At 43.8% G+C, this 72089-nt stretch overlaps 1 protein-coding gene across 1 annotated transcript; it reads left to right on the top strand.

Moving 5' to 3' along the window:
• The first annotated feature begins 16198 nt into the window (after positions 1–16198).
• On the top strand, positions 16199–44332 carry KLF1 (KLF transcription factor 1). The gene is made up of 3 exons (XM_086962187.1): positions 16199–16667; positions 36950–37937; positions 43179–44332. Exons 1-3 carry the CDS (start codon positions 16581–16583, stop codon positions 43352–43354), a joined length of 1251 nt encoding a protein of 416 aa, XP_086818313.1. The 5' UTR covers positions 16199–16580; the 3' UTR covers positions 43355–44332.
• The last annotated feature ends 27757 nt before the right edge of the window (positions 44333–72089 follow it).

Genomic DNA, 72089 nt, shown 5'->3' with positions numbered 1-72089 from the left:
ATAAAATAATTCAAATAAAGCCCAAGAGACTCCAGATATATTGTATTTTGAAATACTGGAAGTCCGAATAAATCTGTGTAAAGGCTATTGAATCTGATAATCTGTAGCAACAATAGGTGCTCTATTTACAGTAGGTGGTTTCTTTTGTTTATATACTTGTAATTGATTGTATGACCATTTCTGATGATTTATAGAATGTATTTTCTCTTTTTCTAAATATGCTGTATAAATGTAATTTTATTATGTTTTTTTTAAATAATCTTCTTTTATATCATGAGATGTTTTTATATTAAAGGTTTTCAGTAAAATCCGATTGGTTTCATACTGAAATTTTAAATATACGCTTAAATAAAAAGACTGTAAACGTTATAATATAGTTTGTGACCATTGATTTGAGCAATAGATTTAGTACATGCTGAGAGTGAGTGAGATAGGAATACTGTAAGTTGGGTGTTAGTATTCCGCCATACAAACCTTTCCAGGGATAGTCCTTTGACTTTGCAACTTACCTTTGGGCCATTTACCTCTTTCCATAGCAACAATTTTATAGTGCAAGGTGTTGGTTTAAAAGGACAAATTCTAGTGTACTCTGCCTTGGGATGATAAGAAGGGAATACGAAGTAGGCACCCGAATAGATAAATTGAGCTATGTTTAAACAGTATGATAACTTACCATGAAATGCTTTGTTTCCAAAAACCAGTGCAGGAAGAAGTTTAGCTTTTATAATTTCTAAAACAGTAGTGATAGAGGGGCCAAAAAGTTTGCTCGATAAAACAAGGTAGTGCAAAGAGAGCAACGCTGATTTTTGCTTTTATGGATAATAGATGGAGATAACGGCCACCTCTCTCAAGAAGTCATATTTCAATATATTTATGTCCTGTAGCTTTAGGAATGGGAGATCCCTCGGATATCCAAGTGGCAGTCTTTTCTGACCATTTCTCACATATAACAATGTTTGTTTTTTAAATCTTTACTAAGAAAATGTTACTCATGCAGTAAGACTTTAAGGCCGTCAGCAGACGACCAAAACCAACCCTATCTAGGCATATTGCAAGATTGGAACAGGCATTCTTAATACCTTTGGGAGATGACACCTGCCATTATTGAAATCTATTAGAGCTATCCCAAGTACTGTGGCATACAGATTAAAAAGTGTGGATGGCAATACACAGCCCTGTTTAGGCCCCAATGTTGTATTTATTGGATCTGTGATGTGATGAACCTTCCTTAATCTAACACAAACCCAGGTCATATGGTACAATCACAATATTGATCCTAGTTATAGTGAGGGAACTCCCCATCTGTGCAGGTTGCTCCATACAAGATTTTTTAATACTATCAAATACAGTTGGTAAGTCCTATGAAGCAGGCATGCCGGGAGGAGCTGCCTAGTGTGGTGTGAGTTTCCACCAGCATCGAAGGAGCTCGGGTGGGATAAGTTGTTCCTCATTGGCCTATTCCTTAAGATGTTCTAATAATGAGGCATAAAGTTTAGCATCTGTCTCAATAAACATGCTCATTCTTTAACTGTTGGGATCTTTGTAGCAACCTTTTTTCATAGAGAGGGTGCAGGACAGTAGACCCTAGCCAGGAGTCCAGTATCCCCTTGGTATGACAGCACCCATTAAACAAAGAGGTTAAACATGCTGCCCAAAACTGATGCCATAGTCCCAGGGCCCACCTGACATTCACTTCTTATGAACGCGTACACCCTTTTCACGATCACGCATACTGCTGGTTCTTAATCCCATATTCCTCTGAAGACATAACCTAAAGTGAGGTGACATGCTTTTGCCAGAGCGTAAGGGGAACATTATGATCTTTTATAGCGGTAAAGTACCATCAATTCTATTCAATCCATCTTTTATTACTAGCTTTCCTTTCAACCCTTGCGTACAGATTTTTTATATGTGCGTCTAAGTTCTTTGATGTTTACCCCCAAATTTCCAGTGAGGTGAACCCTCCTTTAACCTCTTTGCAGAAGCATTTTTTGCATCCTAAATTCCTGGCTATATGTTTTCAGCGTATGATTGTGGGGAGAAATAATGGGGAAGGGTTAGTCTTCCCACCAAATGTTTCAAACATATACCTCACTACATCAGACCAGAATGTGGCTGGCATGTTTTTGCACTACAAGGGTCTAAGTTAGATCTTAGCTAAATAGCGACAAGCGTTTCCTACCACAGACTTAATCTGACATTTTATTTGAGATCCCATTTGATCATTGCCTGTTGGGCGAGACCATTATGTATTCATATGGACTTGGCCTTTTGGAGCTCAGTACCAGAGATGCTTAAATGGACCATTTGAGAAACGTGATCACTTTTCATTTTCAAAATTATTTTGTATTTGGTGACAATCTGAAACAACTGGATGGAAGAAAATGTAAAATCAAGAATGAACATTCTGTGCTGACTGATGTGTGTCAGTCACACAGAATAATCGGAGGCGAAGGGCATTAGATAGATGATCATAGGCCTAACCCATGAAAGAAATGCAGGCCATTCGGATCCAAGGTTGACTGCCCAGTAAAGACAACTCTGCCTGATCCACCAAAACATTATCCACCATTTCCCGCATTGATAAATTTGAGTTAAAATCACTGGTGACTACTAAGGGTATCCTGGGAAAGCAATCTTGTAGATTTAACACATAAAATATTTGACATGATTGTCTTTATATACGTCATCTGTGCTGATGTAAACATTTATATAAAAAAAGGATCCTATCAAGAACTCTTTTTCTAGCCAAAACAACAATGTCTGGCCAGATTGCTGAATAAACATCTTGCAGGAGCTTCGCTATTAGTAAGGCTGTTTACAGTTACATATGTTCCCATTCGCATAGATCTATTTACTCTCTTTTAATTGCTGCAGATTTGTTTCCTTTCTAATCGTTCCCCTTTTGTCAAAGCTCAGTGTCTGGGGTTAGGCGTGGAAGGTGACATTGTCAAAGCCCATCTTAGTCACTCACAAAAAAAACCTACAGGTTTGTCACGAAATGCTAGCCTCTGTATTATGTAAGTAAGAGACCCAGACATTGATTTGGAAAAAACTCCTTGGCAAGGAGCTTACCTTCCAACACAAATGTATAGAAAGGCTGGGATGAAATTAAAATATGAACCTTAGCAGTAGTTTGTTTTATTTGTGCAGTCTTTTGGAACTTGCAACAAAAATGTAAACTAAGCAAACAAAATGTTACATTGGGACATAGCATTAAATTAAAGTTTCTTGTTGGAATTTTTCTTTCCAGAGTTACATACAGTGTAATAGTTCTCAATTTACCTACGTCAGAAAGATGGAAAGCTGCCTTGCTTGGATTCGAACCTCTGGCCTCAGTGCTTACTTTGAAAAAACATAACCGCTACTTCATTTATTATTTTATCCACTTTTCCTTTTCACCTGCGTGCTGCCTTCTCTGGGAGAATCTATAGCTTTCCAGAGAGTGTAGTGCAGGGTGAAATTGGGCTCTGTGCATCACCCCTGCTGGATTTGTTCCTGAAGCTTGGTGGCTGTGTGCTATTAACCAATCTGTGTTCTGACAGGCAGTTTGGTACCCATGGTTCTCCCACACAATAGGGTGTCCGGGCTTTCATTGGTTGTAGAATGGAGGTTAGATCTGTAGGCACGTAGAGTAGAATTAAGAGTTGACTTGAGCTCTGGAAAGCCTTCTTAAGAGTGCACATAACATGTTTAACAACGCCATTTGCCTGTGCCATAGGCCATTTGCCTTTCAAATGAGTAAGAAAGTCTTTGAATTCCCGATCATTGAATTGTGGGCTACTATCAGATTTTAGAAGAACGGAACACCCCAGGTTGCAAATATGCCCTTTAGTCTTTCAATTACTCGATCATGAGTGACTGATGAAAGGTCTTCAACCAAAGGAAACCGGGAGTATTCATCTATCATTACTATGAGGTAATGGCCATTTTCAAGGGGTCCAAATAAGTCAACTACAACTTTCTCTCAAATGTGTTTTGGAACATCCAACATGTTCCAAGGATGCTGTGTTGTTTTGGGAGATAAACAGTTACATAAATGATAAGCCTGAAGCTCTCTTCTCTACTTGCTCATCAAGATGAGGGAACCAAACACTGTTCCGGAGGGCTCGCTTTGTGGTGACAATTCCATGATGTCCCTCATGTACCACTTCAATGACTTGCTGCCATAGACTTTCATCAATGACAGTTCTTGACCATTGCAAGATAATCCGTTCTTGTGTAACTGACAGTTTATCACGTACATTCTTGGATGATATTCACGGTCATTATCAAGAGGTTGAGCATGTGTTCTCCAGGATTGATGCATTATAATGTCTTTGCGAATGAGCATATTCCGATCTGCATTAGTAGCAACACTTATTTACTCCCCGAGCAGAATTGCAGGAATTCTGGATCGCACAATGAAGTTAATGTAGGCCTCAGCCATTTTCGAAGGGGTACCCTGACACTGTATAGGCACTTGAGAAAAGTAGTTTGCTGGGTTGGATCTTTTTCCGGCCAATGCACAATAGTGTAGTCATACTCTTGTAGTCAAAGCCCCCACCTCTGAATGCGAGGGGGCAACTTGGCGTTTGGCTTGCCAAATATAGTAAGCAGTGCAAGGTGATCAATAACCAACGGAAAATGCTTCCCATACAAAAACACATGAAAATGTTTGCAACGCCTCACAACAGCTAGGCTTTCCTTTTCAGGTTGCAAGTAAGCTTGGTCAGTCTTTGACAAACTCTGACTGGCATAAGCTACAGTACGTCTCTATGCGTTTGCATATTCACTACGTTGGACAAAAATCACTCCCAAGCCCAGTGGGTGGGAATCCACAACAATCGCCGTATGCAATTTTGCATCAAAGTAGGCCATTTTAGTGGCATGCTTAATTGTCTTGAAAGTTTGATCACACTACTGTGACCACTGAAATTAAACATTCTGTTTTGTTAACTCTCTCAATGGTGAACTCACAGTAGCAAAGTCATGGATGTACCTGGAACAGTAGCTGGCCATACCGAGAAAAGAATGCAGCATGTTTACATCTTGTGGAGGGGAGGTAGATGCCAAAGCCTGAACCTGGGCTAGATCTGGAGTCATTTCCCCGCCCAAGAAAATTTGCCCAAAGAATTTTTTTTTTTTTGTGAAGTTGCACTTTTCAGCATTCAACTTAAGACCTTCATCCACAAGTAGACTACACACTTGAGTAAGAAGTCTATCATGTTCCTTTTGTGTGGCCCCAAATACTAATATATCATAACTGTGATTGAAAGCATGCGTGACAGGCTGTGTAATGTGACAAATTACATCTTAGAAAAGTTCAGCAGCGGAAGACACTCTGAAACTCAATCTTTTGTATCTGAACAAACCAACATGAGTTGAAAAGGTAGTAATGTATCTGCAATTTTCTTCCAATTCGAGCTGATGATATCCTTTGTTCAAGATCAAGGTGTGAAAAGACTTTGGCAGCGTTCAAATGGGGAATCATATCGGCAATGTGCAGATCTGAATGTCGTTCTCTTTCGATTGCCTTGTCCGCTTGACGCATGTCAGTACAAATTCGCACAGACCCTCCACTGTCTTTTTTAGGTACCAAAACTATCGGCGACACACATGGCGAGAGACCAGTAGAACGCTCAGTGAGATCATGTTTTAGCAAAGTCTCAATTTCTTGTTCAACAGCCTCTAGTAAATGAAATGCAATTTGACGATGTACTTGAGCAAAAGGACAAATGTCCTCATTAATGTGGAGCTGCACTTTCATTGTCTAATCCATGAAACAATGATGGAAACTGGTTCACTATGTTGTGTTGAGCATGGATATTGTAATTCATAGAAATTAGTCCCATGCCAGCAGCAGTGTTGAAACCAAGTAGAAAGGCACGCGACAAAGTGGCCTGAAGGACATGAATTGGGGCTTGTACCTTCGTCTGTTTATGTTTCTTAGTCGCCATAAATGAATCTTGACTTTGCAATGATGTTGAGGCTGCCCACTTGCATACTTTGGTTTTTGATGAGGTGAGACGGGGCACCGGAGGCAGTTCATGGCACTTTTCTGGCATGATATTTATCAACGCATCACTGTCCATGATAAACGGTATATTGCAACCATTAACCTTCAATTTTATTTTGGGTCAATGTCCAAATGGATTCTATCATTTCACTTGTCAATCCTTTTCCGACTTCCATTCTTCCTTGCAAGAAACCAAACCTACATGCGCACATCTTTCAGGGGTCAGTATTGACTTCACACACCCATCTTCTTCACTTTTGCTCGACAGTGACCTGAAGAATCTCTTTATGAATAATTAGATGACAATCAGCTTCTTTCAGTTTCTACTTGCCTCAAATAATGTTGCCGTTTACTTCAGTGGGAGCGACTGGAACACTTCTGGAACTTGCTGCCAGCCATTTTGTTTCCCCGACGTGAGGCACTCACCTTTTCTCTCACTTTACAAACTGCACCAAAATGATTATTTTTCCTGCAGCCTTTAGATACCTGCCCAATGGCAGGACATTTACCTTCATGTGGAAAAGAAAATCCAAATTGAAAACACAGCTTCTTTTTCTTCTGAGACATCACTTTGCGGCCTTCTACTTTGTGTTTTTTTCTACCTTTTTATACTCAAAGTCCATTCACTCTGGGCTCCTCTGGCCTCCATTCCAGCGGCTTGTTTGTCATCACGTTCTTCAGCTCTGGCTGCCATGAGCACAGGCTCCAAACTGAGCATTTCTCTCAGCATTGGGCACCTGAAGGAATCGGACAGGAAACCATCTATAACTCTGAGACGAATGGCTTTTTTGTCATTGAATTTGTTGAATTTACAGTGCTTGATGAGCATTTCAAGTCCTCAAACAAATTTGTGTATCTTTTCACAAGCTCTCTGTCTCTTCTGATTGAAGATGTAGCTTTCATAGTCAACGTTCGGCATTGGAATTGGATTGAACTTAATGTTCAATGACACCTTGAAATCATGGTAAGATATTCTGTTCTTTATTGCTTCTTTTACTCCTTCTCCCACTATGCTCTTAAGATATTTGATGATCTTTTTGCATCAGTGAAATCAAAGGTTTCGATTCAGGCAGCCGACGGGCACCAAGACTATGCTTTTTGGTTATACTGAATGAAGATGGTGATTTAAAAAAAAAACTGTGGCATCATACTTTGTTCTGTTTTCTGCTTCTGCTGCCAAAATTATATGTTGTTCGCCGCACTTGCCCTGCAGCGTCTTCTGGTCTGATGTCACCGATGTAAGCGTCAGCTCACTGACTAGTGCTTAGACCATCGTGCCCTACCGGAGATGATGAGGCGCAATCCTTTTCTTTGGCGGTGAGCATCGGGTATGTCTCTTGCGCTTGTTCTTCACCTCTCTCATTCTTCTGCATTGTGCCTGGTTTTCACTGCCTTTAGCATTCCTTCGTGTTTATTTGCATCCCCTCCAAGAATCCTGTTGCCGTTTGTTGCACTTTCTGTACCTTATTGGTACAGTCTTTTGATATTTCCACACTGTATGAATGAGGGCTCTGTGTTAGGTTGTGGCGTCACTCTTCTTATCTCAGTCCTATTAACAATTTTCTGAAAGACGATAAATAAAACATTATGGGCCCGATGTAGGTAAACGCGATTTTCCGATTTCAAAATACCGAGGCGGGCCGAATCGGTATTCTGAAATCGGAAAACGAGATGTAGGGGAAAAAAAGCGAATGAATACCGAATCGGTCGGCATCGGTAATGAGAATCGGTACGTTCCGATTCGGCACGGTCCGAATCGGAAAGTACCGAATCGGCTAACAACGAATCGGAAATTACCGATTCGGCTACCACCGAATCGGATAGTCCCGAATCGGCGAATACCGATTCGGTAAAAGCCGATTCGGTAAAATCCGATTCGGCAATCATAGATTCGAAGCCATGAAAACACACCCATGGCGAAAAAGCCCATAGGAATGCATTGAAGGAACCGATTCGGCTTTTACCGAATCGGATAATACCGAATCGGATTTTACCGATTCGGCTATTACCGATTCGGTAAAAGCCGATTCGGCAAAAGCCGATTCAGACAATGAGGTGGCTCCCCCTCCCCCACCCAAACAGGGAGTGGCAACCCTGGCAGGTGCAGCTAATTAAGAAGTTTCTGGAGAGCCAGCCTGAGCTCAACACTCACAGTTAGCAGCAGTGGGAGTAGGAGGTTGCCAACTGAACTGGAGAACATGGCAGAGCAGTCAGGAAGCCAGAAGTCCTCCCAGAAGAGGAAGCCGAAGTTCACCACCACCGAACTTCAGGTGCTGGTCGAGGAGGTGGTGAGGGTGCACCGCCAGCTGTTTGGCAAGCTGTCCCTCAACGTGCCAGACAGCACAAAGAGGAGGATCTGGGCCGACATCGCCCAGAAGGTGAATGCTGCGGGTGTCACCCCCAGGTCCATAGAAGAACTGAAAAAGAGATTCTATGACATCCGCAGCCTCACGAAGAGGAAGATGGCTGACATACAGAGGCAGGCTGGACTCACTGGAGGAGGCAACAACCCGGCACCACCCCTCACCGAGCTGGAGGACCTGGTCTCCAGCACCATTGAGAGGGAGAGTGTCAGTGGAATCGGGACCCTGGACAGCTCTGCGAGAGCTACAGCTACAGGTAAGAAGCATGCGCATCATGACACACCCTACCAGACACCTCCCCATTAGACACAATGCATAGGCAAACCCCAGCACAGTACTGTCACCAACATACAAGAGACAAGCATCATGGTACATGTAGTCAGCAGAAGTTAGCTAAATATGGCAGTGCAGAATCACAAGACAGGAAACAGTGTGACACAGTGTAAGGAGATGCAAGGACATGTGGAATGCTATAATTGTACTGACTGTAATACATCGGCACTCAGTTTACAAATGCTTCTTTGTACCTAGGGGCCCCATCAGGCGGAACAACAGTGACAGCAGAGGGAGCAGCACCGTCCGACACTGCAGTCGCAGGGCCGAGCACCAGCCAGGCTGGCCAGGAGGAGGAGGAGGAAGGAGACACCACAGGGCTAGGTATGGAGGGAGTCCTGGTCATTGACTACGATGCACTGCACTCCCCAGTAATGGCCAGCACCCCCCCCTTGCAGTTCTCCCCAGAGAACTCCCCTACAAGGGACACCATTCCGCCTACACCAGCTCCTGCCACAACCGTGGCCTTGCCACCTGTTCAACCTGTCCTGGGAGCAGGGGCTCAGGGACCGGCCAGCTTCACACCCCCACCAGTGGCACCCCAGCCCACTCAGCAGGCCGGAAGCAGCAGTGCCCGGCGCCGTACCATCACCACCACTGCTGCACCAGCACGGGAGGGCAGTGTATTCCTGGGCCTGGAGGGACAGATAATGAAAATTCAGAGGCAACAAGCAAGATCCATTATGGCCTGCCAACGCCAGCTCCTGCAGCACAACATGCAGATGGGAGAGTTGGTCAAGGGATTCCAGGCCGTCGTGGAATCGAACAAGGAGGTGGCAGCAGGGTTAGGCAGGCTAACCACTGCCATCACCCACTCATCAAGCAGACAGGAGGAGCATGAGCTGGTGCGCAGGCGGGATGCCCGGGTTTTGAACCGCGCCATGGGCCGCCTTGCAGCGGCGACGGCACAACTGTGCCATCGCAGCGCCAACCAGGAATCTGTCCTTAGTCAGCATACGGCTGAGCTTACTAGGGGGATGGCCCGGATCACCACTGCCATGGAGGCCATGATAATTTCAAACACCGCCTCCAATCTGGCCCTGGACCTGGGTGATGCTGGGGACAGCAGCAGCCGCAGCAGCCCGGCCAGCGCTGCGTCTGAGCCACGGAGGAGCACCAGGCGCTCCGCTGATGCTGCTGGGCATTCAGAGGGGGCTGAGGGACACCCCAGTGGGTCTGGCAAGCGGGCAAAGAAATAGCCTGGCAAGGGCGGGTGAGGCAACCAGTACCTTGGACTTTATTTTATTTACCATACTCCATTTTTTGTTGCACATCAGTGCTGTAACTGTGGTGCAACACTATTAAAATTTGTTTTTTCCAAGCAACATTTAGCTGTCTTTGCATCTGTACTCAGTCAGAAATAGTTCTCAGTGATCTCCTCACGTCTGTATCTGCCATCACTTGGCGTACACACCCCAGCTGGATGTGTCAGTGGCACAGCTTCGTCGTCGTCATTGTCCTCGTAGTCAGACAACTCTACCTCAGTGCCCTTCTTCACCGCAAGGTTGTGTAACATTGCACATACAGCTATGATCTTGCAGCAGGTGATGGGGGTATACTGCCTTGCACCTCCACTCTTGTGCAGGCATCTGAATCTACTTTTCCAGATGCCAAAGGTCCGTTCGACAACATTCCTTGTGCGTATGTGGGCCCGGTTATACCTCCTTTGGCTGGGTGTGGAGGGGTTGAGGTAGGGGGTGAGTATGAATGAGCGGAGGGCATATGCACTGTCGCCTGGAAGAGAAAGGGGTCACATTAGACACATGCATACATGTATTCCACCTACCTACTATGTGTTATGGGGGTCTGATGATGTGTCTCACCTAGGAGGTATCCTTCTCCAAATTCGCCAGCCATCAGCCGTGCATATATGCCGCTCTGTTGGAAAATATAGGAGTCATGGGTACTCCCTGGAAATTTTGCTACCAGGTCTGTGATGGTGCACTTTGCATTGCAGATCACCTGCACGTTGATGGTGTGTGTAGACTTGCGATTGCGGTATATGTATTCGGTGTCCGCTGGTGGGCAAATCGGAATGTGCGTGCCATCTATGCAACCGATGATTTGGGGAAATTGTGCCATCTGGTAGAAGTCAGCTTTGGTTTGTAGCAGTTCTGCGTGGGTTGCAGGGAAAGAGATGTATTGGTCCATCCTGTGTATCATGGCGTCAAGGAATGTGTGGAAGAACCTTGACAGGCTGCTCTGGCTCACCCCTCCTGCTGCTGCTACACCACTTTGATAGCTGCCAGACGCTAGCAGGTGTAGGCTGCATAGCACCTGGATGTGCGCAGGGATGGCGTGTGCCCTTGGGGTGTGGTGGTCCAAGAATGGCTTGAGATCCCTGATGAGCTCAAGTATGGTGTCAGAGTCCAGCCTGTATCTCTGTAGTATCTCTGCCTCTGTGAGCATGAACAGGGTTATCCTCTGTCTGTAGACCTGTTCATTTCTTAGCCATTCCCTCTGTCCTTCCTGCTGTAGCTGTAGCCGCCTCGCAATGACATAGAAAGCTGCCATCCTGCAAGTTGCAATGCATTTTGGGACTGTTTATATGGGTTGGAGTTGGTTACCACCTGATTGCAATCCATGGTAAATACCGAGTGAATTCTACCGATTTTGAGCCGATTTCGGTGTTTCTGTGCCTCCCTACATCTCCCCAACTGTCGGAATCGGGGAATTTCCCGATCGGCGATTCCTACGAATCGGCATGTTTTCCGATTCGGCTCATGTCCGAATCGGTCTTTCTACCGAATCGGTACATGGACCGAATCGGTGATTTTCCGAATCGGTGTCACTAACGATTCGGTACATGGACCGAATCGGTGATTTTTCGAATCGGTGTCACTAACGATTCGGTACATGGACCGAATCGGTGATTTTCCGAATCGGTGTCACTAACGATTCGGTACATGGACCGAATCGGTGATTTTCCGATTCGGTGTCACTAACGATTCGGTCAATGGACCGAATCGGTGATTTTCCGATTCGGTGTCACTAACGAATCGGTACATGGACCGAATCGGTCTTTGCATCCGAATCGGTGTTTTTCCGAATCGTTACATATCCGATTTTCGGTATGTACGTATCGGATTCTTTCCCATTCGGTACTCATTCCGATTCGGTTTTCACTCCGATTCTTTATGTTTTTCGTTCCCTACATCTCGATGGCTGTTTACCGATCGGTAAGGGCAAAAAATCGGTATTTTCGGCCGTTACCGATCGGTAACGCCCTACCTACATCGGGCCCTCTGTGTGTTCTTCCCTTTCTTCGAAGGTCTCGTATTGGCTAGATTTGCGCTTTGATTCCACATACAAAAGTGAATTTGGATCAGTGGTGCTTTTATAGGGATGATGTCAAGCAAAGAAGGCTTGGGTCCGACTACCTGAACTGGACCACTATAGTAGTTTTCAACATACAGGATGTCCACATAGATCCTTTGTAACAAATTAATGAATGAACTGGACCTTAGACTTGAATTCCAAAGCCCTTGTGATTTATTTCACTTTTCTTTTACATTTTTTGAAAAAAACAAGATAATACCATTATTTTCGGTATACAGCGGTTAGCACGCATTTTTTACAACGCGGTGCTGTTACCACGCTACTTTTACCACGCAAGTCGTTACAACGACTTGCGCTGGAGGGCGCTCCAGGATAGTAAATCATTTAATTTACTATCCAACTCCTTCCCTTGAGTCCACGGGGACTGGAGTTGGAATAGTAAATTAAAAACTTTACTATCCAGCGCCCCTCCAGGCAAGTCGTTGTAACGACTTGCGTGGTAAAAGTAGCGTGGTAACGGTACGCGTTGTAAAAGTACGCGTGGTACCGTCATATATCCATTATTTTCATGTCATCTTGTCGGGAAACACTTTTTTTAAAATTGACAATTTTATGTAATCTTCCCTTACAAAACCATCATATACAAACAAATTATAGTGCAACACAGTGAAGTACGATAAAGCAACACAATAAACGTGTGTGATATTTCAAATTGTGATAAAGTGTGATAAGGTACATGTGACCAGTCCTTGATTAAAATACACTGGGCGGACACTAAAAGTTCCTTGACAGAAGCTTCTGACTACTGTCCTACCTGTGTCATACGCTTTGGGATTTATCATTTTGAAGGGTGTTGTCCCTGTGGGGAAAAGAGGATGTAGAGCATTCCCTCATGGCACACCCTATATGCCTTTTCCCAAGAGCTTGAGTCAACGCATTTCGACCCCCATCTTGCTGGGGCGTTCTCCTCAGGACTTTGAGGTCTTGAGAGCTGCTTCGTTGTGGAAGTACCAGCAGGTTGATGTTCAATGGCAAACAATTCTTTGGGCATTGTAACTTTTGCCTTAAAGGGGTGCTGGAATATTGTTTGGAAAAGTAGGTCTCTGTGGGTAGTACACTTCTTTTTCCATCCGTCTTCTTTCTGAAACACTTGCCTTGTGTGGAAGAGATCTGGCACAAATGGTGTTCGCAGATCTCGGTCTCTGGGCAGCATCCTGGGACCACTGTATTTAAGCTAGCCTGGCTGATGAAGGGAGTTACCCAGAAACCAGTCCCAGGATACTTGTTTCCAGTTCAAGGAAGCCCTGTCTTGGCAGTTTGGCAGGACTGTTCCCATAAGGCACAGGGTCAAGACTGATTTGTCTATAGCTGGGTCTGACCTGAGGTGGAGAATTGAGCTAAAGAATGATGATGGATTCAACCCAGATCTGTGACTGGGGGGAGTGTCTGAAAAGTTTAAGCTCTCCGTCCATCATCTGCTTGTGTTTTCTGTAAACGTAATCCATCCACAGTACGATTATGCTTTTTAATTTCTGCTTCCATGTTAATTGGTCAAAACATACATTTGTTGCAGCACTTGTACATTTATAACTTTAAATATACTTTGGTGGTACAAAGGTATGTTGGTTAAACTGAATATAAATGAATATGTTTGGGGATAGGGCTAAATACGAGACTTCTTTATTTTTCCCAAGTCTCCCATGATTCTCCCACTTTGGGACTGAATAAGATGTAAGCACACCTGAGGTTACCCAGTGTAGGTTGAGTCTGAATCCAGGGACAAATGGTAGCACGAATAGATAATTTAATTCAGACCGATTGTGCACACAAGGGCCTGATCTTGTGAGAAGCTGGGTGCCGGCCCACCCAAAAGCAATCAATATGGTGCCAAGGAGGTGCACCAGTATATCAAGTCTGTTGTGGAGCAACTTCTTACAAGTGAGGGAAATTGCATTTCTCGGAATGTGTTTGTCAAGGAGGCGATACTCCAGTGGATAGGTCTTGGAGAGTTCTTCGCATTTCTGTATTGCTGCTTGGAGTGCATGGCGGATTTGGAGATATCTGTAGAACTCGGTGGATGCCACGTGGTAATCCTGCTGTAGGTCCACAAACGGGATGACCCCCCCTGATGCCATAGATTCCCCTCAACCCCCCAAAAAATGCAATATCCTTGGTACTAAGTGAATCTCCCAAAGGGAAAAAGAAATGATCGATCACAAAAGGAGAGGTAATCACTCGTACTACTCAGAATTAAGAAATCAAACTCTGGGCGGAAAGTAAAAAGTAAATAGTGGAAACTCTATGTGACCAAATCCAAGTCCAGTAAAGCAAAACGTCGGGAAGCTATAGCTTTATAGTACTCGGAATGCTTTACAAAAGTTCTTAGCCTCTCGACTGAACTTTTCCACGTAATAAAGGAAGAGTCGTCTCCACCAGTCTGCCATACCAAAGTGACACCATCACAAACACTCTACAACTTTCAATGTTACTTTGTAGATACCATTTCCAACATACTGGACACCATCCCTGCAGAAAATGTACCACTGCTGACCTATTTGCTCTTAGGAGACCCCTCCTACAAAGCAGATATTAGTTTGGACCCTCGTCCCATTACAGAGCATCAGCTGTCACTAATAGTGAAAGGCAGTTGCCCTCCTGACTCCTCTAATGACCTCTGGCTTGTCATTTTGATGGGGTACCTGTTTCCTATCATCAAAACCAAATTGTTAAGGCTGCAATTTTAGTATTAAATGTCCCTCTTATTTCCTTATTACATTTGAGTTGTGACATATGTATTCACTTGTAATAAGAAAACTACATAGCTGCTCAACTGTAATAACGTATTACAGTTCATTTGTGATGTCATAATACCTGCAAAGAAATGAAGAACTGGCATTTCATTTTTAAGATGTTTTTCCAAAATGAGCCTGGTTTTCTAAAATTAACAGTGATCAGAAAGAAGAGATTTATAGCAAGGTGTTTATATTTTACATACATCTTGAAGACAGGTAAATAAATAATCTCTCTGTAAAGTTACTAATCATTCTGGTTTAATCTAATTTACATTGTACTGATTCTAATATTATTTTGCAACAAATTGCAAAACGCTTTTTTTAGTGTATTCAGTTTTGTACTACAGAGTTCGCGTTTAATCTTCAGGCCTGCAACCATACTATATGTTGCATTTGAAGAGCAAGATACCAAGTAATTTGCTGGTATGTTGATGGCGTTACCATCCATCATATAAAATAAAATACCCTTTGCCATACATTGAAAAGATGTTGCAAGTCACTTTAGAGTTCCATGACCTTGTAAACAAATGTGGTCTTCTTCCTTCCTCTATATAGACACAGAACACCTTGCGTGCTTACAGTATTCTTTTAATAAACAGTAGGGGGTAATTTATCACATATATACTATGCCTTTATTAGAGGGCATCTTCCTATAAAGCATGGAAACTTGCTCTAGTCAAACCACTCCGAAAAAGAAAAGGCCACATTGAATCCATCAGTCTTGAAGAACTTCTGTTCCATCTCACTCCTGACTTTCTAAGTAAAACTAATGAAGAAATTGGACGCAAAATGCCTTTTATCTGGTTGCCAAGTAGATATCAACCACCAAATGTAATGGTGCTGTCTGTCCAAGATGATCTCAGAGGCTACTTGATGATGTTGGTGATAGGGCACCGATTATGCTGGACTTATCAGCAGCCTTCAAGACCATTAATAGCAATATCGTACTCAAAAGCCTATGGCATGTGGACTTTCTAGAACGGTGCGTACATTTACATGTGCATGTAATTTACAATACGATTTGCTCAAAATCTCTCAATTGTGATACCTATTGCGTTGCAAATGCTTGTTATTAAATGTCCAAGTGCCTAACTTTTAATAAATTGAGCTTTAGCTTTAAGACGAAGAAAAAAACAACAACAGACGCTTGTAGAGGGAAAATCGGCCGCTATTGTGCTAACCCATTGGAGAGCACGATGCTGTCCAGAGAGAGATGTAAGGCTTCAGGTCAAAGAATGAGAAGGTGGAGTTGGAACCGAATACGTTTCTTTAAGGAAACGGAAACGTAATACAGGTGTGTGAGTGAGATAGATGACAAAGGAGGCGGGGCACAACTGCCAAGTTGTCTAGGTCTATGATTGGTCCCTTTTTTATTGAATTGTGGGACTTGTAGTCATGGTTTTATACTTGTGCAACTAAGACAACAAATCCCAGAATTCTAAGGGGGAAAAAACGAGAGTGGCCTAACTAGTCACGTGTGGACCTGGAAAACTTGGTAGCTTCCACTGGGAACGAAAAGACGGAACGAAAAACGGAGAGTGAAACTAAAGAGAAAAGGGAACCTATAAAAAAATATTTTGAAAAAGATGTGACGCGATAATTAATTGATAGACAATCAGAAAGAAGTGGAACCGATTAAACGAAATCAGACAAAGGTGTAAAAAAAAGTCTGATTTAGTTGCTAATGGGTGAATAAATACCGAATGGGGTTGGAGAACAGACACTTGAACCTCCAAGTAGAAAGGGCGGGAAGAGGTATTCCAGAGACCAAAAAAAATATTCTTCTTTAATCGAAAATCACCTGCATATCGCACCATGGCGGGAGCAGAGACAGCACTCCCTCCAATCCACACCCTGGCCAACTTCATCCACTTCCGGGCGAGGCAGTCCGAGCTCCTCCAGGTAAGAAGGGGTTGGAGTAAGGGGAGGGTCGTCCCCTCACGCACAGCTTTTCCTTTGCGGCTCGAAGTTTTCGAATGCACTCCTCTTGTTCTGCCTAAACAACGCCCTTTGTCGCTTTTCGGAAAGGTTTTGAAAACGTTCTTATTCAATCAATACTGGATATAAATATGGCAGTCAAGATTCATAGTAAGCGCCACGAAACGTCCAGTTTGGTGTAAATGGTGCTGTATAAACTCCTTAACGGTAAATATCAACGTTTGCGGTTTGTTGGGTGAGATTTCACAAACGCTGCAGGCAACGTTTTGTTTGCAATGTAAGTCTTCGCCTGCAGAGAGGTGCTTTGCTGCAATGAGGTGTTTGGGTCTTATACTACCCCCTGCCCCCAACCTTACTGAGGAAGCTACGCTTATTTGGAGGGTGGAAGGACCGGTTGCGATTTGGTGTTGTATCGATGGGGGTTAAAAGAAGGAGACGCCCCAGACACGGGGGAGGGGGCAGTGGCATAACATGCCTCAATACCCCCCCCCCCCCCCCCTTCCGCTTCAGTGGGCCCTCTGCACAGTCGCCTGGCCAGAGAGCTCCTGAGTGAGTTCTGGAGGGGCCCCCTCAAATTTCGTTACACCAGTGTGAGGAGGCCCCTGAGTGTGCAGGAGAGACCGACCAGAGATGTCTATGGTGCAGTTTGCACTTTAAATAAAGACATTCCGATACATTGTAGACTGTCACAATCGGTAAGTTCCTAGGAATGGGTTTGTGATGCACAGTAATTATACCCACAACTCCAGAGATATCCCCTTACGACTTTACAGCAGGCCTGGCTCCAGGAATGTTTGATTTGGGTGGGCCTCTGCAGACTCGATTTTCACATATATGTCTGAGCAGGCCTGCCTCCTTTATCTCTTATTAGTCTTACAAGGCCCAGTAAAACACACTCTTTTCCAAATCTCTTTCTAAATATCGCTCTCGAAAAGTGTTTTTTCCAAGTAATGCTTTTTTTATGGGAAGGGGAGGTTTCTGAGGTGGGAGTATCAGGCGAGTGGCACTTCTTGGGCCTTCAGGGAGAATCCCTCTTCAATACTACCTCCACCTGACCCCGGACTCTGCAGCGCTCTCCCTTACAGGCTTGATTATCCACATTTCTACCACCCCTCTCCAATGCACCTTATCTCGCAGCTGACCTTGGGCCACCCCCCATATCAGGCACCATTGGGCTCCACTTTCATTTTTCCCAGTAAAAACATTAGTAAAACCACCTTCAAACTTAAAACATTGAATATAGCAGTAAATATATTTAGCACGCACCGTAAAGTATGTTCCACAGAAGCCGTTATGACCCGACTGCTAATTAAATAAACAAAAACAGAAAGGCCAATGCAGGGCTGGCTTTAGCGCTGATGTGAAAGTGCCTTTTGGCGCCCCACCACTGACCTCTTTCTCCATAAATACCTTTTACTACCACCTTCCAACAGTGCCCCATATCCCTCCATTGGCCCGTTATTGACCTCCTCGGATTCCCTCTCTGCCACCCTCCACTGGTGCCCCTCATCTCTCTGTAGCCCCTCCCCCTCATGACCACCTCCTCAGACTCCCTCACTGCCACCCTCCACCAGTGCCCCTCATCGCTCCTTAGCCCATCCCACTACCTTCTCAGATTCCCTCACTGCCACCTTCCACCGGTGCTACTCCTCTTTGCGTAGCCCTTCTCTCATATGCATTTCCTTTGTTGTACGGCGCTACTCATATCGGTGTAATGTATGTCAGTTCTTTACACCACGCACACATTATACAGAGACAATGAATCATACATGTATGTAAATCAGTCTACAGGGAATGTCACATAAGCCAATGAGGATTACAATGTGTAGGAATCACGTGTCATCCATTCTGGTGGGCAGTATATTTTAAGAGGGTTTGGTCTGGAGAAAAACAACCTTAGGATTTAAAGAGTATTCCATGGGGGGTAGCTTTACTGATAAAAATGTATATCTGCCCAAACATACTCATTTTACCAATATTAGAATAATGAAAGTTCTAACTATATCACAAAACAAAAAAAGCGAAGTTCTAACTATACCATTCATGTTTGTATGCAGCTCTTTGGTGATAGTTCATTGGTCGCTGTCCTATGTTAGGATTGTAACTTCGGAACAGCAAGTAACACAGGGATCTCTGTGACAAAGGCAGTAACCCACTGAGCTACCACATAAAATGCAGTGTATCTGCATTTAAAAACTACTAACAGACAAATGATTGCTCTCCAGCAGGATCATTAATCACCAGGATCATGAATCACCAGTGTTATCTGGGCATTTTGTATTGTCTTATTGTTGTACTGCATCAGCCATGATAATGATAAAAACTGTTTAAATGAAGTGCAAGAAGTATGTGTCCTGCTGGGCCTGTGCAGATTTTAAAAAGAAAAACAAACAGTAACCACATTCTCTTACGTACTACTTCATTAATCAAAATTAGTGTTACAGCCTGATGTGATAAGCAGCTGCAGGGGTCAGGAAAGTTGAATAGGAATAAAGAAACTTCTTTTCTCATGCGCTGCATAGAAAAAGAAATATCCACGCAGCAGAACAGTAGGTAAAGGTTACCGTTAACAAAGAAAGGATTTGTCACCTTTGCCATGTGGAGATGAAGGGGTGAAAAAATAATCAAAGCCTCGCTAACATGTTAATGGTCTTATAAAGACCTGTGAAGTACTCGGGTGCGGGTGCGATAATCTCTAAAACTGTCTGTGTGTGTGTGCGAGTGTGTGTGTGTGTGTGTGCGCGCGCCTGGGAAGCTGCCTCAGCCCAGGCGCGTGCATACACACACAGACAGCCCTTTGAGCCCAATGCCGTTGCGCCTGCCTTCAAGCCCTCACTGCGAGGGCCAAGGCTCCTATTTGGGTAGGCCAGGCTCATGTTTGGGCCCACCCGGTCCACCCGCTTGAACAGGCCTGCTTTACAGGGATACTTGTTACATTAACACCGAAGAGTTTCTTTGTGTTAAGCGACAGCCCCACTCACCTATGATTAACAGGGCCTCAATCTGTGGCACACCTAATTACTACCGCCAGGTGGAGCTGACGGGCGTCCCTCTAATCCGCATACAGTCCAGTGTGCCGCCATCTCCCCCTGTTTTTTTAGGGTATCTTTCCCTGCTCCTTCATATGAACTACTTCTGCTCGTGTCAGTCAGGCAAAGATATTGTTTATTGAGACCGTACTCTTTAAAACAGTAAACATACATATGCTATATATATATTTTAGTCAACAACTAATAACAAGCATTTACGCGAGTTTGAGCTATTGGCATTGTAAATGACAATTACTTTTGTTTTTGTTTTAAAACTTAAATAAAAGGCCTTGTCATTTACAATGCCAATAGCTCTAGTTCTCGAAATTGCGAGACCTATTGCATTGCAAATGCTTGTTGTTTTTGGCTTATTTATGGTGTTATCAGTCTTTGGTAGGATTGAGCTTTACCTCTGAGATGAGCGAGTACTTAAGATGACCATGATGTATCCCTATGGCTATGCTGACTCTAACTACAATGTCAATTGAGATGTCAGTGACGTTATTGAACATGCCATGATTGACTCACTGAAACGCATTGATGAATACTCCGGCCTCATTTCTTGTCTCGCGTTAAGGTTTTTTTTAAATAAGAATTAATATCTCTATTCAACTCTATATGTTGAGCATTGAGAACGAGTTAATAATCGCAATAGACATATGCACTCTGGATGTAACCTTCTGTTGTCCACGTATTACGTTCATACTATACATTTTTTTTTTTTATATCTCAGGTGTTCTATTTTTAAATGTCTTTGTTTATTAGTCTTTTTGCACAGCTAGCGCACTCTCTATATGCACTGTTGGATTGAGTGCCCTGCAGCACTCCTGAGAGTTGTCGTTTTTTTCCTTACACACCTACAGACAGCTCTTTTTAAAGAAATCTGTGGTCTGGAGCCCGTGATCCATAATAACCCTAAGAGTGGGTGCCTGCAAACAGGGGTGGTGGTAAAGAAGGGCTATATTATAAGAGAACCATAATAACCCTAATAGTGGGTGCCTGCGAACAGGGGTGGGGTTAAAGAAGCACTGTTTTGAAGCGGAGTTTGCACCCAGAGGAAGGTGGTTGTTTAGGGCGTCACACGAGCCGTTGGTTTGCGCGCCCTTTTGTTTGTGCACTCTTGGCCTCTTAGCCGCGTGCTTCTTTCTGTGCTTGCTTTATCAGTGACGATAAATCAGTGACGGCGAACTGCTGGCCAAGAGAGCCAGCTCTGAGCTGTGTCTTCGGGCCCATAATTCAAGTTCACACCAAACGGGATTCCAATTAAACTTACTGCGTGGCTAACTTTGCCCTCCGCCTCAGGAAACCCATGAAAAAATGAAGAGCGCAATTCTGGGAAGTTTGGTTTGGGATGGGGGGGGGAAGGAAAGGAGGAGCGGGTAGGCTTTCCAATGAGGAGCCAGTAAACAAGCTACCAGCACCCTCCTACGTCATGCCCAACAAAGATGGTATCGGCCTGTCCAGATGGGCAGTCTAAAAAATGGACAGGGCGGTAACAAAGAAGCCAGATTCCCAATCACATGCCAGCGTTTACCCTAAACGATGACGCCAGCCTATGGAAAAGAGGGGCGAGGCTTCAAGCCCCCTTCTGAAATTGTATCAATTACAAGAAGCCCTCGCATAGTGAGTAGCGCTTTGCGCTGCAACTCCAGGCGAGATCTCCTATTACACAGGTCACATCTAAATTGCTCATATCCATTCAAAAATCAGCATCTTGCCTTCTATCTAAAATAGCATACTTAATGAGAATTGGCCTTAAAAAATTTTTTTTGCTCCGCTGTACCAGCATCCAATCTAATAACGTGTAAACAGTTACATTTTACATTTAAAGCACATCTACAATTACTTTTATTATCCAGAAAAGCGTTCTTTACTAAAGAGCGCAAGAGAAATGAATTCATCACAGTTACTAATTTTAGGACTGCTTGTTTCACCCCTAATATAGTGGGTATGGCAGCTATATATGGGAGCACCGCCCTACTTAGTCAAGCACTCTTCCAAAAATAAGTTGATACTTTACAACTCAGATCGTTTTTCCTGGCACTTGGTTTAGTTTGTAGTCGAAGCTCTGTTTTAGACATCGTTACTTGTAGGTCTATGCTTATCAACCATTAGTATAACCTACTACATAAGACAAAAAGTATCCTTCTGACTTCTCGTGCCCACATCAATACACGCTGTACATTTTCTTTTTGACAAAGAGTGGCAAGTTTTTGCTTTGCTTCAATTCCCATTGAAGCCCAAAATCTAATGTCATCGGCACAGATTAAAGAGCTCCAGGGTGTTAAGTCGGCTTCTATTATTCTAGCCTGAATCGTTGCTGATCCTTTGGTAGCGACAGCAGCCCCTTCGGCATTTACCATCTATATAATCCCAGTCAATTTATCTAAACTGTAATTCTGCAACATTGAAATGGTAGACGAATACTAGCATATTACACTGATAAAACCAGTCTTGGGGATGGTCCACCATAATCTTTACTGAATTAAGTCCACACAGAGGAAAGTGCTCTTGCTGTTAATAATACAATGGTGTCCTTCTATTGCAGCTTCTTCTCAAACCACAACCCAAGATATTTATACTTATTTACTACCTCTATTTTTATATTACCTAGGTGCTGTATGTAATTCGGTTTCCCTTTCAAAATGCTATACTTTTGTTTATCCATATTTATTGTCAGTTTTTTTCTTAATGCAATACTTATAAAACACCTGTAGTTTCTCCTGACGACCTATTTCTGTCTGATCATCTGCGTATAGCTGGCAATGGTCTCTCTAATTTTTTTCCTCTGTGTGCGGCAGTGTGAGGTCTCTGTGCGCTGCAGCCAAGGCTGTGTGTGTCAGGAACCAGTCGCATGTGTTGGTGCAGCAACAAATATCAGTGCAAATATCACGCCAAACCACTGTTCCCTGTAAGGTGTGCGTGTGCACCTATATCACTCAGAGCGTGCAGTGTTGTGTTAAGCCGCACACCTAGCACATCCCGCGAGAGATCGTTCATGCTGCTTCTTCTAAAACTTGAGCTGCACGAAAAAACTGTAACTTCCTTGTTTATTTTATTTGTCATTTGTAAAGCGCCTGAATCCCCCACCACGGGGTATCTCCGCGCTTGTGCGGGAGGCAGAGGAAGAAACCACAGTGGAAGGACACAAGTGGCAGGTAAGTGTCACGGCAGCCTGAACCCAAGTTCAGCAGCAATTGGCTCCTGCACTTGCTGCAATTCTTTTGTCACTAGAGTGCGGCTGCAGGGCAGGTGGTGTGCTTTTGTGAAAGTCTTCATGTATGTTTATTTATTTGGTGTTTTATATAGCGCATGTTAATCGCAGCGCCCGTGATGCGCTGCAATTAACATGAATACTTTCACAAAGCCACGCATTCTGACCTGCAACCGTGCTCTAGTAACAAAAGAAATGTAGCAACACAGGGAACAGTACTAACCGGCACACGAGGCGTAAGCCATTCATTTTAGGGCTAAAACGGATGGTAGATATTGAAAATAATAGCGGGGCAACGCACATCCTTGTTACGTTACACTTGTATTGATATTTTACAAGCCAGCGCTCCTTCCATATCTAGTTCAACTCGTACCTAGTTCCCTCCGTGTAGTTCCTGAAGATGGAAAAGGAGGCCAATAAGGATTAAAAAAAAATAATTATATATATATATGTGTATATATAAATTGTTTTGGATTTTCCACAACAGTTTGAGGTCCACTAAATCAAATGCAGAACAAAAGTCTACAAAGCAGCAAAATCATCTTTACCTTTTCTCAACAGACTTTTGCACTAACGACAAAAGACTGAAGCAATTATCTAGAGTGGAGTACCCATCTTTGAAGCCGCCCTGTTCAACTGGGATTATGCCTTTGCTACATTGCATTCTTTCAGAAGTCACATCGTAATTAAGAAAATGTAGTTTTGTGGACAGTCCCATCATCTTTTTAAAAATGGGCTTTATAATAGCTTGCTTTCAGGAAAAATTCCCGTTTTTAATATTCCTTGGAACATGAAGTAATACATCCTAGCCTATCGGTCAATATTAGTGTTGTATAGTATCAATTTCAGTATTGTGAGTAAACTTGCTCTCTTTGTATGTGGTGTACTTCGAGGTGTGAGGGAAGCCTGCGCTTCCCACAGTACTGTACTTTGTGCGACAGTGGCTTGCCATGCTGCTGCTGTGCTGCTTCTGTTCTGTCTAAATGAAGCTTGCCCTGAATTGTCCTGGAAAGCATCTGTGTGTGAGGGTACCTTGCCAACCTTGCTGCTGCTAGAGGTGAAGTACTTGTTCTGTGTATGATTCAACCTTGCACTGTGATGTATTCTTACACTACCACTTTGTGAACAGTTGTCTTTGTGTGAGGGCAGGTTGCTCAGCTGCTGCAGGTAACTGTGGTTTTTGGGTCTTGTGGCAGCTTCCTGAGAAGGAACATGTGACCATTTTGTCTGGTGAAGGTGGTTGAAGGCGTGGCATCTGTGACAGTCATTGACCAGGATCTAGAAGTACATTTTCTTCCCCTTTTAGTTTCTCTCATATTCTTATGTCCCCCCCAAAGCCTCGAAACTTCTAACAAAAGGGTTTACAGCACTTTTAGACCTCCTCTCAATAAACAGCTCCCCCAAAAAGTACTGTCCACCTTTACTGGGCTTGCTAGTCTTAACTCTGCAGTGGTGCCAGACATACTGCACTTCTCTGAACACTCAGTCAGGACTTTTGGCACTCAAAGCAAAATAGCATTGGACCTTTTAGAGAAATCCTCAACTCATGATCAAAAAGGCAATTTTCAGAGTTTCTTGTAATTTTGCAGGCCCCTAGTGCAGCAACTACCTTCCTTCACCTCTGTAGAACGTGGGCCCACTCAGGCTGTGTTAAAGTGTATTGTGCATTGTAGGAAGGTGGAATCTGACTGCATGGTTACCCCCACTTTTTTCCTGGTTTTTTGTTGGTTTTTGACCAGTCTGACTGGAATCCTGCTATCCAGGACCCCAGTCTATCTGCTTTCTCCCTTAAAGTGCAATGCATGTTCTTTAGGTACACTCCAGAATTGGATACTGAGGTACCCTTATCAGTCCCTAGTATATGGTACACATGTACCCAGGGCATAGGTACCCCACACGCCTCCCAGGGGCTTCAGCATGTATTATACCACCCCTTAGACACCATTCAAAATGGCACCACAGGTCTGCTACTGCAGCCTGTGTAAGGTGGTGCATGCACCCCTTACTTAGATATAGGTTACTTATATCTATTCTAATTCACTGCACATATAAACCTATCAGTCACCCCTATGGCAGGCCTTATCAATCCTGAAGACAGAGTGCTGGGATTTGTGTGAGAGGGTGCCCCTGCAGGAGCAGAGCCCCTCTGCAGCATTCGGAACCTATTTTCCGGGGTTGTCTGTGATGCAGCCAAACCATATATATTTAAGTGCATTATAACATCGCAGTAAATGCTAACTTTAAAATGGCTGCTTGGAAACATGTTGTGTTTGGTGTCAAACACAGAACCACTGCTGTGGGTCACCGGTCTACCCGGTACCAGCTTTCTGGGCCTGGGCAGCAAAAAATGGATGCCTCTAGCCACAGGCACGGGTCTGCCCTCCTGCTGCTGAGCTGAGCTCGAGCAGGGGAAGGCCTGACAATAGGTTTCTTGTCACATGGACGTGTGACCACCTCCCAGACAGGCTTTAGTGTATTAGGGCTGGGTGGGTGCACTCTGAGAGTGCCTGAAAGTCTGCTCTGGGGGCACATTTGGTGTCCTTGTGCATAGATCAGCTCAAACTGGTTGCAGGAGCCATTTGCTCCTACTCTGGTGCGAAACTGGACAAAGGACATGGGTGTAGTCACCCCTCTGTTCTGTCCCTCCCCTAGGAGGGTCCCCAGAGTTTGTCCATCCCCTTCCGTGGGTATAAAGTAGGAAACCTAACTACAGGAGTTTAGATTTTACCTGGACTAAACTCTGCAAGCAGAAACTAAGTACTTTGATGGTCTACACTTCGCTGGACGACTGAAGAATCTCCCTTGGAGTAAAGGAGTCACTGCCCTGCAGCAGCAGGCACCTTAATGCTTCTGACCGGTTTGTATCTTCCAAACTCCAGAGGACTCAGAAGATTTCTGCAACCCAGGAAGTGGGTTCCCGAGTGTCTCTGAGGTCAGTTTGCTCTCTCAGCAATCCTGAGACCAATATCCCTCATGGAGACCATGCAACCCGAACCCTTGTGCACCGTGTACTTTTGCTGCAGCATATGCTTTTTGGTGGTCCCTGAGGCTGTACTTTTGGCTACGTGTAGTCCTGACCCAGCAGTATTTCCACCAAAGTTTTCCGGCCTCCATTCCACGAGAGCTCATTGGGCTGGTACTTCGTGATTCAGCTTGAGGTCCCTTTGCTACTCCTGGTCCGTTGGCCTGTAGGTCCCTGCGAGGGTAACTTTGGTTTCCCATGGGCTTCCCTGATTGCTCCAGACATGCCCTGACTCCCCATAGCTTAGAGAGTCTCCTGGACTTTGCTGGTCCTCACCGTAATTTGTTTTCTATGCCCTTGTGGGTTGCATTTGCCAAGGTCTGTTGGTATTCAATCCGGACACTGACTCCTCAGCACTCTACATCCTTCGTGAAACAGCTCACCTCTGGACTTTGGTCATCGTCGACGTCTCCTGGTCCCCGTGTCTTCAGAGCCAAGCATCCTATCTTCACACCTGAAGCACCCGACATCGGTGGGCATTCGTCTACCAAGCCCCTGGTCACCCTGAAGTGACCCAGACTCTGTCCCCTCTGCTTTCAGGTTCTTCGCACCTCGGATCCAGGCTTGGATTCCACCTGACACTTTTCATCTTCCTGGCAGCAGCACTTCTTTGCATCACGCCATTGAAAACAAGGATTTCCGACACCACTTGACCCCTATGCACCCGACAACCCCTTAGATAGGTAACACAGGTACCTCGGTACTCACAAGGGTGCTGGCCATAGAACCTTCTATGTTCCAAAGGGTTTGCTTGAAGTTCTCTCCGAAGTGTTCTTAAACTGTAATGTTCCAACCACGACTTTCCCATAGAGTTGTACGGAACACACGTCTGTGTTCACACACTGCACCCGTCCTCCGTGGGCTTCCTGTGTCACTCCTTTGGGTGGTTCCTTGGGGTCCCAGCGATTCTACGTGCTCTAGGCACTGTGTCTAGTGAAGTCGTTGTTATGCAATTTATCTTTTAGTATAGGCTTCTGTCTCCCCTGGAACCCACTGTGTATTGTGCTATTTACTGTTCTATTGATTTAAGTATTGTGTGCCATGTGCTCTAATCTCATAAAGAGTTTAGTAGAGAGTGTTAAGTAATAAATACATATATTTTATATAACACTTGTGTGGTTTTCCTTTCATTTGATTATTCAGGAGGTTCTGATCTGGTAAAACAAGCTGCTTTACATTCCTTCAAGACTTAGCCTGAAGGCTGCTCTCCATAGCTACCACTAGGATAGCTTTCATCAAGGTTATCTTTAACCTAATCACCATAAGGGTTGTTTGGACTGGTACAGGGTGTCCAATTTAACTAGTGGACAGCATATACCAGGCCAACTTCTCACAGCCGTCATTAAGATTTCATACTTGGGCCTCTTGACAGTAAGCCGTCACACCAAGGGCCGCTCACTTGAATTCCCATGACTTATGCATGACTGAAATGGGCGTAGGGTCATGACGACCAAATATCCCTCTATGCAGATGACCTCCTGCTTTATCTTGCCTCCCCAGAAAGATCCATCCACGGGGTTTTAAATATCTTTACAAATTTTGGGAAATACTCCGGTTCCGCCATAAACTAGAGCAAGTCGGTGTTGTTTGTGCTCTGGGGTCCGGTCCCTCGGGTCCCTACGGGTTGCTGTGTAGAAGTGGCCACTGATGGATTCAGATATCTGGGAATCTACATAACTTCAAACCCCAACATTCAGCGGGTGTGAAGCACTGGCGATCCTTACCTCTTTCATTGGTGGGCCGAGCTGCTCTTTTTAAAATGCTGGCCCTCCCGCGCTTTCTCTACGTGCTTCAGTATTGCCCACACTGAGACCCAGATACATACTTCTCAGAAATAGAGAGTGCAATTCGGACGCTGTTATGGACGGTGGGTCTCCTTGTATTGCAATGAAAAAACTGACGAAAGGGTGGTACGATGGAGGCATTGCCCTCCCGGACCTTAGACTCTATTACTGGGTGTCACAATTAGTGGCAGTGAATCACTGGCTATATCGTTCCCCTAAGATCCAGCTTATCTTCTGGACAAATGCCAAATGGGACGAGCAGGGTATTTAGGGGCACTATATTGAAAAGTTAACAAGAAGCTATACTTTGGGCCCACATCTCACACAGTGACGATCTGGCATCAAGCGAACTCCCGTCTGAGATGGTCAAATGTCCTCACAAAAGCAACGCCCCTATGGTATGCACTTAGACTGGGACACTTATGTCATCAACGTGGCTTTGACAAATGGGATCTTATAGGAATATCCAATATCGGAGATTTGATTAAAAAGGGTTCGATTCTCAAGTTTCAGGAGCTCAGGGAGAATTACGATATGGCCCAAGGTGAAATGTTCAGGTACCTACAAATTTGACACGCCCTCACCACGGCACTACCCGACCTCACGGACATACCAGAGGCATCACCACTGGACGACCGATTACTAGATGGACCGTTACACTCAAAAGCTATATCACGGACATAAAAAGCTGTGCAACAACCTACCTGACACGTTCCACAAATTACGAGAGCAATGGCAGAGAGACCTAGTACCCATTGATGATGAGACCTGGCAGACGGCACTAATGTCCCCCAGAGAACCAGCAATCGCTCTCTGTTTCAGACTGATTCAACTCAAAATCTTACATAGGTCGTACTTAACCGGGGTTAGTCTAGTGAAGATGAGCACCAGACTGGTAACGATGTGCCTCCGGGGCTGCCAACACACTGCCACCTTTTATCACACGATCTGGGACTGTCCGGTAGTACGGCACATGGGAGGGCGCCACAACCCATATTCAGAATGTCTCAGGAAAGGAAGTCACCCTCACACCAAGACTAGGTCTTCTTAATATTTGGGAGCCGACTGACCTCACAGAGGTGGAACAACACCTAACTACACTGGGCTACACCCTTTTGAAGGGATGGGGGGCGGCAGATGCACCTTCTCCCAGAGTGTCGGTAAAAGAAATTGATAAATGCATGATAGAAGAAACAGAAGTATTCAAATCGCGTGGGTGTCCGAAGAAATGGGGCAAATGGAATGTGTACTGTGGCAACCTACGTATATCTCCATTAGTGGAGCTAGAAATGCAAAGAAGGGAAGAATGTGATGTTGGGGTATTATGTTTGTAACCCTTTTCTCCTTATCTACGATGATGCAGCATTGTACAACTATTCGAAATGTCAACTGGGAAATGTATGTGACTTTAATGTTGAATTAATAAAAAGATTTATATAAACAAAAAGAAATGCCAAGCATTTGCACTTAGTTAAGAAGATCTTGAAACAGTTCACTCCAACTAAAGGACATAACATGCATGCCTAGATAAAGTGCATAACAGAGGATATGTCACCTGCCCAACTGGACAACAGTGACAATAGTGGGGAACAAACGCCACAGGGAGACTTAGGTATGATATAAGCAGTGTAGTAGCACAAAGACACGTGCTTATGAGTTGGTCCCTAGTGACTTGCAGAAATAGTAATCTTTATTGTATAAAAAAAACTCTTGACAATCAAAGCACAGTCAACATAATCTGAATCAAGATAAAATACAGAATTAAACGATTATTGAATAATATCATTTTCATCCATTGAGTAAAGAATTTTCGCTTGTCTAAAAGTCCATAAACAAATTATAAGTCTATTGATGGCTAAATTAAAAAGCGAAATCGTAGCTTTGTCAATTGCTCTGCTTCCATTTTCAATAAATATTGGACAAAGGTGTTTTCTTCTCAAAAGAAGTAGAGTTGGCAGCATATATATGCAGCAGAAAAATTAATAATTTTAATTTTAGAGGTTAAGTTGGAATCAAGATAGTACTGTAGTTTCCTCATATGAGAGTCTTGAGCAGTTGCTGCCAGTGCAGGTAAGGGCGGTAGAGTGGGGCAGGAGGGGGGAAGTCTTCAGACGAAGGAATAGGTTTTTGCAATTTATTTTTACCTATTCCATCATCTGTCGATGCCCCACCGTGCTACCCTGCGCCGGCCGCTGCGGATCTTGAGTGTAGCCAGAACATTTATAATTCCGGGAAGACTATAAATCTCATTCATGAACCTGCGTTTTATAGTTGTCTTTAAAACTAATTCCGGGCAGGAGAAGACAGATTGGCCGTACCATCTCAAGATGGCAGTTGATAGTCGATGATTATCACGTTAATTGTATTTCTCACAGTCCAAACAGGAGCATGCTTTGACAACAACAGTTCCATTTTGGTTGGCACAAGCAGAGTTGCAAACATAATGAACTGGTGCTTATTTAAAGTCTGCAATGAGGATAAACCCAGCTCGAGCCGCAATCCACACGGAAGAGTTGAGGATCTTAATTTTAGCAGCAAATGAACATATTGCAAGAAATTCACATTAAGGTTTTATATCTTATGTAAAGGAGATCTATAGACCCATAAACAAAACCGGTTTTTGTGTAAGCGCATCAATTGATGGACCAGTAGCTCTACCATCATTTTTATTTGAAAACCTCTTAATGGGAAAAATGATTTTCCTAATTGTGTGCTTGAGATTAGCAAAATGTAAATGCCATTTTGTTCCGTTATCAATAATTAGACCCAGATAAGGTAAACTAGTGACATGATTGAAGAATGGCGCATTAGTTTCCCTTATCAAAGCCATGTTTTTTTTTTACAACCAAAACACAACCTTTATTCTTCGCAAAATTTATTACAATAATCTTTTATTATATTATTGCACATGGAGTAATTGGCTTTGCAGCCCAATCTGAGTCATTGATAAAATTAAGTCCTCAACGTAAGGCAATTTTTAGTTTTTTAGATTTTTTTTGTTTTGCCTTCGAATTTCGGGGTTAGGCCATAAGCATTGCCCAAATATTCTGGGGGATCTTCTGTATAAAGTGAGAATAAAAGAAGTGACATCCCTGTTCCAGACCACTGGCTGGGCTAAATCTTCGTAGAGTCCCTCCTGCTAGATAATTTGATTAGCACCTATATTTGAAATTCAATCAAAAATCACAACAGTGGTTTTTCGACACGCAACCCCCCTCCCCCATTGCAATGTTAGTCATAAGTGAGTACAGTCTACTTTATCAAAAGCAGAAGAGTAGTCTACAAAGCAGATCAAGTTTGCTCCGTCTAGATTGATGGGGGTGACTGACCAGAATGTTTAGTGCCATAACATTGTCAATGGCAAAGCACGAAGCATGAAAACCAGTTTGAGTGGACTTTAGCAAACCTCTTTCATGTGCACATTCTGATTACTTGTTCAGTGAGATATTGGCAAACAATTTGCCATCTAAGTCCAATAAGGCGATTAATCCATATTTTTGGGGATTTAAATGCAAGCCCCACTTACAGAGCATGTAAAAAATTGGAATCTTATTTGAGATGAATGACTGCCCATCTCAAGGAATCATCACACCCATGTCATGCGGAACCCAAAAAATCATTAAACTGACCTGAATGAATGAATATACAACTTTTAAAGCGATAACTTAGCCCATGGGCATCAAGACGCTAAATACAGAACAATATGCAGGCGGATGAAGTCGCACTCAAACCAGCCTCTCGGGGAATAGCCAGGTCTTTAAAGTCTTTCGAAAGAGTGTGTGTGATTGTTGCCCTGAAATTTCGTCAGGGAGAGAATTCCACAGGTTTGCAGCAGCAGTTGAAAAAGCTCTCCCGCACCCATCTCATCCTTTTAAACCTAGGGACAATGAGGAGATTTTTGCTTGCTGACCTGAGATTCTTCGTGGGAGCATAATGTTGAAGTAAGACCTTAATCCCCACCGGGCCCAGGCCATAGTAGGCGTTGTGAGATAGGCAGAGGGTTTTAAACATAATTCTGCGATCCATGGGAAGCCAGTGCAGCGAGAGAAGGGAAGCAGAGACCGAGTAATTTTTAGGCAGGTCCGTCACCAGCCTTGCAGCGGCGTTCTGCACCATCTGCAGGCGACGCAGCTGTCCTTTGTTAATGCCCAGATAAAGGGCATTGCGATAGTCCAATCTGGACAGTATTAGTGCAACAACAACTTTCTTTCGTGCAGCAATGAGAGGAACTGTGAAATTTTCCTTATGAGCCTAATTATCCCAAGGCAGGAAGCCACTGTCCTGGAAACCTGCAGATTCAAAGAAAGGAAGTTGTCAACCACAATTCCCAAGTTTTTGCCATGGGAGACGGGAATTGGGTAAGTGCCCAGGAAGTCGGAGCCACCACTCCCCTTACCAGGTATCTAGCTTGTCCCCAAAAATCAGAACCTCCGTCTTCTCGCATTTCAATTTTAGATAGTTTTGTACCATCCATGACGAGACTCCCTGCATGCAGTTTCTAAAGTTTCGAGCGGAGTCACTGACCTTATGAGAGATGGACATCATTATTTGAGTGTCGTCCGCATATGACAATCCATCCAGCCCAAACGATTTCACCACCCTTGCAATTGGGGCCACATAGATATTAAACAACGAAGGGCTCAGGGAAGAGCCCTGAGGCAATCCGCAGACAAGGGAGGCAGGGTCAGAGTAGAAAATTCCCAATTTTACAGTTTGAGACCGCTCCCTAAGAAAGGAGGCGAGAAGATCCAAGGCCGAGCCCCAAACACCTATCTCACTGAGACGCTCCACAAGTCTCAGGGGAGATAAGGTGTTAAACGCTGCAATAAGATCAAGTAAAATTAGTAAGGTGGTGTGCCCTGCATCCACTTGTGTCCGAATATTGTCAAATACCGCGGTAAGGGCAGTTTCCGTGCTGTGACAGCTTCTGAACCCATGTTGAGAGCCATCAAGTATTTGGTGGTCGCTCAGATAGGCACTTAAGTGAGAGTTCAGGTGAGATTCTAGGATCTTCGATGGGACCGGTAGGAGGGAAATAGGACGACAATTTTTAAGTTCTGTCGTGTCCAATGAGGGCTTTTTTAGAAGTGGCCTAACCACTGCCGCCTTTCAAGCCAAGGGATATTGTCCCTCCGAAATAGCTAGATTTAGGACCGTGGTGAGGTGCGGAATAATCGCGGCTTTTGCACTTTTAAGAACCTTCAAGGGACAGGGCTCCATAGGCGATCCTGACTTAACTCCTTCTAATAGATGCTCTATAGTCTCTGGTGATAAATTTAGAAAGGCAAGTAAGGTGGGGGCGCCATCCTACTGAAGATGTCCATTAGATGAGTTTCAGGCAGGGCATCAAATTTCTTGTTCTGATTTAATGCTTCCAACTGGACATAAATGAAGGTAGAGAGTCTATAGCAGAGCTCCTGTGATGGCTCCACCGGTTCAATGACTGTGGGCAAGAGAATTAACAATGTTGAAAAGCTCCTTGGAAGTTTTGAGCATCTCTGAACTTTAAATAGTACCTTCCTTTTTCCACCATAATAGCTGTTATATATGCTTTCAAACATTCTTTATGCAATTCTCTGCCCGGGGGTGCGAGATCCCTGCGCCAAAGTCTCTTCCTTCCTTCTACACTCCTGTCTCAACTTACGCCGTCTGTCAGAGAACCAAGGTGCAGAAGGTCTTTTTCTTGCCGAAATAGTGAATTTTTTTGGGAGCTAGAGTGTCCATGACTGCTAATAACTTTTTAGAAAGCTTATCTGCGACTGAATTAGCACTTAGATGTTCTGGAAACAGGAAATCTATAAGAAGATTGGCAACGGCCTCATTGCTAATCAGATTAAGATTTGCCACTTTCATATTTTCAGGTTTAGTATTCCCAGATGCTGATACCCTTAATTTAAAGGGAATAGCACAGTGGTCTGACCAGGCTAGCAGGAGAGGCTCTCCCACCCTAATCCGATGATCATTGGAAAAGATCCTGTCTAGGGTGTGGCCTGCTATATGTGAGGGAGATTTGACCAGTTGTGAGAAGCCACAACCGTTCATACATTCCAAAAGGGTTTGTGTGTCATGACTTGCGTTATTCTCGAAGTGAAAGTTAAAATCCCCAAGAAGTGTGAAATTAGTTCTTTCTAGGTAGGGCTCCAACCGATTGCACAAGTCCTGACTAAAGGATGCCCTAGGGCTCGGTTGTCTATAACAAAGAACACCAGAAAAGCTTTCTGTAGGGGTCGTGTTTATGGAGAAATATAATGCCTGGTATTGGTCTGGCGCTGAGGTGAGTGGTTCAGAGCGACAAGTGAAAGTATCCCTGAATAGAATGCCTAGCCCCCGCCCCCCTCGTCGTCCCGCCCTGTCATGTCTTGTGAGGCAATATCCCAAGGGGATAGCCTCTACGAGATCAGGACTGAAGAAATCATTGGCCCAGGTTTCAGTTAGAAACACCCAATCTGGTGTGTATTGTAAGACAAAATCTTTAAAAGCAACATTATTTATAAGCAGGGACCTGGAATTAATAAGAAAACCCTGAAGAAACTTCCCAGATCCCAAGGGGGTAACTATGGTTTTAGCAATGGAAGACCTCTTCGCCCCTCCCCCTATGATTCCAAAGTCGCACAACATACAAGAGGAGGGCCCCTTTCTAAAGAGGGTTTCAGGATTTAAAATACATTTGCAAGACGATTTAGCCATACACAGTTCCAAGAGTTCCTCCTTCGAATACCTTATCCCAGACTTGGAACCTTGCAGAGAAGTAGCAACATCCCTGGCGCCTGACGCGGACTTGGCGCAGATGGGCTTGTCTTTGGTGCACTGGCGGCGCGCCCGCTGCGCGTTGGGCAGGACATGCTGTTCAAATAGGTTTGGCTCACTAGAGCACTAACCCACCTGTCTCTGCCCCTGGCCAGCCGGCAGAGGAGCAATGGAGCCGCCTACACCCTCCACGCAAATGGTAAAGACCGCGGTGGACCGGGGTGAGCGGCGGGGACAGGAGTTACTCGCAGATAGAGGTAAAAATGAAAACAGAGCTCGTAATGTGCAAAGACGCAATGTGATTTTGTTTAAAACATACAAACCATTTCAGAGTTAAAAATCTGAATGCCCCCCACAAAGCTTTTTCAACATGGACAAGGTACCTGCACAAGAAGTGAACCGGGCCCTATTGGCACGCCCAGCTTACGTTCATTGAACGGTCTAGGGGTGCCATATGCATCTATGTAGGGAGTCTGCTCAAATTACAAGCGGCACAGAAATTGGGGTTTGAGATAATCTGGTCACACTCGAGTCTCCAATTCAATCTGTAGGCGAAGCAGTAATCCAAGCTGGCCTGGCCAATTTCACGGGTGCCTTTCTACTCCTAAAAGGATAATGTAGGGCAGGTTTGGCCTCTTCCAAGGTCAACACACCTAAAGCTACCATGTACACAGCACGAGCGAGAAAAAATCACCCGGGTAGACGCATGCCCTTGAAGTCACACTTCATCATTGGGAATACCAATACAGAATGAGCACACCGTCTCCATGTTCAATGTCTCAGTAAGCAGGCACCCGGTAACACTCTGGTTTACTGGACCATCTTGGACACCTCTGAAAGAACCAGAATGGCTTCAGTAGAGAGAAAAGGCACCACCAGCCTACCTGCTGCCGCCGTCAGCCCGCACAGTTTAGCAAAACAAAACTGAGCTCAACCCTCCAAGGCCACACACTAGGATTATTTCTACCCCCATTCCACATAAATAAACTTCGAACATTGATTCAACATTGTACCTTGACATTCAAGCAGCCAGAGTTACCAACAGCTGTTTTCTACAACTTGGTATTCTGAGAGAAAACGACTCCCATGTATTGAGCACCAGTTCTACAGTCTAGTGACAAATGCCCTCGTCCAGTCGCTTCTGGACAGTAATAATGCTGTTTCTCATGTGTCTCTCAGAACATTTTTACACCGTTTTTTAAAAAGGTTAAAAAAAAGTAGCTGTATGTAATTCAGTAACTTGTCCGTAATCGCGCCTTCTGCTTTCATTCATGAGGCCATTGACTCCAGCCTCTCTAGTGTTCAGGAGTATCTCATAACCTTGGTTCTACCTGAGCTGAAGGTAAGTTTCACATCGGGCTCCTACTGGTTTCCTTCTTTTCACGATCTTCACTGGTGTATGCTCTTTCGAGGCTAGCACCTTTTTAGGGGCTAATTTCTGGCAAATGCAGGTCATCATAAGGAACTCTTTAAATCATTATGTAACTAGGTTGTGGTAGGTGTTCATTGCTTCGCATTCGGTCAGTCACACAGCTTTACTCGATCTTTTGTAAATAGACCATAAAAGCACAACAGCTCATATAAAATAATTTCAAGTTATTAAATACATATTTACATTGGTTAAAATAAGTATTAAACAAGTTTGCTGTGATCAGAAATAGGATCTTTAAAATCATTTGTATAAAAAGAGAAAATGGTTCATAATTAAAAATTACACACTACTATCAACAATTGGTCCCACCTTTTTCCTCTTCCTAAAACAGGCCCATAGAAATGAAGCAACACAAAAACATACAACTGGGTCTGGCAAAGCTTTTAGAAAATACATGGCGACCCGGCATTGCCTAAATTTATGGTGCCTATGGATTGGAAGTATAAATATTTTCCTTTCCTCAAAGTAGTTTTTACAAAATAGTACAATATGCAGGTCTGACTGAACAGCATGGTTGTTACAGGGGCAGGGAGCGAGATCTGCTAATCAATATTCTGTGGGTGGCCCAAGAGTATCGGTATCATAATCCATCTGAAGCGTAATAATATGAATCTGTGCTGCGAATTGTTTATGCGAGATAAATAATGAAAACCCTCTCCTGATAACTGTGGAACCAGGTCATATGCAATAGAAGACTGATAAAACCGTTTTTTCCGTACGGGCTTGCTCTGCTCTTTGGGAATATAGATACATTAACCATTTTTTCTTGACTTCTTTGCAAGTGTCGGGGTCCTGAAAAAGTTTTGCCATCCCTAGGGCTTTCAGTACTGTTTCTATATAAATTAGCCACCTGATCCTTTTTATAATGATCTAGATTACAGCATTCTCTTATAATGGTTTGTGTCAGATCGACCGAAGTTCTCTGCCATATTGACAACCACAGGAGCATTCAAATGTTTGAGAGAGTTGTTGATCAAGTGCCTCTATCACTCATACGCTTCCTTGTTTTTGCCTGCAGTGGTGCAAGGATGAAGAAAGCCCGAAGACGCCAACTGAAAACCATTTTGGCGATTCCCCATCTGCTCCATACCCAGCATCGATGAGTGCCTTACCTGTGGAGGATAAACAGGAAGACGACGACTGGGATCTGGACTTCTTGTTGACCAGGTGTGCTAGCTCTGAGGTAGCACAGGAAGGTTCTGCGTGCTGTGGGGCCCATCAGCTGCCTGAGGCCTCGGCAATCCTGCATGCAACTGGGACTCTGCAACATGAATTCCACCAGGCTTCGGACTTCAACTACATCGCCACATCTGCACCCTCAAGCCCAGAGGGTGGTCTTTTGGCAACGGATGGGGCCCAAAGTCTTTTCCATGCTCCTGTGCAGCTCCCTGCTCATGTGAAGATGCATTGTGCAAAGCTCTTTGAGGATGAGAATCCCTTCACTAGTTATCTGGAGCCTTTCAGAGGGCACCAGAGCTACTGCCCACCCCGTAGTGAGACGGAGGTGGGGAAGCTGAATGTCGCTCATTTGCACTTTCCATCCTGGGAAATCCTGAGAATGGGATACAGGCAGGTGACCTGGATGCATCGATACCACTTTTCATGCAGCACCTACGCCAACCCACTTGAAGCTTCTGTGATGGTGGAGGAGGCTTGCTCCGGAGTGCAGCTGGACCCATACCTAAAGACTAATGGACAATTTAAGCTCCCAGTGTCCCAGGACCCGCTGCACCCAAACACCAACAGCACCGCTCACAGCAAGTACAAGGCCCACTTTCAGGTGGACCGGTCCGAGCGAAGGGTCCCACCACTTGCACCTAAGATCGACTGCTCTATGCCTACAGGAGCTGACCCTAAAGTGACTAGCACAGAGGAGGTGAAGCCTATAAAAAGCAAAAAGAGGTGGCCTTGTAAGCGGACACAAATCCACGAGTGCACCCACCCTGGCTGTGGCAAGACCTACACGAAGAGTTCGCACTTGAAAGCGCATGTGCGCACCCACACAGGTATGGATACAAAATGTACCTGCTGACCCTCGAGGTCGTGTCCGGCCTGGTTTATAGGGGATGAGTGTAGTTGACATTGTGGCATAGATTTTTTACCAAAGTCCCCTTCCTCTCTAGCAGACCCTAGCCTCACAAGCGTTCATTCTTTTGCTGAGGGCTCACTGATGTTCAGTGCTGGTCCCTAGCATGTTGTCTCCCATGTCAAAGGCTTCGCAAGGAGCTACTTGGGGGACGAGAGCTCAGAACGCAACAATCAACCAACTGACACAATAACATACTGTCTGTCCATCCAGTGCTTATAGTTTAGTTAAAAGAAAATACATTTATCTTACAGCTAAACAAAATATTACAATATTCCATAGGGTTGTCTGTTCAAGGCTTGCAACGTTATTTATGATCTTCAGTGAGGCACTAGACTCATTCGGTGCTCTCCCGCTGCTGTAGTAGTCTTCAATATCTACAGCCTCATGTAGATAGCATAGGCATGGATTAGGCACCAGTGCAGTTACTCAAGCGTACGCCACTGCCTGCATGTGTAAATCTGTTCAAGCAGCTTTCAGTGTTTCAAGTTTACCTGAACAAGAATATTACGTTCATTTGGCCAAGTTCTCTGCGCATTCAGTTTCATGTCGACTTGCAGCTAAACCGTGCAATTACCTTGTTTACTGCAGGTGCCATTATGGTGGTGGAGACGCATCTTCCGCATTCCGCTCCTACAGCAACTCTGATATTGTAGGGCCACAAAGAGCAGTAGCGGTTGGCAGGGAATGAGGGTGGAGAGGCTGGGGGATGGAGGGAGGCGGGCAGAGATACATAATAAAAACAAAAAAACACTTCTCTCCGGCCGCCTCGCCTCGCTTCTCCCAAAGTCTGGGAATCAGGAAGCACCCAGGCTCCTCATAGCCAATCATAACGCTACAATGCAGTGTTGTGATTGGCTCACCTAAACCCGCGTTGTGCATGGCGCTCAGACTGGGATCGGGGGCCTGGCCATGTTCCCCACCAGGCTGTGTAATGCAGCCTGGTGGGGAACAGGCTAAGTGCGCATGACTGTTTGGTTGGTCCTAGATGGCCAGCAAAGCAGTCATGTGCATTTAGTGTTCACAAAGCACTCCTCCCCCTGACCTCCAGCCCGCCCTAACCTAGCCCCGAACCTGCGAAAAAGAAAATGATAACCACGTTATCATTTTATTTTTCCTGCTCAAAGAGCAGTGGGGCGATGCTTCTCCGCCTTAGCGGAGGAGCCGCCCCTGCAAAGGAGACCTCATTTAGAGTACCATCTGCTAAACTGAGGCAGCACAGCAGGCTCACATGGCGACACTTAAGCAATACTGGCCTCCCAGGCTGTGTGTAGACCTGGAGAGTGAAACCTCTTGGTGAGGCTATTACCTGCTGTATGCTTTCAACTGTAGGGGCCTTCTGGTCAATCAGGGATTGCGTGTCGGTGGCAGAGGGATGTTCGTTTCTGACAGTGGCATTACCAGTCTCCTGATGATTAATGATAATTAGATCTTGGTGCAGGTCACAAAAGGAACCTCTTCGGGAGACCAATGTACCCCTTCACAATAAGCTAGCTACTGGCTTTGCTCCCTTTTGGCTGCTTCTTTTGGGTGTTCCTCCTGCCCAGGACATGCTGCATTTCTCCTGGACGGTCTCGCCTCCAGCAGGGCCAGCCACTCGCCTCCCTCTCATCAGGCAAACTTCTAGGCTGACCCTCAGTTCCTCCAGCAGAACATGCAGACTTGAGATAATGCCCCCTAACCTCAGAGGGACTGGATGTCAAGCGGACACCTGCTCTCAATACACAGCAGTCCATTGAGCACTTCGCGGAGCACTCACTTCCTGAGTCAAGAAGACTTAACTGGACAAAGTGGGGTGGTTTGGATCCCAACTTCGCACTTATTTTCTAGTCCGGGATTGTTGATTTCTCTCCCCCCCCCCCCCCGCCCCCCCCTCTAAAGTCTCAGAACCTGTTTGGGTTGGTTCTCATCCATATGTCTCTTTCTGGCAGCTTCCCAGACACAGCTTTTGTGCAAGGTGATGTCTATCAAAGCGGTTAGCAATGATACTGGCCTCAGGTAAGAGTATCCAAGACAAGGGCATGCCCCTGGCTATCATCAGCCCCTCTGGTGCAGTAATCAGCGACCAACTGAAGGACAGGGATTGCCTAGAAAGTCCATATCTTAAACAGACCTGCAATCACAGTCACACCTCCTTCGCTATGATCTACCAAATGGCAGTTCTCAGAAGGACTATTCAACAGAGGTTTTTTTTCCTGGATCTTGATTAAATCTCTAAGGGTAGGCTTGACTCCATCACCCTGACTTCAGTGTCTGGGTCTCCACCCTCCAGTTACAGGAATATAGGCAATATACTTTCACTGTCTGGGGAGTGGGGGGGAGCTGTCCTCCTCCTCCTCCTCCTCCTCCTCCTCCTTCATATTGTGCCCTGCTAGTCTGTGGGCAATCTGCTAAGAGCCCCAGTGATGCTAGTAGTCGGACTGTAACCACACAGTCCTACTGCCACACATGTGCAGAACAACAATGGCAACTAAACGCACTTGACAAGCACATGGAATGTGTTGGACTTGGCCTTTCTGTAGGGTCATCCCCAAACCTTTTGACTTTACCTTTCTGAACCCATTTTTGTTGTGTTTTAAGAACGAGCACTTTACCACTGCTAACCAGTGTTAAAGTGCTTGTACTCTTTAAACAAGGTACGATTGGCTTACATGCAATTTGGTATATTTAATTTACTTTTAAGTCCCTAGTAAAGTGGTACTACATGTGCCTGGGGCCTGTAAATTAAATGCTACTAGTTAGCCTGTGACACACTTAAGTATCCCTTTTAAACATGTCTCAGGTCTGCCAGTGCAGCCCGTGTGTGCAGTTTTAAACTGCCATTTTGACCTGACAAAATAAACCTTTTGCCAGGCCTAAACCCTCTCTTTTAATACATGCAAGTCAACCCCAAGGTAGACCCTAAAGAACCCATGGCCAAAACAAGAAAAGCAGTATACCATAAAAAAATTATAAAAACATTCATACCACGATGAAATAATTAATTTCCACTGGGGTTTTAGATTCAATCAATTATCTATTTCTGTTATCAATGATTTACAGAAGTATGCCTATGCATCTGTTAACATCCCATCATATTTGTGGATCTCTAGTTAAAAAAATAATAATCACAAAACAATTTACACATACAAAGACAAACCATCAACACTGAACTGAAAATCCCACTTAAATTATAGGAAAGTTCCTTGTTCATTTATGTATGTCTCCTTGCTTCCTTATATTGTAAGCAAACCATGGTACATATTCAGTCCATCTTGCATCCTACTAGGAAGTAGTCCTCCAATCAGAGTGAGTCCTTAAGCAGCTGCCCCTTATACTTCTTCTTGTAACTGTGTTATTCAAGGCCCATTTTATTTTGTAAAACATATAGTTGACCGTTTAGGCCTTATTTGTTATGGGCCACCTCAGGACTAGGAAGACCGGAGAACCTGTATTTTACCAGTACTGAGAGTGACAAATCAAAGCGGCAGCCAGTGGCGGCTGGTAGGAAACGGGGGTGGTGAAGGGGTTGAAGAATACATTTAAAAAACACTTACCTCTTCTGTCATCTCTCCTCCGTCGTCACTTCACTTCCTGGCTCAGAGTCCAGAAGAAGCAGGAAGCACACAGGCTCCTCTAAGCTAATCCTTGATGCCACTGTCACCATGACAACTAATACCACCACTGGGTTTGGGCTCTCAACAGTAAGGCCAAGCCACTGACCTGTATCTAACTTAACAAATGCCAATACTGCTACTTTATTGATACTCTCCTTTGAGCGAGCATATTGCAATTAAAACATGTGCCATGGACTTCTATTTCTGTCTTGAATAAATCTTTTCTTTTTTATTATTTTTCTTATCAAAATTTCCACATTTTCACAACCTTTATTTTTCCTTTTTCCACTGCTCTGAGAGCAGTGGTGCGACGCTCCTCTGCCTTAGCAGAGGAGCCGCCCCTGGTGGTAGCACCACTATTCAAGCTCAAATATGGAAAGGAATCCCAATCAAATGTTTGCTATCCCTAGCCTTGAGAGTATGATCTCTGGGATAACTAAACCATCTGGGAGAATTCACTACTTATACATGGTTAACCCAACACTTTCTTTTGTTGTGTTGTGTTCACTTTTCACTTTTTATTGTTTGAAGGTCTGCATGCATACTTTACCCATTGCCACTAAATTAAACCCAAGTTAAACCTGCCTGATTTGTGTCAAGTTACCAGAGGGTTGATTACAGGTTAATTTGGGGTTTACTTGTGTTTCACCCTGATAAGAAGTGTGGTAGCTGCTGGAGTAGGGTTTTCACCCCCCGCCCCCCCCGCCCGCAACCGGTAACCCAATTTCCTACTGTGCGCTTTATAACTTGAAATAAATAAATAAATAGTGCACACAAAAAATTGAGAAACCTCAGCATAGTTGTTGTGCCCTTAGGCCATAGAACATTTCTGGACCTCACATTACCACAGAAAGGCCTAGGCTTCTGTTCACACAGTAAATTGATGTGATTGCAGGACCAAACAAAAGGGGGATGCCTGCTTAAAAAGCAGTCGGGCACTCAAGGCAGGGGTACATGCCAGCTTAGGTTAGTTGACATTCTGATCCCACCAGAAACAAGATTGGTAAATGACAATTTTCTAGCATTTGAAGTTGTCTGTTTGAATGTAAAAATGTAGTTCTTCTGTATTGTTAAAAACTGTGCAACTCTGCTTTTTCTTGCAACTTGATACTTATTTCTACCAATTGCACCTTCACTTATCTTTTTATGCTACAAAGTCAGAGAAAGAGGAATATATTTTTACCTGCAAATATTGAACACCGTGTACTAAATTGTTTTTAGATTCTCCGCTAAATTCCTTAAGAGATGAATTGTTCAGCAGGTTTTTATATTCTTTTTATAAGCAGGCCTCAAATCCTTTTACAATGCGGCGCTAAATATTATGAACAACACTGCTTGATAATTGCATTTGTAAATTTGTCTATCTTCATCCCCATCCTTTACTTACTGGGATTACTCGCATTATATATGCCTGCGTAGACAATTACAAAATTCTACGTTCAGCAAGAGACATCTTAATATTCTACCTTTAACCTGTCCCACAGGGTCCAGCTCCTGCAGTAAAAGGTCATGCATCTCTGTGCCACCCAGTTGTGACTATATTTTGTTTTTTTTCCTTTGTCCAGGAGAGAAGCCGTACCCTTGCCATTGGGAAGGATGCGGATGGAGGTTTGCCCGCTCTGATGAACTTACTCGCCACTTTCGCAAGCACACGGGCTACCGCCCATTCATCTGCCATCAGTGCTATCGTACCTTCTCGCGATCGGACCACTTGGCGCTTCACATGAAGAGACACTCCTAGCGGACCTGGGGTCCCAAGATGCCAGGCCTCCCCAACCCTCATCTTCATTAAGCTGTTAAGCGCACTCCAATTCTCCAAAGTTCACCACTATGGAACTCTAAGCGAGGATCGAAACTGGAACCCACTTGTTTCAGTTTGCGTTTTTTAGGAGGTATAGAACTGGGGTTACGGAAATGTAGTGTCATTAGTCGAGTGCACCATCTGAGCCACGTGAAGTTTTGGAAGGCGGTACATGCGAAGTTGTTCAGTGGGAACCGCACAGCGTGGGTCTGAACACGGGGTACATTGGTGTTTGCTTTGCAGCCCCTCTCCGAGGGACTGATGCTCTAGGTAAGGTGGGTCTATAAGTTGAGACCCTGTCACTATGTTACTTGTAGAGACCACTCTCACAACTTATGTCCTGGTAATGCCTGTGTACCTATTGTTGGTTGGCCCTGTCCCTTTGTTACCTGAAAAACCTAATCCCTCGCATCTGATACCCATAGTAATTGCACTTGATAGTCATACCTGAGTTACCTGTAAATTTCTTTTTTGCAACTGCTTTTTCGTTGGTCTAGAAGCCTTTGCTAAAGAAGGCACTTTTCCAGAATGCGCTGGATCTTCTTCCACATTGTTGGAGCTTTTTGTTTGTCCTGCTTGAACATTTATTTTCAAGTTTAGAATAACTAGGTGTTCAAAACTGGAATGGTGGGTCGTATTGATTGCCCACAAGTCTGAACATTTTTGCCGTTACGAAAAAGAACAACATGAACATGCTGGTTCGATCAGCTGCACTGGACTTCTGTCCTATTGGGTCTTTGCTGGATGCATTTAGCAGATCAGTACGTTATTTGAAAGATCTGGGGACAGAAAGGAGAAATACAATTTTTTGTAACTACTTGAAGGATGAACTGCTGGGATTTTGCTGGTTGGTGTCCTGGAGGTATGACATTAAAGTTGAAATACATAAGCGCCTCTGATTAAATGTGTGCTGTTTGCAAAATGGCCTTATCTCTGGTGTTTACTGAGAGGCAAAAATATTAGTACAGCTTAGTCTTGCCAAGGGCTGGTCACTAAAGGCCCGACGGCCTTTAATTTTTGCAATCCCCTCAAAGGTCTTTTTTTAAAAAAAAAAATGTTGTTAGCTTTTTGTCAATAGCATGTTTGGTACACTCATAATATACAGCTTTACAAAGTACAACTTTCCAACAATGGTTCCTGATAGAAAAGGCACATGTTCGCTCATTTCCAGTTTTCACGCCGCTCTTAATTTAAGTGTTAACAGTAACAACACGCATTTGCAATGCAGTAGGTCTTGCATTATTGAAAGTTTGAGTTATTGGCGTTGCATTATTATTTGCACTGCCAATAGGGCAAACTTTCAGTAATGCAAGATCTATTGCATTGCAAATGCTTGTTTAATCTTTATCTTACCTCAGGGATCCCATGAGGTTCTTCAGCAGGCCAGCGGCCTGTAGAAAAGGGCCTAAATGTTTCCCCTCCAGATAACGACATGGATGGACGCTGCATTTGCGTGTGAGGGGAAGCTGGGAGGGTGTGCGAGCAAGAAGTCAAGAGATGGTCAGAACTGACCAACCAAAATAATGATTGGTGATGTCCGCTGGGTGGGAACCAAACACCGAAGGTTGGGACAGATGCTCAATATTCACCAGTCAGAGAAAGTAATTTCAAAAAGCAGCCCAACTAACCAACCTAAAGCAGTGGGCATGTCCAAAGTCCTCAATACCCCTTACACAGCATACCTCGCAGAGCAGCACATGCGCTGCCCAGACTCAACCTAAAAACAGCGCCACATTAGGCACATAATTCCTACGGAACACCTCACCCCAACATCTTGTGTGCTTTATAAGGCTCCCTGGTTATTTCCATATGCGCTGGTTTGTGAAACTGCCCAGCCAAGTCATTGACGTATTGTAGAAGACCAAATGGTCTTAATAATCCAGAGACTCAAATGTAGAAATAGGAGTAAGTTTATTTCATAGGTTACAACCACAGGAGGAGCACCTCATCAGCCCCGAGTCTGACAAGCAACTGACAAAGCCCACCGAACCCCAGACTGCAGAAGGTTCCTAACAATCAAAGAAATACATTCTTTACATGGCGTGTATATACATTCCAAAGAAGCACAATTACAAGACCACTACATTACCTTCCCCCTTTTGCAAAAAACACACAGAGAAGAGAAAAATAAATCAATAAAACTCAATATGAAATAAATTCATTGTATCTTGAGGGAACTTTCCTGATTTGACCACTATAACTGCAAGAAGGGATGGGAACCTTCTCAGCACTGCATGAGGAAGAAGAAGAATCTCCATTGAACGGAGCGTGAGAATCAAACTTCACATCCTGCTGCAACCAGTGCATCCAATCACAACCTTCTTGTGATAACGAACTTCTCTTCTTACAGATTAAAGCAGCTTTATCTTCAGACAATTTTACCACCTGTCTTACATTCCACCAGCCCTTCTCCCCCCAAAAAACAGTGTTTTTACTAATTTTAACAACCTGAACAGGACGTGTAAAAATGTAATTTCCTTTCGAAACTCTGAAGGGTTTTTTAATCATAACCCATTCCCCAATAGCAATTTGTATGTCCTTCACATTTTTGATTCTATCAAAATTTTTCTTCATCACTTCTTCTTGTTTCTGCAAAATTTAGTTCCTCTTGACCACCCTTACTCAGATTAGGATTCTTTTTATAAAGCCAAGAAGGTAATAAAGAATGAACCTTCCTGCCCCTTAACAATTCAAAGGGAGAAACCTGAGTTGTACAATGTGGTGAGGTATTATAATTCCAAATGTTTTTTCCAGAAATTTACCCACATCCAAACCTGAAGCTATCACAGTTTGCATACCTTCTTTCAAGATTTTATTACCACGTTCTACCAAACCATTGGAAGAAGGGGAATAAAGCGCCACCTTAAGTTGTTTGATATCATGCAATTCCAAAAACTTGCACATTTTGTCAGAAACAAAATGTGTACCATTATCCGTCACCAAAACCTGAGGGGCCCCTTCCAGTAAAAACACCCTTTCCAAAAATGAAATGGTATTATCTGAATTGGGTGCCTCCAGGAACTTGTAATACATCCACTTAGAGAAGTAGTCTACGGCCAAGATAAGATATCTTTTTCCCTCTGGCAGAACATTATACGGACCTGAAAAATCCAGACCTACTTTCTCCCATGCTACCTCAGGAAATTGAGTAGGCTGCAAAGAAAAGTCATGTTTTTTCCAATGTTTATCCGAAAATAAACACTCCTCACAATTATTCACTAAAGCTCTCACCTGTGCATCAATACCAGGCCACCAGTAATGAGATTTAATTCTCATACATGTCTTTGTTACCCCCAAGTGACCTTTGTGAGCTAGCTTTACGATCACGTTCCTCAAGCCGCTTGGCGAAACAAATTTATCTTCTCTTAACAAAATGCCATCCTTCACGGAAAATTTCCCAGCTATCTGAGAAAAATTCTTCAAATCACCAGATAAATTCCTCGTATCAGGCCATACCTTAGAAGAAAATTCCAAAGCTTGAGACAAAATGACATCCTTCAAACAAGCTTCTTTCCAATCCTCTTCCAAAATTGCAGAGTTCCATTCCTCAATGGCATCAACCACAGTTACACACTCCACATCCCCCTCCACTAAATCATCCTCGTCATCCATATCCATCAACATTTCTGGATAAACAATCTGTCCTGAAGTTTTTTCCCCCGGCAATATGCTTTAATTCAAAATTAAACTCCTGAGTTTAGAAACTAGTCTGGTCAACCCAGGAGACAGACTATTGGTCCCAGTCACCTTGCTAAAAATAAAAGAAAGCGGTTTATGGTCCGATAACATTACAAATCTACGACCCCCAGATGTACATTTTAAACTTTTGAGCCACCCACACACAGGCCAACGCCTCTCAATTGTACTATAGTGCTTCTCAAATTCTTTCAAAGATCTTGAAGCAAAAGCCACGGTTTGCTCCTTACCATCCATCTGCTGACTTAACACAGCTCCCAAACCTTTCATACTCGCATCCACCGAAATAATACAAGTACAGTCATTCCTAAAAGCATGAAGAGCCTGAGCCGAAACAATCAACTCCTTAACCTTAATAAAGGATTCGTCCAAATCTTTGGTCCAAATAAATTTCTGACCTTTTTTAAGCAACAACCTCTTGAGCATAATTAACCACAAACCTAGCTTAGTACTCTGCTAGACCTAAAAATTAGCGTAGGGAATCTTTATCCCCTGGAGGTTTGGCTTCTTGAAGAGCTCTTACCTCAGAGAATTTTGGTTTGATACCAGACTCTGAAATCGTATGGCCCAAATACTCCAATTCTGACACCCCCAGTTTACACTTGTCTTCCCTCACAGTCATTCCTCTCCCTCCTAGAATCGACAGAACCTTCCTCAATAAAATATTATGTTCATCCATTGTTTTAGCAAAAATCAAAATATCATCAAAGTATGCTTGGACCCCCACCAGATCTTTAAACAAAGAGTCCATCAGTCTTTGAAAGACACTGACTGCCGACGCTAACCCAAATGGTAGTCTCAAAATATTTTAAGCGCCGAATGGGGTAACAAAGGTAGTCAGCTCCTGAGATTCTTTTGACAAGGGGACCTGATGGTAAGCTGACTTTAAATCCAAAAGTGAAAACCATTTGGCCCCACCTAGATTTACCAACAATTCATGGATCTTGGGAAGCGGATGACAGTCCACCTTTATATTTTTATTAAGGCCCCCTGAGATCCGCACATAATCTGATCTCATTCTTTTTTCGGGCCACGACGATGGGGGCGACCCATTGAGAGGACTCAGAGGGTTCGATAATTTTATCCTTACACAAATCCTCAAGCATTTTTTTTAGTTCCGCTCTGACACTCAAAGGAACTGGACGTACCTTATGAAATACTGGAGTTGCCCCCGGAATTAGTCTAATCTTGTGTTCAGCACCTTTCACTAAACCAATCTTATTGCTGAAAACATTCTTAAATTCATTTAACAGATCCAAGCGATCTATTTTCGCACCTTCAACAAAACAAACAGGAAACTCGCGTACTTTAATAGGGTTCTCATCACCTGGAACACGGGAACAAGCCCATCTTTGCAAGGTCCTTCCACCCCAAAATATCTTTACCTTTTATTGCCACGTAGATCTTTGTAACAATTGACCTTTTAAGGACTTGTAAATTTCCCATGAAAAAGCCCAACATATTGATATCTTTCTCCCCGAATGCTTTTGGGTTTACATCCGTTTGTGTCAATTTTACATTTCTTCCCCACTACTCATAAAAAGTAATATCCCGAAGGATCGTGATAGGCGACCCTGAATCCGCCATTACATGCACATCAATGTCATCAATAGAAGCATCGCATAAAGGACCCTTGATAAAGACTGCACCTTCCTCTGCTTCCACCATTAATAAAAGATTGTCGAAATTCTCACAACAATCTTCCATGTCCACATAGTTAACCTTAACTGGTTTCTTTTGAAACCTACAAATCTTCTGAAACACCTTCTTACAAATGGTGCAGCGTTTATTAATAGCCTTTAAAATTCCCCATGTGGAATTTAGATCCACACCTGAAACAGTAGTTCTGTTTGACTTTGGTTTGGCTTGCTCACCCATTTTTCCTTTCCACTGACAGCGTATAGACCCTCCTCCCCCATTTCTTCAGAGACTAAATTCACCTTAGGAGAGGGATCCGCCATCATTGCTTTAGTAGAAATTATAGATCTTTCAATACTAAGACTTAGATCTACAACTACGGATAAAGAAGGATTTTTACAACTGAGAATCCTCTCTTTAACCTTAGGGGAAGCACAATTAAAAACAAATTGATCCAGTATATAGTTGTCAAGCAAGGGACCAAAATCACAAGTAATCGCTAAAACTCTCAATGCAGAAATATATTCATCAATCTTCTCGTCGTCTTTCTGTTTCCTTTTATAAAATGTATGCCTCTCTAACATAATGTTAGGTGATTCCTCAAATTGTTTTTTTAGCCTTGCAATGGCCTCCACATAGACATTCCATTGCCTATCCCCTGATTGACCTGGAGGTGGTGGGATAAATACTAAACTGTTAAAAATGCGTTGAGCAGCCAAACCGCCAAACAATAAAGCAAATTTACGAGGGGGAGAATAGTCAGCAGCATCAATAGCAACAATATGGTTTTCAAATAAACCAAACCACTCAGACCATAATAAAACTGGTTTTCCAGGTTTTTCTAAAAAAGGAGGAGGCTGTGTGACCTCTCACTGCGGACATTTTGAAACAAAATAAAATAATACTCAGCACACAATTTAAGTAAGCCCACTCCTCCAGAAATTAGAATGTAAAATAAAATTGATTTAACTAAATGTGCTTAACAATTAACTTCGAATTCAATACTGTTGCACTCCGATTACCGAGATGTGCGAATCACCGTCTCGCCATTCACACAATTAAAACTCTAAATGCTCCCCTAAAAAGGAATAAAAGATTACAACAAAAGGTGTGCGAATCACCAATAATAAATCGCACCAAAGGTTCCTTTAGTCATAGAAGTGTTCCGCTGTTTCACCAAGTGACTGCTGAAGTACGTGACAGCATTTAATGAAATACGCTGCAAGTTCCGACGAAAGGTTCCTTAACTTCAAGGTACTTCAAAGTTTTACAAAAATGGCTGCCGAAAACGTCCTAGCATCAAACGTCACACGCAGCTCACTCCCACAATGCCATGCGGAACGTCACAGCAGATAATGCCAAAGAGAACTTCAAGCGATGCCGTGAGGAGGGTTCCGGAGTCGAATCTCCCTGGGAATGTTTACTTACAAAATGCAGGTGCGTGCTGGCTGCTGTTAAGGTCAACGATATTACAGCTCACAGCGCTGATTTGTATAGGCTTAAAACATGAGCACCCATTTTGTAAAGGTCACGAAAAATCCCACTTTCCGACAAAACACTTCCAAGACCTAATCCAAAGAAGAACAGTTTAAATTTGGTCCTAAGCTCTGATAATGATCAGATCAAATCCATGTATCCAACCAAATGAGCGAAGATCCCAGAGAAAACACTTCCATTTACGATAACCTCAATGTAGAAAGGCAACATGTAAAAGCTGTCCAAAAACGTGCCGATCACTGTACTCACAGGAATTTCCACGGATTAAACAGAGTTAAATTCTTTTCTGTTGCATGGGTCGGTGGTTGAAACAAATCCCGATCGTCGCCAATATGTAGAAGACCAAATTGTCCTAATAATCCAGAGACTCCAATGTAGAAATAGGAGTAAGTTTATTTCAAAGGTTAAAACCACAGGAGGAGCGCCTCATCAGCCCAGAGTCCGACAAGCAACTGACAAAGCCCATCGAACCCCAGACTGCAGCAGGCTCCTAACAATCAAAGAAATACATTCTTTACATGACGTGTAAATACATTCCAAACCAGCACAATTACAAGACCACTACACCTATGAGGCAGGGAGTTGGTACTGTACTGAGCTGCAAACCCATACGTCTACAGGGAGCACCTACTTCGGAAGTTTCTAAATCTCATTCAAAGACCGGGTGTTGCTCGTCGCTCATGAAGGTTGTTACTGTTTCCGCCCATAGGTCTGCTGTTAGTTTTCTCCTTATGCCACAACTTTCTTCCTTATCGCAAAGCAGCCCCTTCAGCTAATGCACATTTCTCACCAGCTTTTTTCCACCTACTATGCAGAGGTCCCTCAGGTGATCACCACTGTTTTGCTATGTCCTGTTGTCCATTACCCTCAAATGTTAAAGAATTCTTACTCCCTATTAAGCAAAATCTTCAGACCTTTGTAATTCACAGCCAATTTTACTAACCTCGATTGTGGAGTGAATCAGGCAGTATAACCGGACATATAAAAGAGTGAAAGTTTCAATCAATCATGGTTTGTTTGTAGAAATGTTTATTCTGTTTTGCCTGTGTTGAATTGTGTTTGACTCTGTATAGCACTAGTTTTGATGGGACTTGGAGAATAATTTTAAAGTGCATCATAGCATTCCAAATTGGGAGATGTGTCCTTACCTGCAGTGTTGGGTAAGAACTAAAAGGTGTATTGGTCCAGTATGTTACCAAGGAGACTGAGCTGAGCAGCAGCGCTCTGCCCACCCGCTTCAGGTTAAGTGAAAGGGCTGGGTGCAGAGTCACTTGAACAGGTCTTCCTCCTCCCCTTCCACCTTGTACAGCCATCCAACTTTTTGGGAAAGATGGACCAGGGTTGGCCATCTTAATTTTGTTACCTTCGGGCAGCCGTGGTCCGTGCAGGTAAGAGGGTGGAGCGGCTTGGGGGAGGGGGGGGCGGATTCGATAGATGACCAGGAGGGAAAATGTGTGTGCGTCTGAGAGAGAGACTTTAACTGAGTGATATAGGGCTTCCTTCCAAAATCTGAACTTAAGTGACAAAAAGGCAAACAAAGCAAAAAACCTTGTGTGTGTGAAGAAGCTTTTTAATCTGTTTTGCCAGAGCTGAATTGTGTATCTGACTGTTCGTAGTACTCATTTTTGGGGTGTTTAGAGAAGGATTTTAGGGTGTGTGATAGCATTGCAAGTTAGTAGACTTTGGCTTACCTGCTGTGCTGACCAGGAGCAGGAAAGTGCATTGGGCCAGTCTGTAACAAAGAAGCTGCTACCTGCTCCCTCTTCTCTCAGATTCCAAAAGCTAGGGTTTCTCGTGTTAGTGTTGAACTCCTAGGAATATGTAGGGTAGGGTGCATATTGGCCCGGGTCACTTGCTCACTAAGGTTGTTGAAAAGGACACTTTGTGGTGTTCAGGCCGGGTGTCCAGGTAAAGCTTGCTACCTTTTAGGGCCTAGGACCAAAAGGTGTTGTGAAGATACGCTCCGCAGGAAATGAAGGAACAAGCAGGAGGCGTTGTCTTTAGAAGAAGGTAAGTTTATTCTCCAAATAACGGGATACCACAGGAGCACGTCCACACACGGCAAACTCCAACTGTGTAAGTCGCAGACCCACAGTTGAAGGTTGCATGCGGGGATTGTCTCGAGTAGCGCGTCTCTTGAAAGTAAACACACTCCAAGAGACGCGCGTGAAACATAACACTATGCACGTGAACAACAGAACATCAAGATAGAACATCTTATCAACTTGGAACTCTACATCTCCTCCCTTCCCACAAAACAAAGAAAAAGAAGATTGATTGAAAGAAAGGAAACTTAGCATAGATAAAAATCTTTAAAACGTTTGGGGAAAGAGCAGTTCCTATGAGCTCTGGATATGACATCTGAAGTGGAAGCAGAGGAGGATGGACAAGAAACTTCAACATTTTCTAAAGTGTTTTGAAGAGGCAATGAAACCTCAATAGAAGGTGAAAACCCTTCAACTGAGGGGTCTTGAGGAGTAAAGGTGGTATCATTGGAAGAAGAACATTCTTCCTGGGTTGGTAGAACAGAATCGCTAACGGAAGGGGAATCAAACTGGGAAGGAAAATCAGAAGTAACATAGGAAGAGTCCTCATCCCCATGTTTAGTTCTGAGAATGATCCTAGCCTGCTCAGAAGTTAGCTTAACGAGAGAACGTTTGTTACGCCACCCTCTTTTATCTAAAAACAAAGAACCTTTGGAAACCTTGAGTACTTGAGTGGGGATTGAGTACTTGGAGAGGCCTTTCTTGACTCTATCCATGGTTTTGAACATGACCCAATCACCTACTGTAAACATTTCGGGGATGGGAACAACTTTTGAATCAAAATTACGCTTTTGCACAGATTGTTGTTTCACAACATTACTCTTTACAAGCAACTTGTCAGAACAGGAAATGCATTTAGAATTTTGTAAGGTCAGATCTTTGATCCAAGAGGGGCAGACAGTGCCATTTGGGTTCCTTTTTTTAAGGAGTCTGAAAGGTGAAATGCCCGTAGTGGAATGAGGTGTGATTAAGTATGCCCAGACCTTTTCCCTTAGAAAAACTTCAACGTCCATTTTACAAGAGTAGGCAGTTTGAATACCTTCTTTCAAAAACCTATTCATGCGTTCAACCAGACCATTGGACGCGGGAGAATAAAGGGCAACTTTTAAGTGTTTTACATCAAATTTCTTCAAAAATTCTTCCATGATACGGGAGCAAAAATGCGAACCATTGTCACTGACAATTTCCTTAGGAGGACCTTCCATTCTAAAAACTCTATCCAAAAAACTTATGGCTGAAATGGAATCTGGGTTGGAACAAAAATCGAAATCAAGCCACTTAAAGTGGTAATCAACCAGGGAGACTAAGTACCGTTGAGATAACGGAAGTATCTCGAAAGGCCCGGAAAAATCAATTGCCAACTTAACCCAGGCTTCTTCTGGAATGGGAACATTGTGTAAAGGTAAATTTTGTAATTTCCAGTGTTTGTCTGATGCTAAACAAGTACTACAAGAATCAACCCATTCATTGATATCTCTTTCCATGGCGGGCCACCAGAAGTGTTCCTTTAATTTGCGAGAGGTTCCACCTACACCTAAGTGACCCTGATGAGCTGCAAAAAATAATTTTTTGTGTAAAACCAAAGGAGGAACACAACGATCACCCCTAAAAACGATTCCATTAACAATTGTCAAATCTTCAGACACTTGTGCAAAGGACTTCAAAGAAGCAGGGAGAGAACGTATTCTGGGCCATCCTGAAACTACTAAATTCTTCACAGCCACAAGAGTTTCATCCTCTGAATAATATTTGTGCCAATCTTCTTCAGAAATAGAGAGAGGGGAAAAAAACAAATCCTCCAACGAGGCTACAACACACTCAACGTCATCTCTGAGGACATCCTCATCACCATCCAAGGGCAACCTGGAAAGAGCATCCGCTCTCATATTTTTACCACCAGGAATATGGTGGATGCTGAAATTGAAGTCATGTAATTTAGAGAGAATCCTTACCAACCTCGAAGAGGCTTTCCCTGTACCATTCCCGTTTAGTAGATGAAGCAAAAAATGAGAGCCCCAAATGTAGACTTTGAATTTTTCTACAGCCCACGCACAACCAAGAGCCTCTTTTTCAATGGTGCTATAATTGCACTCAGCATGGTTCAGTGACTTTGAAGCAAAACCAATAGTATGTTCTACAGCACCATTCCACTGGCAAAGGATTGCACCAAGACCTCTCTGGCTAGCATCCACGTAAATGCCACACTTGAGACCTGGCGTGAAGGATGATAAGGCTGTAGCATTGACAATAACCTTCTTAATGTTATTAAAAGCCAAATTTGCCTCATCATTCCATAAAAAGTAACATCTTTTTTAATTAGCATCCTAAGAGGTTGAATTAACTGGGCATAGTTCATGACAAATCTTGAGTAATATTCGGTGAGACCGAGAAACGATCTCAAAGTGTCCTTATTGTTAGGGACAGGTACATTGGAAATAGCCTGAGTAAGAGAAAGTTTGGGTTTGATACCTGAGGTGGAGATAGAATGACCTAAATAGTCTAATTCTTCCACAAAAAACTTACATTTCTTTTCACCCAGGGTGATTCCTACGTCTTTGAAGCGAGACAGAACAATTCGTAAATCCTTAATATGTTCATCAACATTTTTAGAATGAATCAAAACATTGTCTTGGTATGCTTGTACACCTTTAACACCACACAAGACGCTGTCCATAAATTTTTGAAACACACTTGCGGCACTTGCTAACCCAAAAGGTAGTCTTAAATATTTAAAAGCCCCAAAAGGAGTAATGAACGTGGTGAGTTCAGAAGAGCATTTAGTCAGGGGAATTTGATGATAAGCACTCCTTAAATCCAAGAGAGTGAACAATTTTGATTCTGCAATGCCGGTGAGAAGTTCTTGAATTCTGGGCAAAGGATAACAGTCAATAAGAATATTTTGATTAAGTGATCTAAGATCTGCACAGAGACGAATGCTGGAATCCTTTTTCTTCACGACAACAATAGGACTAACCCATAGTGAAGAATCCACAGCTTCAATTATTTTCTCATCAACCATTTTCAAAAGTACCTTTTTAAATCGTCTCTCACTCTAAGAGGAACATTCCTCAACTTGTGAATTACAGGAATAGCATTGGGCTTGAGACGAATGCGATGTTCGTAGTTTTTTATCATACCAACAGAATTATTAAAAACTTCTGGGAAATCAGCAATAATTTTGTTGACAATCCCTACATCAATAAGATTGATGAAGGAAAAGGTACTTTGTTCATTGATCTGAACAGGAAATTCTGAACCAGGAACGAGTTTGAGGCCCATTTTAGCAAGGTCTTGCCACCCTACAATACATTTGCCATTAGTGGCTACATATACTTTTGTGTAAATACACCTCCCCAAACAAGTTACACTGGTGATGAAGAAACCCCACATGTCAATGTGTTTGCCAGTATATCCCTTAGGTATGATGTCTAAAGGTTCAAGAGTAATTCTTGAAGACCAGTGGGTGTTGAACAAGTGATCAGATATAATGGTTACTGGGGCACCAGAATCCGCCATCATGTCAATTTCTACTTGATCAACAATTACCAGGCAAGTGGGATCTTTTACACGTTCTGAATCAATGCAATCAACCATAAAAATAGAAACAGAATGAATAGAGAGAATTTCCTTTACGGCTAAATTTCCCTTATTAGCATCAATATTGACTGAACTAATAGTAAAATTTTTCAAATCAGAATCAATAGATTGAACATCTGCATCTTCACCTGTAAAATAAGAAATGTTATTAATTTGAGAACTCTTTCTGTTGCGACACACAGATTGGAAAGGACCATTTTTCTGACAAAAAGTGCACTTTTTCCCTTGAGCTGGGCAAGTAGGGCTGTTACTCAAGTGTGTTTTAGAACCACAACGAAAACAAAAAGTATTTGTTCTCCTTTGAAACGGTCTTTGAAACGGCTTGCCCCTAGAATAAACTGCGTTTACATTCAAGTCAGTTGGAACAAAAGATGAAGTACTTTCAGAGATGCACTTAGAAGATACAATTGATCTTTCGATTCCTTTGGCCATTTCAAGAACTTCGGATAAAAATGGATCTCTGCAGCTTAGTATACGCTCTTGAACTTTTTTTGTGACAGCAGTTATATACAAATTGATCTCTTAGAGCTGTGCCCAAATAAGAACCAAAACTGCACTCCGAAGCAAGGTTCCTCAAAGCGGAAATAAACTCTTCAATAGTTTCATCTTGTTCTTGACGCCTTTTCATAAAGTTAAAACGTTCAAGGATCACACTAGGCTGATCAAGAAATTTTCTATTTAATTTTAAAATTGCAGCAGAATATTCATTAATTTCATCTCCACCTCCTGAAGCTGGAAGGGGATTTGGCAAATTATTAAAAATTTGTCTTCCTTCTTTTCCTAAATTGCTATAAAGAATAGCCATTTTCCTCTTAGGTGTATATTCATCAGCCCCAATAGCAATTAAATAACTTTCAAAGTTTTGAAACCAATGTCTCCAAGGTTCCTTAGGTTTACCAGGGACTGGTAGGAAATAATTTAAAGTAACAATTTGTTGATTAGTAGCCATGTTGCTTGAATAAAATAACTGTAAAGTACTTTAAAACAGAAATAGTCTGAAACTGGGAAATAGTTCAGAAGTTCTTTTAAAACGAACCTTTAAAACGTCTGAAATGTAAAGAAAACTAAATAAGCTTTAAAAATCTGCTCACCGTAGATGCTTTAGTGAAATGTAATAAGTTAATTTCCTTCCGATCCATGCGATCGAGAAATCGTAGCCATGGTAACCCTCGGTAACAAAATCAAAATGGCCCCTTTGCGTAGCTAAGCGTAGCTACGTGTTTGCCTGGGTGCGCGTGATGACGTATGCTCGAGACGTGTGCTCACGTCTCACGTCATAGAAGGAGCGCACACAGCGAGAGAAATGAGGAAAATGGAGAAAATGTCCAATACCTCCAAGGAAAAGGCCAAATTGAAGCGGGTTTTCAGGATGGCGAAGGATGAGCCAGCAGCGATGAAAATGAACGGTCAGGAAGTTGAACGGTGCAAAATTGGTGATACACCGTTTTTGAAGAAAGGAGTCCCTCGTCGCCAAATGTGAAGATACGCTCCGCAGGAAATGAAGGAACAAGCAGGAGGCGTTGTCTTTAGAAGAAGGTAAGTTTATTCTCCAAATAACGGGATACCACAGGAGCACGTCCACACACGGCAAACTCCAACTGTGTAAGTCGCAGACCCACAGTTGAAGGTTGCATGCGGGGATTGTCTCGAGTAGCGCGTCTCTTGAAAGTAAACACACTCCAAGAGACGCGCGTGAAACATAACACTATGCACGTGAACAACAGAACATCAAGATAGAACATCTTATCAACTTGGAACTCTACAGGTGTGCGTAAAACTAAACACATCAGGCACACTGAATTTTTATCTAACAGCCAAGTGATATAATTGCGCCCCGGTTATACGGCCAAACCAACGTATGTCCACCTATATCAGTCTTCCAAGAAATAACAGCCTCTGAACCTGAAGACCTACCTATAACTACAAGTACAGACATCTACCCATCTGAATATCTTCCTACCGGAACAACGGATGCTATCTCAGGAATCTGTCATCTCACTCCTACTTTTTAACATACATAAAACCCAAACTAAAGCTTTTTGAACAACTTTGCAGACAACACACAGCTAATTCTCAAACTGGGAAACTCACCATAATAACTCAGTGCCTCACAATAAAGTACAAAGTCAACAGTGTAAATAATGTTCAGTATCTATCCATAAACAGATGTATTGTACCAACAGCCAAATGGAGCAACCAAAGATACAACCACATATACCACCTGCCCATAGGTAATCAATTTTCAACTTTTCTTTCTACTTAATCATATTACATCCTTTCTCGATATTATTCCTGTGCCATATACTTAAAACCAGACATGAAACATTGCTACACATTTGAAACAAGGAATTATTGTCTCTCCTACCTTTTCTATTTGATTAATATTCTTCTTAAAATTCATCCCGTGCCTACCTTAATCTCGACTGTATTTCAGTAAACTAACTATTCCTCTGCTTACAAATCATAAGCTCTATTCTGAGTCGTCTTTCCAATAATATCTGACCTTTCCTAGCCTATGTCCTCCCTTTCTCATAAATCACAAATTCACTGTGGAACTTCTGTTGCAATCTCACCATATCTAACCTCCCCTATCCTATTCACTTATGCCATATTTCCACTTGCATAAACTCGCCTAATAATCGCACTTAACTCCTATTAACATAACGCACCACAAGAAATTGGAGGAAATGCTTCAAACAGTGTCTTCAAAGCATAAGATTATCCCATTAATGTATTTATTTGAGATGATAGGGATTTCTCACAAAAGACAAGTTGAGAGTGGTCTCGACAGCTGATTAAAAAGAAAAATAAATATATATATATATATATATATATATATATATATATATATATATATATATATATCCCAACTTTTGCCCTGCAAATGAGTCCGCACTCACAAACCAGGTAAAGTTGCACAACAACATTTATTTTCGTGGAAGAAGCAAGCATTTTAGTCTGGGTCTTGTTCCTGTAACTGCCTGACGCGTTTCCGAGATCCTTATCTCGTTTTTCAAAGGCGCTTTGAAAACCCAGCATTCTCACTGCATCGTTGTTGCCTCTGCTTTATTTCACCTTCCGGTGCGCTCTTGCAAGGTATGCTGCTTTGCATCATTAATTTGCCCTCCATTCTCTTCTTGCAAGGCATTACGGTGCTTGTAGTTTCATAGCTTTTTCCCTCGAGTGGGTTTCTGTGGCTTTCACAATTTTAATCAAAGGAACCAACCCTCCAGTGCATCATGGTCATTTTAAAGGGGCGCCACATGACAAACCCAATGAAGTGTAATTGCAGAACTACAATGACCATGATGCACGGAGTCTGCCCGCTGCGTAATGGTGGACCAGGAGCACCGTAGTCTTTGGTGTTCACGGGAGGTCGGTGCACCCCCCCCCCCCCCCTCCCCCTCCGTGAGGGGGAATGCAGCAAACCCACAGGGGTGTTAATTCACTTTAAAAGGGGCGCCACATGACACCCACTGAGGTGTAATTGCAAAACTACAATGACCATGATGCCCGGAAGCCAAGGGGCGGGGCTTATTTTTTTTAATAGAATAAAGTAGTCAAGTGCTGAAATCATGTGTACAAGCCTGAATTACCAGTGATCAAGGGCGGGAGCCCGAAATGCGTTTGGCAGCTGATGTGGCTTGATGTGTCTGCCCCACGCGATGCAGCCCTCACGCAGGGACTGTTAGCTTACCTGTGAGGCTTTCTCCTAAAGGGCACCCTTTGTTGTTGTGTGTATATATATATATATATATATATATATATATATATATATATATATATATATATCCAGCCCGTCCCGACGGTCTCCGGGTATGAATTGCTGCCGGACAGTAGTATATTGTTTTGTAGGATTTCGGTTTGATAGCATTTCTTATCTGTGACAAGCCTGTGAAACGCTCCGATTCACAGTGCACTGCTGATGCACGTAAGAGTGCGCGTTCAGTAGTGTGTGAACTCGAGTTTCCCTACTTTATTTTTCCTTGCAATATTATATAGCGCGAACTCTATAACATGGTATGAGCACAATTTACATTACAGAAGAACACATTCATTTGTGGTAGGCACGGGGAGACAAAGCGATTTGCCTGTAATCACAGGATGTTGAACTGATGCCGAGATTTGAACGTAGCTCCCCAGCTCTAAAGTTCGCAATTCTAGAACTTGTGGCTGGAGGTGTGTCTAAAAGTGTATGTCGGTGCTGGCCATCAATGAGAGAGACCTGTGCATTTTTCATATGGGTGGTGAAAAAATATGAGTATGTTGCTGGAGATGTGGGCCGCCGTGCCACCAATGTACTTACCGGGGGAGGGTAAACACCCATTATTCCGCTACTTTCTTTCCGCATACCATCACTCCTCATACTTTCATTACGGAAGTACCATCACTCCGCAATGCCATTATAACGCATGGCATTACATTTTATATGCTTTTACCACGCATACATTTACAACGAAATTCGTTGTAAATGCATAAATGGTAAAAGCATGTTTTTTTTAATGTTTGGATAAGGTAAGTATGGGTATAGGAGTATATGTTTTGGGGGTACTGAGGTATATGTTTTGGGGTGTCTGGGTATTTTAGGGGTTCAGATATAGTTTTGGGTTATGGGGTAGTTTTAGGGCTTAGGGATAGGTATGGGTTTTGGGGTACAGGGGTATTTTTGGGGTTCAGGGCTAGGTTTGGGTTTTGGGGTATAGGGGTATTTTTAGGGTTCAGGGGTAGGTTTGGGTTTTGGGGTACAGGGGTATTTTAAGGGTTCAGGGATAGGATTGGGTTTTGGGGTACAGGGGTATTTTTAGGGTTCAGGGCTAGGTTTGGGTTTTGGGATACAGGGGTATTTTAGGGTTCAGGGGTAGGTTTGGGTTTGGGGTACAGGTTTATTTTTTAGGGTTCAGGGCTAGGTTTGGGTTTTGGGGTACAGGATTATTTTTAGGGTTATGGGGTAGGTGTGGGTTTTGTGGTAGAGGGGTATTTTGAGGGTCAGGGGTAGGTTTGGGTTTTGGGGGTCAGGGGTAGGTTTGGGTTTTGGGGTACAGTGGTATCTTTAGGGTTCAGGGCTAGGTTTGGGTTTTGGGGTACAGGGGTATTTGTAGGGTTCAGGGGTAGGTTTGGGTTTTGAGGTACAGGGGTATTTATAGGGTTCAGGGCTAAGTTTGGGTTTTGGGGTCCAGGAGTATTTTTAGGGATAGGTTTGGTTAAATGCAAATGCAAATGTTATTGGTCTTGTCTTAAGGGTATAGTTACTCGTCATGTTTAGTTAGTCGATGTTAGGCGATATGATCAATAATATCGTGCAATTATGCCTGTATTTGAGTGGGTGGAGGGTGGGGGGGGGGCTCCTAAATGTTTTGAAAAAATTTTGTGTAATAAAAAATGTTTTAAAAAAAAAAAAAAGGTTTGGGTTTTGGGGTACAGGGTATATTTATAGGGTTAAGATGGGTTAGTGTTTAAGGGTGTTGGGGTATTTCAAGGAGTAAGGGTGGGTTATGATTATGGGGTGCAGGGGTATTTAAAGGGAGCAGGGTGGGATTAGCACACGATATGAGACATGGCATAAAGTGCGGAACGCACCACACGCCCCCATCATTTGCCATGCCCCCAGCACACGCCCACAGCACAATGCAGACACTCCCACAAGGGACTACTTTGCTGGCACGTTCTTTTACCTTTTAAATTTATATGGTGGGCGTCTGCATAGCCTATGTCCTTCTGCTGCAACTGCCCTTTCCAACGTTGTGTTGTGATTGGTGCTGTGGTTCCTGAGATTACCCGCCTCAAAGGTTTGGGTTCTCTCTTTATTATATTAGTATAGAAGATATATTCTGCAAAATGGCAAGGTCACTTCTTACGTGTACCAAGGAAATGTGGCAACGGCTTTCCAGAGCTTCCCCGCTATAGACTTTATCATGTGTCGAAAATGCCTAGAGTAATTAATTGTATTCGTTTCTGAGGTGCTTATGATGCTTGTAATGCTGCTTTTCACCTTGTCAATGGCCTGAGGTATTAGGACCATGTACCAGTCCCCACATAATCGCTCCATGGCGTCTCAGTGGAATACGGTGCTCACTTTGGGATTTCATTCTGAGACTTGAAGTGTCTTCTTGTGTTGCTTCAGCTCTCGTCTCATTGAAAACCAGTATATGCACATATTTTTCAAGCTAAAAAGCTCTAACAAAGCTTTGCAATGTACTCACCATCCTTTAAAATTGTTGCAAGGGTGGTACAAACCTGCCAGGGTTCCAAGTAAAAGTAAAAGAGTTGTGATTTAGGCTGTCACTCGAAGATCAAGAAAGCCAGCATATCTAATCCACAGTGCTATACACTATGTGAATCCTAGTGGTCAGGATAAGGACATGTGCTTCATGCAGCTGTTGAGATTGGCTATCGTTCTGTTGTGTGTTTTCAGTTTCCATGTTATTACCTGTCTGATTTAGTAAGCGGGACAAGGGGTGGGTTGGCTCTAAGTTTGTTGTTGTTGTTGAAAACACATTCTATTGGGTTATTTGGGACAGGAGATTACTCACATACATGTTGACATTAGCATCAGAAGAGCAGAAAAAGATCTGAAGGGATTAAAAGAAAAGAAGAAAAGTGACCAGTACAAATGCAAGGCTGAATGTAAAGGAAGATTGAACAGAGGAGGATGGGGGGGGCGAAAAGACGCGTCACAGAACATTCACGCTGATTATTAAAGTAATACAGGGAAGCACAAAGGCATGGAATATTTGGAAAGGGCAGTGGTGGCTGGTGATGTTGGTAAGTGGTAGGGCTGAGTTGGGGTTGTTCGGGGTTGTGGGCACGTTATGTCACACAGCTTAGCATTTCCTTGTTGCAAGGTAGCCACTTAGTGGTGGTACTAAACTACTACAAAAGGTCCGAAAAGTGCATATTTTTCAGAATATTAGGGCCGCTCCAGAAAGCAAAACGCTCTTTTACAAGTCACACTGAAAGTGCTCTTGTCATTCATGGGCAGTCCTGTCTGCTTTCGTGCCTTATTGACTAGTATCAGGGACTTATAACTAATAACCTGGAGAACATATATAAATTGGGACTCTCCACACACAGGTGCATCATTCACAATAAGCCAGCTTGTTGTAAAATTCTATTTTTAACAAAACATAACATCTGCAGGGATGTAGTCGGATATGAAGGGCCCAAGGTGCCTTTTCTTCAGGAAATGGACAGACGCTTTCGCTGGCAACACTTGATGGGTGCCCCGGAACCTTACCTGTCCACCAAGGTCTCTTCATTAACATTTTCACAAACTTTGAAATGTACTTGAATGCCATAGATCTGTGTAAACAAGTGCTTCGACTTCCTAAACTATTGTTAAATATGTACCATATTTAACAATGGCTGCTAACATCAATATCTTATTCTTTGGTTAAACAGACCTCTAATTTCATATTCATCTTTGGCATCATGAATGCAGGCTGTGGTGTAGTAAGTGGAATTGGTGGATTTGAGATTAGCTGAGAAATCATCAGGGGTCTGGTACCATCTCTGACCTACAGTTTTGGACAAAAGCTTGGCTGGGTGGTGATGCACCACCCACTCTAAATGAAACGGTGCCTGCTTGGTATTGGATATGTCATAAAATACGTTTACCAAAGAATACTGTAGGTGGACTAGTCTTCATCTACAAAAAACTCTCCTGATGAAGGGTTAGAGAATATTGAAGCCAGGGAATGTGAATCACTTTTCATCCAGTGTTCATAATCTCAAACTTCACTGGCATCTTCCTCCTACTCTACATAAACTCCCGCACAGTTGGTAAAACTGGGTGAATTGAACTCGCCAATACGGTGTTGCATGACAATATTCCCATTCTTCTGTGCAACCCAAGGTTCCAATCAGAATACCCGCCTTATGTGCACCCCAAGATATATTGAGCCCCTGCCAAGGGGACTGGGAACTTATTAGGTGAGGGTACAGGGAACTCGTGATAAAGCCCTTGGTTTCACAAGCCTAATTCCCCTGTGCAGCTGGAAATGCACTTGATGCAATACTGCCTCTCCAAATCCTCTCACAATGACTGACTGCAATCCTATCACCTTCACCAACCATCACCTAGTCTCACTCCAGTTCATCACACCATCTGCAATGAACACAAGTCACCCCTCGAGCCATCATATAAATGTCTGTCTGAACTAAATGTGCAACCTTTTCCAAGGAAAGATGGGGTTGTTTGATGGCATTCGCCATGTAAGTTTGTGGGTGTTCACAAACTGAAAAGGCATTCCAGCCCTGGAATTACCACTTCTCGCTTGCAAGTAGATTTCCCAACACAGAACACTACATGTGAGTAAATCCTTTCATGAATGCAAAACCAATGTCTGCACGTGTAAGCCACACTCACGTGTAAATTGCTTTTGAGAAGTTGGCCCATAACATTTTCACTGTCGCAAGATTTTACAGTGTGTATCTAGTTGTAAAATGTAAATCAGTCTGGGGCGGCTTCTCCGATGGAGAAGAGGAGCGCCTCCCTACTTAAATTCCCCCCAAAGCCCCTGAGATTAAAAATAAAATATTAATATACTACCATTTTATTTTCCATCCCCCGTCCTGAACAGAGTATCAGGACGGTGGCGTGGCTGCTGCTGAATGACAGGAGCAGGGAGGAAGGTAGGCTGGCTATGCATTTTTCAAAGTACGCATGTCCCTTTTGCCAGCCATCTTGAGACAGCCAGTCAGACATGCACACTTTGAAAACTCTAACCCAGCTTTCTTAAAACATTTGGGTTAGAGTAAGTGCAGGCCTCCAGGGCACTGTTTTCAGTTCACAGGTTTCGACTTGTCTGCATGAGGGGTCGCTCTTTTTCCTATTTTGGCCCCAAGCATTGGAATACTCTTCCAATTGACCTTCGGAACTGTCATTCTCTACTAGCTTTCCGTAAGCATTTAAAGACTCTGCTGTTTAGTGACCTAGGGCTAGATGTAGGTAATTTCTATTTACCGTTTCCTAAACACCGAATTTTACAGAATTGGTATTTAAGATTCAGTAAACAGAATGTAGGTAAAAAATCTGTACATTTGACAGATTTGTTAATATTCGTTATTACCGATTCGTTATTAGGGAATACCTTCCCATTCATTCCTATGGGCCTAGAGGCCCATAGGAATGAATGGGAAGCCATTCATTATTACCGATTTGGTAAATACTGAATCGGTAATAGGGGGAGCAAATTCAAGGGTGGCAGGGTGTCACATTGACACCCTGTTGCACCCCTGAATCATGCATGTGTGCACATGTGGCGCACATCCATGCTGTGAGGGCATGTATGTCTACCACATAGCACTTTTAAAAAAGCACCAAATTGCTTTTTTAAAGGTATTCGTTATTAACTACCAACTTATAGTTGGTGGTAAATAACGAATCCTTAAACCAAAAATGCACTCACTTGAGTGCTCCCTACATAGGACTTAAGGATTCGGTAATTTACTGATTCCTTAAATTAAGGAATCGGTAAATTACAGAATCCTTAAATCCAGCCTCCAACATCGCAACGGGCTAAATACTGGTCGGTAACGGGAAATTTACCTATTTTCGGCCATTACCGACCGGTATTTGCCCACCTACATCTAGCCCCTAGTTTGATTTCCTTCTCTTTTCTTTTTTACGCCTGTTGTCTAAGTTGCCTTGCCTCCACATGTTCAGCACAGGGAGACCCTGCTGTAGGGTGACCAGAATTTTAAAGCAAAAAAAGGGACATTTCCCAAACATAGGAGGACAACAATTATACTTCAACACAGTGCCCAGAATGACAGTGCTCCTTAGTAGAAAATTACAGAAAAGGCAGTAAGAAAATACATTAAATTACATTTTTAAAGCCAGTTGCATGCCTGTTAATTAAATTGCTTTCCTATAACAGCTGCTAACTAACCTTGCTTTGCCAAACATAAAAAAATACCTCCCACCCTTTTCAGCCGGCCCTCTCATAAAACCAGGACATGAGCTTAATTTCCTGAAATCTGCCGGGACAGCTGTTGGAAAACCGGGACTTTCTAGGCAAATCCAGGACGCCTGTTCACCTACCTTGTTGAGTAATTGCGCGCTTTATAAATGCATACAAAATAAATTTGTGCTTGCTGCAGAAAATGTTTATGGTTATATTAGGCTAAGGGAAATCAACTGTAAAAACCGGTCCTCGAGGCCATAAAATAGGTCCACAAACAGCCAAAAAACTGCGCACACGCTGAGCAGTCAGACAAGCTTTTCTGTTGCTGACAGATTGGCCAGTAGGTGTACGAAAAAACAACAGCGGACCCTACAATGCCGCACCTATAATCCAGTTCCAAAGTCTGTCATATATTCATATGTATTTTCTTGTGCTGCCTACCCCAACGCCAGCTGCTGTTTGGCGTCACTGTGCTCTCCAGATCAAATAAACAATTTTTTCAAAGTTCATGGGGGCGCACCAAATAGAAGTCCAAAAAATTTAAGTAGAAAAATATTTTCTTTATTTATCTTTGTCCATTAAAATACAGATCATCAGTTGGTATATGTCGCATCCTGCTACCAATGACCACAGACACCACTACTTGTAAGTAACGGAGCTTTATTGCGTGCCTCCAACTTGCTTCATGTCCCTGCTCTAACTGCCCTCGTTCCGGTCACTGGCCCCTCCTGTTCCTGTTCCTCCCTCTCAACTCCACCCCAACCACTAGACCACATTGTACAATCCGACATCTCCCCCCTTCTTAACAAAATGAACTTAATTTCCCCAGTGTTCGCAATTCTTCAGTCCACCACACAGGTTGGCGGACAACTTGTTCTTCGAGTAGCAGTAGCGTCGAATCCGTGGGGGTCCTGACGTTGATCACTCTTTCCGGCGTCTTAGCCAAAACATCCTTGACTACCGGATTGCACTTCTGAGAGTGTGACCCATTGTGTATGGGCGGTTTATTATCCAGTTCCGCAGTTGTCATGGTACTTTCATGTTGTGTGACTGCTGCTGGCTCAACTCGGCAGTTGCAGTCTGCTTGCCTTGGTGACTCTTGTTCTGTTGACGGTTGATCTTCTTTAGGAGTGGATAATGTTCCGGTCTTCTTCCAAACTCCCTCCTGTAAGGTTATTTCTCTTTGTCTCGTCCGGTTGGGAGCAACACTGTTCATCGGTGCACCGTCGGGCACGCCAGACGTCAGTGTACTATCTGAGGTGGGTGTCCTGTCTTGATTCTTGGCCTCATGTGCTGCCGCTGTTCGTTTCTTCCCTTCTTGCTCATGGTTGAGGCTGGCGAGACCCTTGGCCACCTGGTCATGTGTCTGTTTGTCTCTCATTTGGTGGCAGTTTGTTTCTGTCACCACGTTCGGTCCTCCCCGTAGGGTGACGGGATAGTCCTTTGCCATTGAATAGATATTGTCCCATCTCTCTGTTCTCCTTCCATCAGTTCTTTTAGTCAACCTCTCTAACCCCATCAGGGGTGACGGTATCTTATTCATGTCTTGAGGTGGCGATGGCTGACTTGACGTGTTGTCCTTTGGTTCTGTTGTGCGTCCGGGTGATTGATGCCATGGCTGTGGTCGGGACCATGATTTTGTTGACCCAAATGATCGGACAGACATGTCTTCCGACTCGGAGGAGTCGGTTGCCGATTTCCTCTGAGAACGTTCTTTTGAGGGCGTCGTGACTGATATGTTTATTGAGTTGGCATTCTGGGATGGCATGCTTCTGGAGTCGGAGTTGTCTACGGAGCATTTCCGTGGGTATGTTTCCTTTTGTGTCCTCTGTGTTGTTGCTGTGGGGGGATCGTTTACGTCATTAGTTTGGTCTCGGAGCATTTGGTCTTCACCCTCTCCACGGGACATCAATTGTCTCTTCTCCGCTTTCTCGTTGACACGGGACATCAATTGTCTCTTCTCCGCTTTCTCGTTGACACAACTGTCTGTAGTGCACATGCCTCTCCCTTTCCGGTGTCTGAGTGGCTTGCTACTCCTCATGCGGTTGGTTTCTTTTCCTCGCTTGTTGTTTGTGTTAACGTCCGTGTCATTGGGGTGATTTGTCTCCCTGCTTGATGCTTCCTCTGACTCATCTGTGGACTTTAGTGCATGGCGGGAGGATGGCCGGGGTTGTCCGCGTGCTGGTTCCCGGCATTGACGGGATAGGTCCCTTCTTCCGTAGGTCATCTTTCTTACCTTCTTGTTGAGCAATCTGCCATCTTGTCCATGGGTGTGATGTGTCCTGCTTGACACTTCATCTGTTTCATAATCGTTCTCGTCATCAGTTGACGGACTCCTTGAGGTTGAATAACTTTGTGAGGTTGTATCAGTGTCCTCATCTGTTGACTGACTCCTTGAGGTTGAATAGCTCCATGAGGTTGCATCCGTACCGCTTTCGCAATCCTGATTCGTCCTTGTCTTTTGTGGTGGTGACTTGGAGTGTTCCATGACGTTCTGTCTCTGGATTCTTGACTCTGATTCACCCTCCCTCTTTTCAGCTTTATTTGTTTCTTGGGCCTCTCCCTTAGGCATGAGGGGTGCCTCTTTCCAGACATGCCTTGTCTTTTGTGATGGTGACTTGGAGTGTTCCATGACGTTCTGTCTCTGGATTCTTGACTCTGATTCGCCCTCCCTCTTTTCAGCTTTGTTTGTTTCTTGGGCCTCTCCCTTAGGCATGAGGGGTGCCTCTTTCCAGACATCCATGCGTCTTGCATTTGATTGCACGTCTTTCGAGAAGTCTTTCGCTTTTATTCGCACTCCAGCCTCGGCCCCTCTGATGATTCTCTTTAGCGACCATTGTTCCTGCAGAATCTTGCGCTTCGTGTCTGCGCTTGAACAACCTTCGATTATTCGGAGTCGAACTGCTTCCTCATTAGTAAATGTGTTAAAGTGGCAACAGGGTACCAGACTTAGTAACCGGGTAATGAACCTCGGCAGTGGTTCTCCTGGTTCCTGCCGCGCTGTATGGAACGCGATGCGAGCATGATCCACTTCCACCAGTGCATGAAAATGGGCACGTAGCTTCACTTGGAGTCTTCCATAGCTCTCTGTGTCCCTTTTGGGAAATGATCTGATTAGGCGACGGCCCTCATGACCGACTAGCTGGAGGAGTAGTGTCAGACATTGTCCATCCCTTTGTTCATCGATTGCATCAAGAAAATCGTCCAGGGAGTCCAGCCACCGATTCCATTCGAGACCCAGATTCCGAGTGTCAGTCTGTGTCACTGGGGGTGGCACTTCAATACAGGGATTAGACCGTTGAGTTGCTTTTCCCGCTGCCATGAGGGAGGAAGATTCTGATCTGCTCGGATTACAGGACTGTGCACTCTGCTCAATTGTTTGTCTTCACTTGGTGCCAAACGTCTACTTTGGCGCTTGTCTTTGCTCGTACTTCTTACATTCGGGATCTGCGTTTGTTTGTGCTCGCTGACTTCGGAGTTTGTGGTCGTCCGTGCTTGTGTATGTTCAGTGCAGTCTTCGCTTGTTTCCGGTCCCGACTTGTGCTTGGCGCGCTGTGAACCGTGTAGGTGCCAGTGCTTGTTGCTAACAGTTGCTTTTGTTCATTCGCTTCCTTGCCTCTTTTGCCAACATCCGTTCATTTAAGGTTGCTAAGACTGATTCCTTATTGTTCATTTGTAGGTAGCAATGCTTGTTTCATTCCTATTACTGGTGCTGGTTTGTTAAAATCACTACGATTCATCACACTCCTTGTTGTTTGTATCAGTGCTCAATTGTGCTCAAGATAGTCTTCGTTTGTTATTTGTGTTATCTCGTGCTTGCTTCATTTGTATTTCCAGCATCTGCTTGTGCTTGTCTACAAATTGCACTTTTTGCATGTACTCGTGGTTGTTTACTTGTTTAGTCTCGGGCGTCGACTCGTGCTTGTTTTCTCTTTACCTTCGTTCATGATTATTTATTGTGAACCCTTGCACTTGCTTCTGCTTGTTGTGCTGTTGCGGTTTTACTGTTGCCTTTATCTGTCTCTTGCAATTACCAATGCTTGTTGGATTTCTGCCACTTTGAATTTATCAACGTTTGTTCATTTCAATCCACCAGTGCTTGTTTCCTTCAAGACTTGCGGTTGCTCGTGTTTGTTTGCACGTGAAATTTGCATTTATTTGTGTTTGTTTCTTGCTGTACCTCTTGCATGTGCTCGTGCTTGTTTGATGACTTTCTCTTGCGTTCACTCGGGCTTGTTTTCTTGGTGCACCTCTTGCACTTATCTGTGTTTGTTTTCTTTTATCCTTCCTGCATTTGCCAATGCTTGATACAACCTAGGTGCCAATGCTTGTTTTCTTGGTTGTCCCCTTGTGTTTGTCAGTGCTTGTTAGCTTACACTTACTGATGTTTGTTTCTTTACCTCTATTGGCCTGACTTCAAGATGGCCGACTCAGATTCCTGACAGGGGATTGGAGGAAATCGCCTGTTTCTAAGATGGCCGCCGACTTGGAGATCTCGTTTTTGACGAGATCTGGGCCCTCATTGCTTTCTATTCATTCTTGTTTTGCCTTTCGGTGCTCACTCACCGGGCCGGGCGGACTCAGGGACGTCAGCGCTTCTCCAGGTCCCTCACGTGTCCACAGGTGAGGGTGGAGCGAGTTCCCGCTTCGCTGCGCTAGGGGAGGGGGGGGCCGCTTCCACTCGGCGACAGCGTGTCAAAGGCACACGCATCAGGCGTGAGGTACCTAACGCCTGGGCCACTCGCGCTCCGGTTCTGCGCGCTCGACAGCGCTTACCGCCAGGTCTTCTGGTGCGATGCCGGGGCGCTCCTTTCCGCTTCTTGGGCACTGTGCAGAGTCGGGGTGGGCTCCCGACCTCTGTTCTATCTGCCGATGCTGGGGGTGCGTGCATCCAGCAATGTCGCGTTTTGGCGCGAACTATTCCGACTTCTTGAGCGCTCCGACGCTCGTCACTGCGGCTCCCTCTCTTCTCCCTCCGAGGGACAGGGTCACCGGCTGCCAGCCTCTCTCTGGGGCAGCTCCGTACAGCGGCGGTTCCTTCTTCTTGGTGCCGCTTTCCTTCAGCAGCGGAGCTCGCTTCTCGATGCTGCAGGCACAGGATGATTCCACGCGGTGCTGTGGCTTGTGGGGTTTTACTCATCCCACCCTCGTCGCCAGTTGTCGCATCCTGCTACCAATGACCACAGACACCACTACTTGTAAGTAACGGAGCTTTATTGCGTGCCTCCAACTTGCTTCATGTCCCTGCTCTAACTGCCCTGATGTCCTCACTTGATCTTCTCCCTGTTCTCCTGTTGGACCTTTGGTGCCTCCTGCCTCCCCTCCTTGTCTTTTTTGTTGTTGTACTTTTATGGCCTGATTCCCACTTATTCTTAGTTTCTCCATTTCTTTCTGAAAAGTTGAGGGGCCTGCTTCTAAAGGGAGTCCACCTGGGGCTGTTGCAGAAGATACACTATCTAGCGAGGAGAGGGAGGTGCTACTAACAGATCTTAGTTCTTCACTTTCCTCCCTCCTCCTTTTCTTATTAGGGTCGTCTGCAGTTATGTTATCAAACTTTTTCGCAAAGGTGTATATACGACCATCACGATAATCTTTGTCATCCCTTTTTATCTTTCTTAGTTTTTTGTCCTTTAAATAACTCTGATGGTTATCCATTACTTTTTTCAAAATCTCATAGTTTTTCTCGACTAGATCAGGATTTCCACAGGCCTCAATTTCTTTCACTACATTTTCTATCTCTACCAATAGTTTTGCCCCCTTCTCTTCAGCATGTTTAATTAGTATCTGCATCATGACACATGATGCACCCTCTAGGTTAGTTTCCCAATCTTTTAGCAGTTCTTCACTTAAATCCTCAAATGTTGGAAAGATTAGGATGCGCAACCCCCGTGGTACTTTTTTTTAATGAATATATTGTTGCAGGGTTACGCCATCCCACCATCGTGAGAGTTCTTGCCTCCTAAGTCGTTCCAATTTGTGGAACAATGCTTTCAGTCCTCCCGTTTTTGGTGCACTTGGTATGTTAGAATTTGTACAAGAGTCTTTCCCAAAAAGATCCTGCGCCATTTCCTCACGTTTATCATCAAATTTGATTGGCCAGTAGGGCCTGGCAGTCTCCTTAACCGCGGCGCAAATTAATTAGGTGGGCGGGGCTGTGTCCGCCAACGGATGTGCGCAGCACTATGGAGGTAGTGCTTATGACGGCCGTTGGCCGACAGAAGCAGCAAAGGGGCTAACCTTTCTACACGTATGCGTGCATGACCATGTTGTTGTGTACTGCTGGACACAGTCTAGTGT

This window comes from Lissotriton vulgaris, chromosome 1_1, assembly GCF_964263255.1.
Source record: "Lissotriton vulgaris chromosome 1_1, aLisVul1.2, whole genome shotgun sequence".
Taxonomy (NCBI): Eukaryota; Metazoa; Chordata; class Amphibia; order Caudata; family Salamandridae; genus Lissotriton; species Lissotriton vulgaris.
The sequence above is the reverse complement of the archived record's forward strand: the minus strand, read 5'-3'. Positions and strand labels throughout refer to the sequence as shown.

Excerpts from the sequence above, each read along its gene's own strand:
- KLF1 (XM_086962187.1), top strand. The coding sequence starts at position 16,581 with ATGGCGGGAGCAGAGACAGCACTCCCTCCAATCCACACCCTGGCCAAC. Across the intron at positions 16,668-36,949 it reads GGCAGTCCGAGCTCCTCCAG|TGGTGCAAGGATGAAGAAAG; the intron begins GTAAGAAGGGGT and ends TTTTGCCTGCAG. Across the intron at positions 37,938-43,178 it reads GCATGTGCGCACCCACACAG|GAGAGAAGCCGTACCCTTGC; the intron begins GTATGGATACAA and ends TCCTTTGTCCAG.